Raw genomic sequence first — 72,089 nt, 5'->3', positions numbered from 1 at the left:
CTTAAAATAATCTTTAAATAATAATAATAAATAAATGATAAAAATCTCAAATATCTATTTATTCTTCTCACAAAAATTCCTTAAAAAAATTGGTCGTCAACTTGGGGACCCCTTAAATTCCATATATATTCCACATCCCCAACCGAATCTTTTCATGAATAATAATATTCGAAAAGCATCTGAGCATTGTATTGGTTGCCTACCCTATCCATGGCTTATTATTAGTTTTTCTTTAGGTTTGCATTGAGATAAATACTGAAATAGTTCCCAACAAAGCCAGCCAAAGATGCATACCCTCTCTGACCTTCATTTACCATATCTTATTATCATGACATATCGAGTAAAATTTATATATTGTTAAAAATATTTAATAATAAAAATAGAATTGAATTTTTATTCGTAAGTTCAGTTAAAAATATTTCCATTTTCTCTAACCAATATCATATTTTAACAAGTGAAAACAAACAATTGACTGAGTTAATTGTTGAAATACCATGTATATATTATAAGGAACATTTAAATTTTTTTTTCTATCTCTAACGGTTTACAAAATGGGTCCTACGGACTACGGGCTAATTCCTACGGAATACGAACCTAATTTGACTACGGACCCAAGACTCAATTGACCTATGTTCAGCTTGATATCTCTTTTCGTTTTTGAGTAATCGTGATGACAGACGACAGACGATAGACAGACAGACAACCGGAAATAGACTAATTAGGTGATTTTATGAGCACCTATACCTATATTTCTAAGCGTTACAAACTTGAGACTAAACTTAATATACCTTGGTATATTGCATATACATGGTATAAAAAGTACGCTTGATATTGAAAATTTAACTCGTGTAACATCGAGTAATTCTTGAAAACTATAACAATAAAAGTAAAACTTGTACACTTTATGAAATTCACCTTGTACACACAGTGTTAAGATATGATATTGGTTTGAGAGATAAGTGTAATCCCAAACCATGAATATCCAATGTTCTGTATAGTATATACAATATACACATACAAATATTGTATTTATATGTATAGGGATATGTAGGATAGGCAGTTGTAATAGTCGATGAATCGTATAACGTAGACGTAGAATGTTGCTCTCGTTATGAAAACGAATAGGCGTTATATGATGTCTCCAACCAATCAACACCGTATCAACAGTCACTTGACTGTTTGATAGAAAAACATTACACATACATAGATACATACATACACGCATACAAATATAGACATGATATTGTAAATAATATTATCACAGCATTTGAAATAAGTACATTAAGATATCCATGTTTATATTATTTAATCAAGAATTCGGATATTTGGTAATCTCTAGCATAATAATATGTGTACGTCTGTTTTTTACGCCTACACAAATACGTCTATAAAAATTTTCTCAAAATAATGAAAAAAATATTTTATCCGGTCAAATTAAATATGAGTGAAGGTACAAAAATTCGCACCCGGCTGATATTTACTAGGATTGTTCAAAACACCATCATAAATGAAATCTAAAAATGTGTAACCGCTCCGAGAGGTGGAATACTATTTACGCGAGGTCAAAGGTAAAAAAAACGGGTTTTTCGTGATTTTCAGCAAAATGATAAGTTTTCCCGCAGATTTACAATCCATAACCGTTTGAGACTAATTGTATTTTTATCAATTTTGTACATAGAAGCAGTAACCAGTATTTTCATGAACATATTCCAATTTTTTAGACCATAAATGTTATGCTTCTGTATAAGTGAGTTGTTCTTATATTAACGAGGTTAAATATTCACCAGCCTTTCGACTTTCACACCCACTTAAAATTTATTTCCATGACATTAATAACTTAAGATGGTCTTCGGCTTCTTAAGATCATAGGCACCAGTTACCTCGTAGACTAATTCTGACGATATTCGTGTTCAGCGATCCAAAAAACCCCCGAGTAACAAGTTTGGAATCATTTCCATCACTATTAACCGAATTGTGAATTTAGTATATTTACAGACAATTTAAAATGTAAATACAAAATGAATATTTTTTATGCAAATGGCATATTTTTAATTTCTTATTATAAATTATATAATTAAGGTCACAAACTTCCTGACGTCCTAGCGAATCAAATGCAGAAAATCGCCTTCAAATTCGACTTACTGTTCAAGTTTTCCAAACTTTGCGAACGACTGTTTTTAGTGTTTCGTTTCCGCCATTACTATCATACTTTGCATATGTTAGTAAGAAAAATTTACATTTTGAGATATATTTAATCATCTGAACGCTTATAGAATCATTGCATGTTGGGGAGTGAAAATGAACTTTCCTGATACTAATTACACGAGTGGAATATCAATCAAGTATGTGGGATTTTAATTTTTTCAATGATTAGCATCAGCAGCATTTTTGGGTTTATTTCTTTCTCCTGAACATAGTTGTGTGCATGAAATATCGTTTATTTTGTAGCGGGAAAAAAGTGGTTATATTGATTTTGTCAAGTGTGATTAGGAATTTTTTTGCGCTCCCACCATATTTATTAAACTGTACAGGGGATCGGAATAAATTTCGTTTATCACTTCAGATGAAGAATTCTCACTGAAGAACGTTTAAATTTCCTAACTAAACAAAGAAAAGGATACGTGGGTATCGCCATATAGATTACTTAGAAAACTTTGTTTTGGTAAAAGGAGATGGGCAAAACTTTGAAAGCTTATAAATTCTTCGTTTTTAAATCAATTTTAATATCACTTTCAAATTTTGTCATGGTATCAAGGCTATTTTTGCATTTTTATGGACGATATTTCCAATTTGGCATCAGGATTATCCTCTATTGTATAAACTTTTCAAAAATTGAATATTAAATTTTCGAAATCACATTTTTTAGCTTAATTTTTGCAACAAAATTGCAATATACAAAATCTGAAATTAGTTTGACTTATAAATAAATAGTGGAGATTAAAGTCATTGATAGCTTTATGTACATACATTAAATATATACCAACTACACAATTTGAATACCTATCAAAAACATATATATCTGTTTTATTATTGCTATTATATTATTTGTTTCCTTTGGGTTAAAAATATCACCAGAGAATGTACAACATTATCATACACCACCACATCATATCACTGTTATTTAGAAATGTGAATTATTAACTCTATCATCATGATAATTATAAACATTGACAGTAATTATATACCAAGAGCGTATCGCTTTTATTTTGTAGTTTGAGGAGAAAAAAATTAGTCACAATTGGCTAAATATTGACTAGTATGCCTTTCAGTTCCGAATTTAGATGAGGCCCGCTGGAGCATGGCCCTAGGATCCCCATCAAGTGAAGGACCCCATCAATTCGGATAAAATAGAAAAATTATTGGTATGTTTTTTAATTGATCCCAAATTCGATAGAAACTAAGAACGGTTTTCTAGTGTAATTGTTAGCAAAGGTTAGTCTAGAGCGGATGATATACAACAGTCACCGAAAGACATATTTCAAACAAAATCTTTCCTTTCTGTCATTGACAAACTGATTTAATCGTTGAATAACGAATTTCAGCGTACGAAGTCGTTGAAGAACGATTCGGTTTTTTGGCTGAGATGACTACACAGAAACCTTCCCAGTAACTGAAAGCCAAAAATCTTTTACATCATTACCCTGATGATTTAAACTTGAATTTAGCTAATGAATAATTAATAGTCCAACGTTCTACGACTAACGCCTTAGACCGCTCGGCCATTTCGGCTCCCAAAACTAAAGATTATAAAGAACAGATTTTGAACGTCGATGACTCAAGAATGCTTGTCGAATATCATACTTCTCAATTTTGAAAGCAACATTCTCCGACAAAACTTTTGCTATTGAGAAATCTCGCAAAGTTTTTATTTTGTTAGAATTTATAAACGATTGTCAATGTGCAAATATAAAACAATAATAAACTTTTTCAAATGCTGTATGTAATATGATTTAACTTGAGAATAGTTCACTTTTTACGAAAAAATTTATGCCTCCTCCATATTTTGGCCCCAGGGCCTCCGAATTCTAAATACAACCCTGATACATTCACTATTCGAGTGACAGGCTAATAATACTTAAAATTTTCTATAAAAAAATGTCTGCCATTTAGTTCTTGTAACAAATGATTATTGACTAGTTTTGAGCAAAATTAAGCTCGGCCGTGCAAATTTTTCAAGACCAATAGGGAGAGAATTACAGGAAGAGGATTTTAGAGCTAATTTCTTTTAGAGATAATTTAATCTAATTTTAAAATTTTCGATTTTAATATAAATGAGTGACATTTTAAAAACATATAGATTTTATGAAATTATTATCAAGGGCAAACATTTCATATAATATGAATAAATGTGAACATATCTTTTTGATAAATGTTTTCTATTTGTGGTTTCTTTATAAAACCATTCGGAAATGAAATGTATAATATTAATAAATCTTATACAAATTAATCTTGTAAAAAAACGCTATTCGTGACTATACAAGAGTTTAGTATTCTTACTACAAACGATATTCATACCATTTCACTGAATACGAACTAAATTTTGGTTATCATAAGAAATTAGTAAAAAAATAATCTTGATTTTCAAAGGATGTCTCAAAATTAACGCAAGAAGATATTTTGATAGAAACACAAGTTCTTATTTAGATTTTTAACTTAAATATTTACTTTTTTTAAAAACTATTCTGTATGGCTATGCATTGAATAGTAAGTAAATCGAGTAAAATTCATTACATTGGGTAAACCTGCAAGGCTTTGGTGGCACATACGAACTTTTTTGCCCAAATTTCTCCTGATAATTTTGCATTAATTCAGCTGAATATCGTTGATGCTGCTCTCAATTTTCTATTTCAAGGCGAGTAATCACAGACTTGTGGACAAAAACCCTATATTCCAAAAAATTTAACAGAGAATAACGGCGGTATAGTCTCTTCGAATTTTTTTTTTCTTATTTATCTTTTCACATTTTAATATGGTAAACTACTATTCTGAACATACTTCACATAAAATTTGCAAGCTACAGCCGCAAAAGCTTGTTGTAAGTATTACTTGTGGACAAAAACCCCATATTCCAAAAAATTTAACAGAGAATAACGGCGTTATAGTGTCTTCGAATTTTTTTTTTCTTATTTATCTTTTCACATTTTAATATGGTAAACTACTATTCTGAACATACTTCACATAAAATTTGCAAGCTACAGCCACAAAAGCTTGTTGTAAGTATTGCTCAACAGTTATAATAAATTGTTCTTATCGCGAAAATCCCCAATCCTACCACCTAGAACGAAGGAAAAACCAAAAACGACTATGTAATAGATCTAAAAGATTTTAATTGTAGAAATATTAGTAATGAAATGGATTAAATAAGAAACCGATATGACTGGCCTAAAAATAACATTTAATTAGGGATCAAAAAATTGTGAGATTGCAGGGAACTGACATATTTCTATAAAGACGATGTATATATGTGTCCCATATAATGTCAGCATTAGGTGTATACAAAGGGTATATTTGTTCGCTTTTTTCGAAAACAAACCCTTAAATTTTCAGAAATTTAAGGTGATTAAGACTATTTATAGTTAGTTGATTTCAATAGTTTATATATTTTCTTTCAAACAATAATAATAATAAACAACTTTGTCAAGTTGAGACTTGAATTTTGATAAAGAAATTCGTTTTACCACATTTTAACAACATTCCGAATGTTTAATAAGATATTGCCGGAAATAACATTATGTATTATTTTTCTTATTTTGAAATTATGATACAGACAATCTTTAATTTCTTATCAATATAACTTGTTTATTCACGTATTTTTGACTCAAAAGTAACTGTAAATATGATAATTTATAGTTTTATTGTTATTTTATAAAAATGTTATCTCTTTTATTTTTATAACTAGATTTTTCACCAAAAATCGTTCGATATATATTATTTTAAATCTCACCAGTCCCCGAAAATCCATATCAAAATATTTTAAAGATATCCAAACATTCTCTTTAACTTTATATCCATGTCTTATTTTCAGTTACAAACCTAGAATAGGTTTTCGACAAAATGTTGAAAAAATTCCTAGGTCACCGTGCTTTTTATTATTATTTTATCGTTCGAAGTTGGCTGCAAAAAATGATGAATCACATAGGTGATCCTTTGCAATTGGATATTTCTATATCAAAAAATCTAGAGAGTGTGATAAAAAACTATGTAAAATATATAGACATTCTTGTAGTTTATAATAATACCATAAAAATATAAGTTGCCAAAGATATAAAAACAAAATTTTAATCGATGGTCCATCATTTGATGGGCAGAGACGACTCTAGTAAGAGTATTGATGATTGAAGAGCGATATCTATATTATCAAATTTATAAACATCACTTGCACACAATATATTATCTTAATATATATATTTCTTGTGTGCGTGTGTATGTGACTGAACTCCTCCTAGACGGCTGGACCGATTTCGATGAAATTTTTTGTGTGAGTTCAAGGGGATTGGAGAATGGTTTAGATTTACCATTCGGTCCACTACAACTGTTTTTAAAAGTTCCACACCAAAAAAGTTAGATCTCATTAAATGGTGGGAGCGCATATAAATCATATCACATTATATTACAACTTACTATGTGTACTATGTATTTTTTATTGTCAATAGGCATTTATTAGAGCCATATGCGAGCGCAGCGAGCTCCACTGCCGAAGGCCAGGCCAAAGGTCGAAGCTCAGGCCGGTCCAATAAATGGGAGTTAAATTGGGGTTTAGCGGGATGAGTGTAGCAGACAGGCTAAACGTAGTATAGGTATTAATGAATTGTAGTTACGTTTCCACAGGACAACGTCTGTTGGGTCCGCTAGTATATATTATAGTTGCGTGGTATTGTAAATCCAAAAATAACTCATTACTTGACTACAAAGCATGTATTTGGTTTGTAGTCAAGTATGTACCGTGTAATATACCAAAACTTTTTTACAATACTGTAGGCTTACAATCACCTTAAAGCTAAGCGCTTTCAAACAAAATTTAATACAGAAAATTTTCTCTAAATGATAAAGTGGACCTAACAAACAGGGGGTGCTAAGCATTATTACTAATATTCATATTCAATGTAAGTAATAATTTTTCACCCTTATTTATTTCAAATAAAAATTTAAGTATCTATTTATTAAAAGTAGTATAAGTTTTTAAAAACACAAAATCAATGTATCATGTGATTTTTGTGGTTCACAAACATAGTATAACAAAAGAAGTGTATATGTTATTATATATAGTCTGTAACGAATTATATATTATATCATTGAGTGAATATATAATATAGTATATTATACACATGTACTGTAAAAAGAGCAAGTGAATAAGCACCATCTATAATAATAGTTAGTTGTAACGACTCATTGCCACACTTAACGATTCACGCGTGCCTTTTAATAGCCATTTCACATTCATTTGTTAAATATTAAAAGTAACGATCGTTATGTTATATACAGTATGTATAACGTTTACAATCTATACTCAGGGTGTTATTTGTGAAAATTATAGGTATTGAGAAAATCATGTAATTTTATTTCCACGATTTTCCGCTTTAATCGATAGCCAATTTTTTATTAACTTTCCTGTATAGGAAGTTAATGTTGATGGGTTCGATTTTCGAAATCAAAATATTCAACATATCTTTACGTTTCGTACGTACGTTCATGGTCATTTTTTTCGTCATCGATAACGCACGAACAAAAAATGACATCGACCTCGCACCTTAATGGAGACTCGTTTTTTGCAAAAAAATGCTTGGTGATGTTTCATTCACAGTATTATTCACCACAATACCTAAGAAAATAGCCTAAGTTAATCTATGAATTGCTGCGGCCTCAATTGAATTGAATTCCTACAAAAAAATACTGGATAATCCTGATGTCGAATTTGAAAGTAAAATTAAAATTGATCTCACGTATGACGACAATAGTGGTTATCGTCCTCTTTGTTTAATTAGGAATTTTAAACGTTCATATCTTGCATAATAGCAAAGATATTTAAAAATCAACTTCATTTTTCTACACTACAGTAAGAATTCTTCACCTGCAGAATGAAGTGATAAAAAAATTTAGTCCGGGGATCGGACTTATTTGTGGGAATCATCTTGAATCCATGTATTATGAAAAAATATTAAACTATCGCTGGCGTTTATAGTACCATTTAGGTTGCAAATTTACTTTATCAAAATTTAACACTGGCGCGAATCTCCATTATTCGCCATTTTACCTTTTTATGACTCGTTTTTGTGTCTCGTCAACTGATGTGTTAATTTTCTTTTTGAATTGTTCAGCCTCATATTATTCATGATGTGATTAGAGAGTGGAAATTATAAGACAGCTAGAAATGTTGTTAAAAATGCTTTGACGCCTTTTTGAGATATAGTCACCTTTGTTTGTGAAGGAAAAATTCAGTGTAATCACCTACCTTGTTGTAATAATTCGGCATAAAAAACCACTGAAATACCAATTCATGCAAATTTTCACTCTAAACATTGGTTTTACGTCTTATTTTGCTCCCACATTTGACTGGTAAATATTTTAAATATGCAATGTATATATAAAATAACAACATTGAAATAATACTTGAAAATGTGTTTTTCTCTAGAATGTTTTATGTTGTTGAATGCACTTATATACGCACTTGAATCAAGTAAGTGTTTATAAAAGCACTTGTGTTCTTTCGATAACATCATACATAACATATACGAGTAACGTGTGATGGGAACTAGAACTGTGACACGTGCCACCCTCTTATAATATATTATTAAGTCTGTAATGTTGAATATACCGTATAGTATATAGTACTGTATTTGATTCGAGTAGACTTAAAATTATGACTACATTTTATTATACATGTACATGAATTCACTACCACATTAAATTATTGTTTTCATTCCCTCTTCTAATCTTCATTATGTAATTATCATTTATATTATTTGATCATAAACTTGTAGTGATCTAATGTGTGGTTGCACCGATTCAAATTAGTTTAATTTCATTCAAACCTAAATATATTTTTTAAGCTTTAGAAATTTAAATAATTAAGTTTCAAAAATAAACCTTAAGTAAAATATTTAAATTTGTTGCAAGCACCCCAACTTTTACAATTTCAAAAGACCTATATCGTTCAAGCTGACAAAAATTGAAATCTATCCGAATTGCTACGAGGTATATGTTGCGCAATTTCAGTTTTCGTCGATAGGAAAAGGCATGCCTTGCAGCAGACCGCGCTTACGCGAGAATGATGTTTCTAAACTTAAAATTGACCGAAACGTTGCGACCCGAAGTGAAGAAACTAAAGTGGAGCTCTGTCTTTACGCCAACCGAATTCTACATTAAAATCGTAAAGCGCGATGTAAAGCTGCTTTTGTGGTATATTATTTGAACCCAATAAAGAGACGAGTAGATTAATCAGTGACTGAAGGGCTACATAAAACAAATGGTAAAGGTGGGAAAGTTTTAAGAAATGTTTAGGAAATTATAAGTTTATAAAAAATTATTATAAAAAATCGCTCAACGCGGCTGACGAATTTTACACCTAAAAAATTGCAGTGCAATCTGGTATGAATATTTTAGTTTATAAGTGCATACCTAACTTTGTATTTAAAGTATCCATCTATATAAACTCTTAATGTTAAAAATTAAAAGTGAACAATTTTTAAATAAAACTAAACATTGTATTGGTTTTGTGAAATGGAAATAAACTCATTTTAATAGTCCTTAAATGTAATATTATTAACTAGAGAACTTTCTAGTAGGAAGTTATTGGATGAAAATCGAAATTAAAATAAAACTTTTTTAAATTTAAACAGTTCATGTATTCATGGATTTATAAGTTTACATGTCTGTCATAAATGGTTATCGGAAATAAATTGCACCACAACATCTATCAATTTGAAATTTTAATAGAGGGCGTGAAGTGAATTAGAACTTTATCCCATTTGTGTTTCCGCTTTTCGGTGCGGATTTGTGTTTAGGTGTTGATCCGGTCTCTAAAGATCATATCCACTATAACTTTTTTAGTAATTAAGAAAAAGTTGTATAATTGCACTGTTGTTGGGTTATGTATAGAATCATAAATCAATGACTTTTAAAAGGGTGAAATACCGATTAATAAATGTTTTTAAAATGTCGCATTCATGGAAATTGTTTCAATTAAAATTCATTCTCGCCAGGTTTTTAATTTATATAAAAAATTTCAATCAATAATTAAGATATTTCAATTTCGAAAATTGGATTTTTTTAAATTTCTATACTGTACAGATCCATTCGGATAATACCCACTTTCATAAACTGTAAAAAGTTGTTAGTTTCATTTCTTTAAATATTTTGATACAGCACACCACAAATAAGATAAGTAGTTTGAAGTAGAAAAGTGAAGTTTGAAGTAGTTTCTATGGAAAAAAAAGCTAATAAAAAAATTTAAATGCATTTTCTCAAAACTTTTAAAACTGGAACGACGATTTCTGCATAGTCTACGCGACCGAGCATTAAAACCGAAAAGTTTTTATTAATTATATTGAAAACTAGGCAATAAACTCTTAAAAGAAAACATCTCCTTTTTGGAAATTATCATAAAATGGCTAATAATAATAGAAATTAACTTTTTAAAATTTCTTCGTCTTGTTTTGAGTCACACGGATCGAATTACGTTAGAATTTTTTTTGAAGTGAAACTTTTTTTGACACGTTGAGCACTTTTTGGGTGAAAAACATACTCCTGTTTACATACCACATTGAAAACAAAGGTTCTCGTCCTTAGCACACTTAGTTCTTAGTCTGAGCACACTTAGTTCTAGGATGGGTGACCGCTTAAAAGCACAATTATTAAAAGTATAATTAATTAAAAAATTAAAATAAAAGAAACACAGTTATTTCAAAGTTTTAAATTTCCATTCCGCCGACAGTCTACATGACTGGTTACAATTTTTTACAGTATTCCAGCCCCCAATTTTTTGGATGCTCTCTCACACGGTCTAAATGAATCAAGTGTCCCATAAAAATCCCAAAAGGTTCATATTAATACAAGAATTAGTTTTTTTTAATATTTAAAAATTGTTTCTTTTCGCAAATCTAAATGAGAAAGTCCCCTTAATTATACAGGTAATTTCATAGTTAGGAGTAGTTTAATAAGCATTAATGTCTCCATTTCTACAGGAGATACTCAGTATCATCCTTGATATAATTTATGGATATATCACAATCAAATTATAACTGTAGCATACCTACTGAAAAAATCATAAAGTTTTTTAAAATCAAACAGTACTTCTACATTCGCTGTGAAATCATCTCAGTGTTCCTACAATTTGTCGTATTATAAATGTTTAATGTCAATCGGACGGTACGTTGAACGATAAAAGCAGTTGATAAAAACAGAAAATGACATTATCGTTCATTCATCTATGTCTGTGTTGAAATATACGGGAAATATTATACAAGTACACAGCGTTTCAAAAAAAATCAGTAGATATAACCTAAAACCAAGCTTTAACAAATCGTGGGTAGGATCTGGTGCGACCCTTGAGGTCCACATGAATAAATCCCTGCATAATAAATCGTAATAAAAAGAAAATAAATAAAAATTCGAAGGACTGGAAACGACTCGACCGAATGTTATGAAATTCTTTTCGGTGCGTATTGCCGTTAATACGCTTCCATCAACACCTCAACAAGTTAACAAACAAAATTTAGTAAATAAACATTAAAAACATAATAATAAATAAAATAAGTGTGTTATTTTTACATATTTTACGTGTGTTATTTTTTATAGTAACTTTTTAAGTACTTTTTAATGCGTTAAATTCTAGGACACCTGAAATATGGTGAAATAAGTTTATGTGGAAAATAAGAATACCTTTAATTGCAAGTTTTAAAGGATTATTTAAGTTTAATCTCACTCGATTTTGTATTTATGACATAGAAACCAGAAAGGTTTGGGCGAAGAGGAAAACTCATTTCCTGTGCTTGTGACTTTAAATTCTAAAAATCAAACTTTCAGTATGCGCTTTTAATTTACAAATAAAAAATTCAATTTCACCATGCTTGTTTATTGTCGGAGTTATAATTGGAGGTTTTTTAAAAGAAAAGATAGAAAAGATCCATGGTTTTTGCCACACGTCACCTGCATCAAAATTTATGAATCTCTTCTCAAGTCAGTGTTCATGGTTCAGTCTGTTTAAAATAATATCTTTGTTTGTCTTATAATTGAATTGTTAGAACTTTGGCCTATATTCTAAATCCGACCAGATATTTTTGTTTCCGATTACCCGCATAGAAAAATTACTTTTATTTTTTTACTATCATAATTGATCTATCTTTCTGAATTTTCTGTGGAGCCCTACTTTGTTTTATTTATCATTTTCAATTCAATACAAAACCACTATACTTTAAACTTTTTTACAGTAGTGTGAATGTTACATGTTCCATGTTACATGGTATAAGGGTTTGTGTAGATATTGTATTTAATACTACATAGAACATTATAAAAGTGATGCTTCATTGGGTGCGTCGCGATACTAATGCAGAATAAATTGGCGTCCATCACATTTTGTCATGACGAATCAACATCATTTTCTCTATTCTATCTGACGAACCCTCTTCTCTCTCACTTTTATCTGTTGTGCTTATATTTTTATCATTATATCATTTATTTTGTTAGAAGTATAGATTTACTATCTACTAATCGACTAATGTCGGGCAAATATTTTTCAATTTTAGTTTAATTTGTTTATGGTGTTTCCAAAGACGAAAATGTTACCAAAAACTGAAATTTTGCTTGTCAATAAATGAGTGTTTAAAACGCCTTCTGTATAAATTTTAAGTCGATTCTCTGTACGGTCTACGATAAATTAAATATTAAAAACAGCCCTTTTTACATGGTTTTATTCGAAGAAATCATAATAAATGTTGGTTTTTTGGTCAGTGCCTAAGTGCTTTTAAAAATGTTTTATCATTTACATAAAAAACTTTTATCAATATTCCTCAATTTTTAATCTTTAAAATCATACACTGGTAAAAACACTGATTTTGATAGTTAATTTTTCCTAAACCGTTCAGTGAATCGATATGAATTTTTCACAAAAGACGATAAAAATATGATTAATAGATAAATAAAATTTCAAATTTTTTGGATCATTGTAATTTTTTTGGTATCGAAATACCTTAAGTATAGGTGTTCATCACTATTTTTACATAGAATATCTTGCAAGCTAAGTGCTTCCGATCTTTGTAGCCAGTAAATTTTTATTCCTCTCTATGGTTTGATCGAAAGCCATTTACCATAAAGAATTTTCGACGCAATTTAGGTAAAAATAAATTTTTAATGACAAATGATTTTTCTATTTACCATAATAGACTAAAAATTAAACATCAAGTTTAACATTTAGACAGTAAATGAAGTAAAAATTTAAGCAAAACTAAAAACTCACAGACTTCAAACAAAGAAAATTATAATGATGGAACCCTAATACACAAAAAAAGAACTAAAATAAAATAACCAGTAAAATAAATCTAATTTGAGAGCATTACAACTAAAAGTAACCATTTATGGTGTATTTTGAAATAAACAGTTCTGTATAGATGTACATCAATGGGAATATCCAGGCTATTTTACTTATAAATAATAAATAAAAGCATTTTACAAAGAAACATTATCATTAGTAATGTTATTTTCCTAGATATAACTGTACTTACAGATATCTCCGATTCATTTTCATGTAACATATTGCTATATATAAAGTTAACTTGAAACAGTTTTTAATAGTAGGAGAAGTTGTAGTACCTAAAATCAAAATTTACATTTATGACTTTTTTAACACAATGGACATCGGCTCAGTTTATAGTTTTGTTAGTCGTCAACACAATTCATTATTTTTTTAAATTTTAATATTAAACAGCTGTCGACAAAAAACGTGTGAAGCATGGTGCAACTGTGTTAACCATGGTACAACATCATAATGTATTATGGTCCACATCCTAATTTACATAGAATGGCTCCCACCGATTGTACCTGAAGGAGGTACATGTTTCGCTGAGACGTCTTTTTCGTTGGAACCTATAAAACCCATATATCTATTATCATGTGTAAATTGTTAGATTCAGGATATAATGTTGAAATATCAACATAGATTTGCGCATGTTACCTACTCAAAATTTAACTTTATTTTAGATTTAAAACTGGAATATGGTATACTAAATTATCTCGCCAATAGGTTGTAAATGGACAATTTTATTTTTAGTTTATTTAAAAAATTAACCAAATTGACAACCAGTCGGCAGCTAACTTCATTCTGATAAAATGCTCTAATTTCAATACAAATGCTGCCCAGTAAATATTAATATCAGCCGAGAAATTACAAATGATTATTTGTAGGCACTTTTCATTCTAGTTACTACATCTTACCCTATATATAAATACATTCTTATATATTTACTAGATGAGTAAAGATATAGTAGCTTTTAGTAATTTTTAAAAATGAATCGATTATTTTCCGATTTTTTAGTGATCTACAATAGGATCCATGTTTTTATGAATAATTAGCTTACAGCAATTTCATTTATCTAAGAACATGCATTCGATTTGAACCAAATTTATTAAGTTTACGTTTGAGATATAATTCATTTATACTACAAATTTTCCTTTATTAATTACGAACATACTATAACAACTTTGTCTATATCGATATAAGACTTTGTTAATGAACTTTGTGCTTGAAGCATTTTACTAGACGTTTTCCAATAAAACATTCAACTAATTTTATTTTCAATTATATTTTCATATCAGATGGAGATAAATTTGATAAAACGAGTTTATTGCGTTTTTAGTTCTTAAATTGCTAATTAGTATGATGATTTATCGTCGTACTGAAGTCACAAATAATTAATGTACAAATGTGGCAATTTTTATAGATTTTCCAACACAAGCGTATCAATAGACACAAAAACGCAGGTATAATGAAGGAAAGCAAGAATATTGAAGAGGCAATAATTGACTACCTGTTATAACTATAGAAATTTTAATATTTTAAACAAATGAGCAGGCATTAGTCTGTATAAACTACATTTTAAACAAATTCCTTATTTAAACATTTTGTTTATCGCAAATATCTCCAAAAAAGTGTAATAAATAGTACTTTTTCTGATTGATTTGACTTAATATTCTAATGCGGGTTAAACTTATTTGATTGTCTCACTCTGTATAAAAAAATATATTTATTATACAGCCACTAAAGTTTCATTTGAAATCAGTTGTGATCAATTCTACAGAGCTTTTAGCTCCCACTAACTTCTTTAATTTCTTCTTTATTTGTTACGTAGGTATGTTGTACATTCATGTATAAAAATGTATTTATTTTTTGATCGGTATATATTTTCCTCTATTCCCTCTAAACTACTTATCAAAATTTGATAAATGAGGTATCATTGGAACCATCTTGATCGCCCCCCGGTGGTTAAAGGGTATTTGACGTCACATTATATTGAATATGGCGCCCTCCAGAGTACATAATTGCGTGTTTAATATCAAATGAAAAGGCTTAGTTAGCACATATCAAAAATATACATATTGTTATGCTTAATTGCGAAATTTTCTCCTCAAAATAATTTAAATAAACTATAGTTAACTAAAATCCCGAAGATTACAAAATCATGCTCTAAAAGTATGAAACCAGAAATATTATCATCGGAAATTGTTATTAGATATAAATAAAATCGTCATTACAGGCGGGGAACTTTATTTTATTTAACGGCTAATATAAATAAAGTCTAATATCGAAGCTGATGTATGACAATCTTGATAATACATTCTCGCAAATAAGTTTCAGAAAATCGACCTAAGTTTCGAAACAAATTTTCCGCAAATGCATACCATTCTTTCCTACCAAGTCTTTTCTACCTCATCTACTTAAACCTTTCCTGCTTTAGGAAAAGCTTCATTTTTATCAACTGTTTTCTTTTTAGTAATATTATTAAAAAATCAGTAATTGAATTAGTGTATTAAGGCGTAAAACCTGCCTGCTTTAACTGTGAGACTGTAGATTTGAATCCTGAGCCAAGTATCAATTTTTGTTTGTAAAAGTTTTCTGCAGTTTCCCTTCAAACAAACTCTAAACAAATAGCTGCAAAAAGTTCGATCAACCCCCGGAAAGAATTACAATCCTGGCGGGCGAGCTGATTATACACCGATGTGGAGGTAAGCCTCTATTATTATCCCCATGATACAAAAAGTACCTCTGAAAGTGATACGTCCCATCCGCGTTTTTCAACATTATCAAAAAATTTATTTTTACATGAGAATGTACACGAAAACCAATAAGAAACAAACATATCTACACAATGTAAATACACAAACAAAAAAAGATAAAATATATTACTTCGTTCTAAATAAAATAAGGATAAGAGTGCATTTATTCAAAATATGATAAAGAAAATAAAGGAATATTTTATAGATGAAATACAAACAGGAAATCTAATCAATTGGGAAAACCGTTACGATTTACATTTACGGTACAAGTAATAGTTCACTGCACAAACATTTGTATAAAATGATGGACTGAATATCCATAGTAATATTAGAGAGCCGTTTTTTTTTCAATATGTAATCAATTTATGAAATATGTTAGTTTTTACTTTAAAATATTCAATAATCAAATATCTGACGTTCTCTAGAACCATCTTGAATAAATATATTTAATTCATATCCTTCAGGTATAAGCTGGTTTTCCAATACCTCTTACGGTATAGGTATTATTTTGAAATTTTATTTTCAAATATTTTGTTGTAAAGAAAATAATGAGAAGCGGAATTCGGGTTTTCAATAAAATATTTCAAGTATTTTAATATTAGAGATTCATTAAAATTATTGTTGAAGTTGGGTTTTTTGGGCTTTCGTTAAATTGGGCTTAAATTATTAAGAATATTTTGATGAATTAAATGTCATTTGTGTCATCTAAATAGTGTATGTATCTTCTAAGCAATGATTTTTTAAATCTCCAGTTTATCATACCGAAATTAAGGTATGATAAATATGTATCGAAAATCGTATCTTCTACTTCTCGTCGAATTAACAGAATTTATCAATGAAATTGGAAACCTTGAGCTTAAATTACTAGTGGCTTATTAAATAAAGTATGTTCTTAGTACATACTGATTTAAAAAAATACAAATTCTTCAAATTAATCAGTCAAAGCATTCTTTATGAGAAAATTTCAATTATATAGTTATTCATGCTAGGGGAAACTTATTAGGGGATAATCTTGATGTCGAATTGAATGTAAAACAAGACTTGAAACCACGACAAAATTTGAAAGTGAAATTAAAATTGATTAAAAAACGAAGAAGCTATAAGCAATCAAAGATTGCATTCAAATGTTGTCCTTTCTCCTTTTAGCAAAACAAAGTTCTATATGTAATCTCTATGGCGATAGCAACGTATGTCGTCACTAGTGGGTATCTTCCTCTTTGTTTAATTAGGAATTTTAAACGTTCATATCTTGCAAACTATTAAAGATTTTTAAAAACCAACTTCACTTTTCTATTCATCTGAAGTGATAAAAAAAATTAGTATTAGCCAACATTATTGACTTTCGGTTTCTTCGTAACATTGGACAGAAGATACTTCTTTCGAAATTTTTTTTGAAAAGTGAAAATTTTCAGTAAAAAGTTGGGTAACGTGAACCCTAAATTATACGAAAAAAAATTGCTTTTTTCACAGGCCTTCGAAAAAATTTTTCTAACAAAGTTTATTTGACAGTGAATTAGAATCTGCTACAATAAATAGGTTTCCCTATAAAGAAAAAACAAAATTGACCATTGTTTGACACGGAAGACGCAGCCTGTAAACTAAACTTTTTTTCTTCCCCCTAACGAGACTCTGATTTTACCGCTTTTTGTTATTCTTTTCCATTTTCGAACAAATTATCTGAAAATTTTTCAAAAATCATTCTGTACATGATATAATTTTTGTGATAATACAGAATTCTTTTATCTGCAAGAAATAAGTTTTATAAGAAACATCTTGTATGTTTTTGGTTACAATACAGATTTTTTATTAAAATGTTTTTGCCTGTCTAGCACATTCATCGTTTTCTCTACAAACGATATAAAAGATATAATATTTTTCTTAACTTTCAGGAAATAAAATTTCTTAAAAGTTTTTGTTAGAAAGAAACCATATCTTTTTATGCAAACAAATCTCTTATAGAACGATTTGACAGTTTCAAGTTGTGTTGTAGCATATAATTTACATATTTATTTTGTCAAACCATTTATATTCACTCATTTTTATTAATTTTGTTGTTATTGTACATGGAAATTTATTTATGACTGGAATTTATGTTTCTATGAACCCAAATCTATTATTCATCTCTAGATTTAAGCATTATTCTAAGTAACACAGTCATGAAAGCTGGAAAATCTTTACTACAAGAGTCAATATAAGGTAATAATTACATTGGTTCTTTAAGACGCTTAGACCACCCATACATCCCTCCCAAAAATTCAAAACTGTTCGTTGAATGTAAAACGTAATATGCAAAATTTTAAGTATCATATTAAATTCTACGAAGTATAGAAAATCCAAATATCGGCCTTTCAAATCCAAATATTGTTTAATGTGAAAATAACTCGGTGGCTCTGAAATGGCTTATTAAAACTCCCGCTCATAGTTCGTAAGGGACATATTTTAATTAAAAATATTGTTGTAAAATAAATAGAAATTTTCATGGGAAACATTTTTTTCGAAAAACGAAAAGTTTGATTAAAACTATTTTTCCCTTTGTAAAAGACTTTGGCAGCCAGAATCGAATATTTGATACAGAGCTTCATTCTATACAATAGAACTTAGCCTGAGTACAAGGTAGGCAGAGCCAACCAATCCGGGCTGTCGGAGTAAACATTAGTTTTTTGAGATAATTAAAATATTTTCATAACAAAAATTCTGGCTGGCTGAGTGGCTGACAAATTTTTTTGGTTTGATTTGATTTGATTTGTAAGTATGCGTTTAATGTTAATACATAGTTAATAGTTCAAAAAACGAAACCATATCTAAAAATTTTTTTCATCGTTAAATAGCCAATGTTGTGATCTAGTCAACCAATAGGTGCTACAGCCTGAGGTGGGCTATAGCGCGTATTCCCATATCCAGTGACTCACATCACCTTCAGATCGTTGATAACTTGGTCCAACCATCTAAGTCGAGGCCTTCATCTTCTTCGTGTGGCGTACACTTCTTCGTGTGGCAAAACTTTACAATATCTTCTCCCTTCACCATATATTCTTCTTATGATTTTTCGTTCAAATTCCAATGTTGTGATCAGTCTTTAAAAGCAAATAAATCTTTTGGTGTTGTAGCGACGATTGTTTTAGTATATTTAATGAAAAGAAATTGCTTCAGATTATTTTTGTCGTTTATTCGAGTTTGATTTGATGCTTTATTAAGTTTAAATGCTCGTTCGACAGAGCTGATTGCCTATGCATATTACCAACTCTTCTGCATACTATTTCATCTCCTCTTGCTAACTTGATGCTTTATTATTACATGCCTTATATTACTGCAATAATTTCGCAGTGCATGTGCATTGCAATTCAAAGTAAATTCTGTAGTTGCATTCTAATAAATATATTATTGTAAAAATATGACAAAATGTGAATATTTATGGGATTTCAAATTGAAATTTTTACTTACCACTAGCATTATTTAGCGAACGTATATATTCACTTACAATTACAATTACGATATATGTATTATACTAAAACCATCATCTCTTTTGTATACTTTTACATCAGTATGCCACTTATACCACATTAAGAACATTAAAAGATGCGCATATACTGAGATCCGGTTCCGGTATATATTATTTATATGCCATACATTCATTTAATATATCTCTAGACATAGATATGTAGTATAGAGTACATACTCTTATATGATAGTGTAGCATAATATAGCATATCCATATATTATATCTATGATAAACGATTTTATTCTTTCATTTTTCCTTCTTTTGTTTGCACCATGTATACGACATATGTACCATTAAGGCAGGAAAAATATCTCCAATATCAAAAAACATTCATATACATATATATTGTCAGTAAATCAACAACATGTCGAAATTGGTTCATAATAATTCGTATTGTATTATCTTAATATTAAGGTAGTACGAGCACCAAGGCCAGTTTAGACTTGTGGTTGGAATTATTTGTACCTTATTTTCAACTTTGGTGAAGAATTTTATTTTTAACTGTATGAAAGTAGACGAAAAATGAGAAATAAATTTTCGATATCTGCTTTGATTTTCGAAATATCGAAAGATAAATAACTAAACAAAATTTTTAATTTTCGATATTTTGAAAATTACTTCAGATATCGAAAAATTTTATTATGACTTTTCGCTTATATTGTCAAGTTATAACATAATTCAAAATTGAAAAAAATAAATTTTTTTATTTGTGTTTCCACTACCGTGCATAGGTACACCTTTAATTAATCGGGCACAACGGATTTTTTTGTTTTCAGTAATTTATTAAGGTTTTAACCTTAAATTTAAATAGTTTTTTATTTTTATTTCCGCCGACTAGTTTTGGAGAAATCTGTGGAAAACAAATCACCATCCACCGTTTTCCCATAAGACCAATGTTAACGTGCCTTCTTTTGAAGTCATTTATTTATTTATTTAAATAATCGGGCCTACCCTCCCCTCTAAAATTTTCAGAATTGATTTAGACTTAGTCCAACTTCATATAAAAAAATTAAGTCTTTTATTTAGAATTGCCCTGGCGCTAGTACATCGTTAATAGTAAATAAGTCTCTCAAAACTTACAATTTTTATCATATTATGATAAATTATGAGTTTGTATTGACATAATAAAATTACAAAAATGAATACAGTTTAATAAATATTGATTGACGATTTTGGTAGGTTGATTATAGTGGCTGAGGATTGGACACCGCTTAAATATAATGATTCAGGTCATAACGTCCATTGTGTTAGTTCTTTTTCATTGATTATCCCAGTTCTGTTTTATTTTCAAAAGCTAACTAAAGTTTCTGTGGTAGTGGCAGAAATCGAGCCCACAACCAATTGGGGTACCATATACGGAAGTTGGACCGCTATAAACGACTGAGTATCCTGGACTAGGTGAAGAAAACTAAAATAATTAATTGATATAAAATAATTCGACATATCTGTAGATTTAACCATAGGCAAGGTTTAACATTTGATTTAGTAGCATGCACCCAGATTTCCTATTAAAAATAATTCGACTTGAATCGTTCACAAAGTTTCCTTTACTCTAAAATTAGATCGTAACAGGACTAATTATATCGTAACAAAATTTTACTTGTTAAATATTATTTACCTATGAAATATTAAATTTTAGTTATAGAGCCGATGTTTAGCCAATAAATAAGTTAGGGCACTAACTCTGATGTCATTCACACAATTATTGTTTAAAGTTGTCTACACCACACAGATTATTTACAAATATGACACTTCGATTAATTTTTTTTATATGAGTAGCACTATTTAACCTGTTTAGAGTTTAATAAACGAAAAACTATGTTTAATAGTTTGACCCGCCGTGAAATATATGCAAATTTAAATCAATTTTTTTTCAGTGTAATTTCCAGATCGTTGGTATAAATGGTGATCTGATTTGAGAATTAAAAAAAAAATCATTTAAGTCATAATTTTCTGATTGTGAATCAAAATAATTGGAGTAGTCCAGATTTTTAGTTGTAATGATTATCAACAATTTATGTGAGTTGCGTGAAACTCAGATTTCTAATCCATTTTTCAAGTTTAATTTGTGTCTATTAAAACAACAAATATGTTTATAAATGCAGTAAATAAATGGTGGAGGCGAAGTTAAATCATGTAGTATATCTGTTTTTACTTATCATTACGCATTGATTTGCGCTCCCACCATATGGACGGACAAGCATGCTGCAGCTGTAATGAAATATGCTTGCTAAAATTAACAAAGAGTGGAGAAGTAAATTTTAGGAATTTGGTTGATAACATGCCTTAAATTAAGATCAAAATTGAAAACTTAATTGGTACCCTAGATATACACATATTACATTTTGTTATAATAATATATAATATTTAAACACATATATTTTTGTTAAAATATAATATTTTACATGCTGTGAATAGGTATCACTGCAGCAACAACGCGCTTATTTTAAAATTATTTTTGTGTTTTTAGTATTTTTCAAACCAAGAGCACAGCAGCAACAGCAACAGCAAAAGAAGAATGTAAAATGATGTAAAAATTATTATTTATGATCGGATGTTTCTGTATTATTAAATAATTGTTACAAATATATACAAAAATATTATAATTAAATAACACAATTTTAATAAAATTAATAATATTTACATTGTGTTTCCTTTTGTTTTTCAACATAAATTTCATTAATTTTTTGTTTGTTTTGGTTTTCCTTGCGGTATTTGAATACTTAAAATCTCATTTAGAAATGTTTAAATATACATTTTGTGTGTGGTTGTAATTTAAAACTATATAAATTTAAAAGATTTTACGAACAATGAAAAAATATAATCTGAATTTTATGAAGACCAAAAATTTTAAAGATGATGCGAAAATTATATATAAATATTCTTGTTTATAAAGAAATTCATCATCTAGGAAATGTGTCATCCATAAATTACGCAGAATTTTGTCGGAGCAATGTTAGCTAGAGAAAAAAGGAATTTTATGGAACTAATTTCACTGTATGTAATGTTCAGAGTTGTGTAAGGAATAGGGAATATTTTGTTTCCGTAACTTTATTTGCTGGACATTTGAACTAAGTCATTATTTTGGTAATAAATATCTTTTTAATTACTTAAAATTAATTAATAAAACTAGAAATTCAGTGGCTTGTCAGACTTGTTGACATACTGTATGATAATTACTTATATTTTGTATAGTATTACCATGTATATATACTATAATTACTGCATACGTGGGTATTACACCTGTAGCAAACAGTACATTTAACTGTCCCCAAATGACAGCTCACATATTAATACGTCATCAACAGAGAGCACCAAAAGGACTGCTTTTAAACATCTCAAAATTATTCTCTATTTTAAATATTTTTTTACACTTAATTACAGCATTTTAAAATAGTCTTTTTTTTACCATGTTATAACGGTGTAAACAATGAATTAAAAATGTAAAAAAAAACATGAATATTCCCTATTGCTGTCGAAAGATTTTAATTCAAAATACATTGTTCATTACATTGTTGGTATTAGTTACAAATTCGATAATGATTTACATTTTTAACTTACTCAAAAAGTTAATTCAAAATTTCGAGAGCGCAAACAAATGAATGGCTCATATTATTATATAAAATAGAAGTTGCTACATTGCATAATGTAATTGGGTTGCCATCATATACAGAAGATTGCAAATGTAGAGCACAACAAAAATGTTACAGCACAAATTCTAAACAAAACGGCACCTTCGAATTTCATTCAATTTAAAAAATAGGCAATAATCAAAATAAAATAAATTTAAAAATATTTACAATAATATTCTCAATATTTGAAGACTCTCGCATAATTTAAAATTTTAATAGGGATTTATTTTTCGGTTTATGAATGTATCAATTACTTACACTTTCTTTCGAATATCTCTACAGAAAGCAATTAAAAGGTGTTTGTTGCTTCTAGTTAAATTACTACTTCCTGGAACGATACTGTGAGCTGTTTTAATAAAGCTCAATGATTTGAGTGCTTCATTTATAATATTCAAGATAGGTAAAATTTTTAGTCTATTCTACAATATGTCTTGAGGTGGGAACTTATTTTGGTGGGATTATTTTTATTTGCTGAAAATATGATTTTGTGTTTGAATTATTGAGAATCCAAAAGAGTGTTGTGGCAGGTAAAAGTTTTGTAAGATGTTAGGGTTGCCTCTTCGGACCGGACTGGGTACCACCTCCTGTATTTCATGACATATTTGTATCATGACTGTTTCTATAAATTAGTATTAAACATTTTTTGATTAATAAAATACCGTTTTTATTCACAATATTATTATAACGGGTGATATTTTGTTATGTCCCTCAATTTAGTTTGCACCGGGGCCATTCAGCTCTACTTTCGGCCTTAGACTCTTGACTTCTTAGAACCGTTGAATCTTTAGCAATTCATAGGCCGTCCACTTTCATACTTTCAAACCTCTCAATTTTTTTGCATAAGGATACTAATTTGTATTTTACAAGTGAATACAGATTTGGAGCAAAAAGTTATTGTTACGCTATTGCAGCTAGATGACAAAATGACCATCAAGATTAATATACCTACCCAAGTATTACACATACATGTCTAATTATATTAAGGTATACGAGCGCCAAGGCAAGACTAGTGGTTGAAATATTGTGTATCTTATTTTCAACTTTGATAATGAATTTTTTAACTACATGAATGTAGCCGAAAAGTAAGAATACAATTTTTCGATATATGCCTTGGTTTTCGATATATCGACAGCTAATTAACTAAACCAAATTTTCAATTTTCGATATTTTGAAAATTATCCTGATATTGAAATATTGTATTCTTACTTTCCATCTTATTTGGTCTCATTTTAAATCTATGAAAACATATCATTGATTGATTAAGACTTAGTGCAACTACATATAAAAAAAAAACGAGCCTTTTATCCAACATTGCCCTGGCACTCTTACATCCTTAATTCCCACTCTTTATAACGAACACTCAACGTGTAGGTACATAACGTCAACTGTATTAAAGAGAATTGTCATTGTATTTAACATTTATCGTAAATATATATTTTATACACTGTCAACTGTAATGTGTTGTTATTTGTGTTGAGTTGGGCCACCGCCTTTAGTTCATAATAATAATAATCATAATAAAGTCAACTCGGGAATGAGTTGTACCCCCCACCAACATACACCACCAGGATAGATTAAACCACAAGGACTAATAGCATAACTATACAATTATTACCATTATCATCAACACCCAGTTTTTCTATTCATTCTACATCGTCGCCTGTCAGACCGGAAACAATACATATACGCATTCATCTTCCGCAACAACTAACTAACAACATACATATATACAACCATCAAAAAGTCTTTTTCTTTTATATTATTTTATATAATATTCTTATCCTCTCTTTTACTGTTTTTATTTGTTAATGTTTGGTTTTACAGAGAATACGAACGGCATGAGTGTATTAGCAGCAACAATAACAACAACAACAACAAGGCAACGGCATAGTCTAAGAATACATGGTCAATTCCAGCACCATAAAAACAACAGTAATGTATTTTAAGAGTTAATTTTGAATTTGTTGTTCAATTAGAGCCAGATTAGATAGCTTGAATGTGACAAATACATATAGTGAGGAGAAATTTTAAGAAGCCATGGCCTAAATATTGAAATGCTCGCTGCGTAATCTCGCCTAAATAAGAAATATTGTCTTCACGAGCGAACATCTTATGCGGCTTTAAATCCAATTAAAAGGTTACGATTCATTACTGGTAAGAGATAGAAGAACACTTCTAGCTAGAAAGTTTTTACACCATGTATATATGCAATCTATCAAGGCATACTAAGTTTAGTCCCAAATTTTTAAGGCTTAAAAATATTGTAGCTTCGAACAAAATTATGTTATAGATGTTCATAAAATCATCTAATTAGTCCAATTTCGGTTGTCCGTCTGCCCGTCTGTGGCCATGGTAACTCAAAAACGTAAAGATATATCAAAAATATGTCTAAATAAAAAGTGAGGTCGAGTTCAAAAATGAGCAACATAGGTCATGTGGGTCTTGGCTCTATAAATAACATCAATTTCTAGTCAACATTTAGTATTGTATTGTATCAAGTATACATTTATTGTATATATACATGTTTTTGTTTATAGCATATAATAAGTTCACTGAGGAAGTGATAAGAAAGTTACTTTTATTACTTTGTGTGTAAGATTGGCTATTTTTCTTTACCAACATGACGTAAAAAAACAAACGATTGCCAAATCAACACTGACTATACATGGTATTTCTATAATTAACTCAGTCCATTGCTTTTTTTTCACTTGTTCATTATTATAAAGGTTACATCTTTTGTTTGAATCACTTTTTAGAAAACAGCAATGCTTTGGCAGAAATTGAATATTAATTTTTACCAAAATAGTATAATTTATGTATTTGTTTTTTGTTTTTTTTATGAGAATATAGGATCCACGAATCATGAAAACTCAAAAATTTCTTCAAGCTTTCTTTCGACAATAATATGAATTTCTAAATATTGAATTGGTTTCTTTGTATACCATCAATACCTCTGATTTAGAGAAAACGTCTTGTGGAGATTTTTAAAGGAGGTAAACGTTTAGGAAGACAAGTTCTGTGGTCTAAATTACTGTAACTTTTTGACTAAATAATAAACATTGATTTTATTATAAAATTTATTCTGGCATGTATTGGCTAAAGCCTACATCATTTTGAAGATATTTTGTGAATCTGACATTAGATCCTCTACTAATAGGACAAGAGCAAGAGAAATAAATGTATGTATATGAAACAAGTGAGTAACACACATTACACTTTCAATTGTTCTATTAGTTGTGTTACTAACCGAATGAAATGAAATAATTCGAGCACACAATTTTACAAATTTATAGGATGATTCAAATATCACAACCAATTTTCGAAGGTAAAATCTAAAATAGGAAAAGATTTCTGCACCGACTAAACATAAAAATAATAAATTGAGAGATAGAACTTCAAGTTGTTAAATGTGGGCTAATTTTCGAGAAATTCTATCGCAGTTACCCCACGACAAAGGATGCACTGTGCTTTCAGACTAAGAGATATAAAGAAGAAATACGAAACTTCAGGCTGAGCTTGTCTCTCTAAACACGAAATAGTGAAAAGTATAGGAAATCAATATTTTGTAGTGACTATTCACTATTTGCTGGTGAAACGTACTATTTCAAAATAGTGATATTTTACTATTTCAAAATTAAGAGAGTTGGTGGATAGCAAAGTTATTTGAGGGTAAAATTATATAAGTGTATTGCTTAAAAAGCAATTCCAGTTAAACGAAAAATCAAGGAAAACTAGAGAGAATTTGAAATGATTGTAGTTCAATTCGAAACTTGTGGACGAAGATTGGTAGCACTAATAGTATATTATTTCATCGATACTAATTGAATAGCAGGAAAATCCTAATCTCCATAGCCCCAAGAATAATTACAAGGAATACAAATTTGGGGACCACATCTGATATGGAAAGCGAATCGATAAACCACCTTTTGTTAATACTTACTCTGCAGAAAATCACGCTCCGAAATTTAAGGATATTATTTTCCTAAAATTAGTAAAGAAAATGGATATTGAAGAAATAATAAAACAATTCTTAAAATCCGAGTGAGAGGCAGGTCTGCTGATCGAATCAGTCATCCCTCACATAATATACTCTAACCGGCATAAACAAAATATAAGTTCAGTTCTTGCACCTTTTCATATTTTGCCAAGCTAAAGTTACTCGTTTCTCATGATACACCCTATATTATATTTAAGTTTATTTATTTGTATGAAAATGTATGTATGTTAGTACCAACTTAATGTGTTATGTATAGCTGTAGCTATATGCCATATTACACACAATATAATGCCATTATCAACAATAATATAAATAAATACAACAAAGTAAGTGCTTTTACAGCTCTTACAGTTAGCTCAATTTCTTCTCGTCTTTTTATACTATTTTCTTCTTTTCTTCTACATTCACTCTTTATTTTATTGAATAACTTTTATTCGATATACTATTACATCATCATTGTATACGAATGTATATAGATATTACATAAAAGTATTATTTTAATACCTCACTAGTATGTACATTTACTAAAGGATGCGTATAGATCAAACCGTAACGATTAGAAAATAAGAACATAGAAAACAAATTTTTATAGATGGTTTACTATCTACGTTCTTATAGAACATAGCTTAGAACACTGTTCATTAAATTACCTTTCAAACAAAACAAAAAAAATTAAACATCTTTTTTTAAGTTCGGGAGTTAAAAAGAAATAGGGTTCTTCCAAAAAACAAAAAAACTACAGCTAAATGAATGACTTCCAATTGGTCAACTAACATGGATTTTCCCGTGCATCTCTCGGACCAATACATGCATATTCATATAGTTTACAAGTGAAATTTGCTAATTTAAAAAATCCTCTAAAATTAAATTTTAAAATTTAAAATTTTTTACTACGAAACCCTCAACTTGCACTTGAAACATATTTTAGAACATAAATTTTGAAGATTTTTTTTTGAGTACAGTACTCTAAACTTGCACTTGAAACATAGCTTAGAGCTCTCTCCGTTAAATTACCTTTCAAACGGAACGAAAAAAATTAAAATTGTTTCATCTGTTTAGGCGCTACGATGCCACAGACAGACAGACACACGCATATAGCGATCAAACTTAATATTACAACCCTTTTTTTAGTTCGGTGGTTAAAAATACGGTAAGATGTTCTACCTTGAGTCAAATGTACCTTGAATAATTCTGTTTCTTGGCAAGTATTAAAAATAATAATTTAAAAATTTGAAAAATTATGGTGTATTCTGAGCACTTTAAAGAATTTATTATCGTTTAATTTTATAAAACTTCCTCGAAGTTTCGTCTTCATTGTAAACTAAAAAAAATGTTAAAATTTTTTGGCTTCGTGGAACCTTTCATATATATATATATATATATATAACGTCAAGAACTTTTTTGACATGTTCTTGTTGTCAATTGTGAACAATTATCTAACAAATTTCCAACGATAATAAATTCTTTAAAGTGTTTGGACTTCACCATATTTTTTTCAAATATTTAAATTAAGACTTAATACCTCAAAAAAATTATTTAGTGTGAGACACTCTTTTTTGTCAATATTACAACAATATAAAAATGACACAAAAAGACCTTTTTTCAGCTTTAAATTAAAATTATAAATAATGGAGATAGACTTTCGGGAGTGAGAGTTTTTAATTGAAAATTTTCTCCTCTTTAAGAATTTTTTTTATTTTTGAAATATGAATATTTTAGGAAGTATTGAAGAAAAACTAAATACCTTTTTTTTCATCGTTAATTGTTTCTAACTTTTGCAATTTTTTATGTGCCCAAAAACGCTTCTGGCACATTTTTTTAGACATCATTCTGAATCCAACGAGACATCACACGTATTTTTACGACCAGTATTTCTATATTTCACAAATTTGAGCTTGTTGACTCGACTAGAATATTAAAAATAGTACATAATAATATGTACTATGGTACTGAACCTACTGTGAACAAGTTGAATTGGCAGTTTTTTTTTCAAATATTGCTCATGTAAACAAGATACAATCAAAAAATGAAAAATATCTACATGTAATTGAAAACCTCCATTTTTGAAGTCAGTTAAAAATCATTAAATTCACAATGAAAAATGTACGCGCTTGAAATTTGATCCATAATGTAAAAAAATATTTTATACAGAGTGCTTCAACTACTACTCTTACAATTCTTAAACTCCTATCCCATCAATAAGAAACAATGGATATTATTCCCAAAATGAGCGTAAAGTATTTTTATCAATTTATTTTTTTTTACTTATTATCAAAGAACTTGAGGTATTGGAACTTGATTTTTGGTCCAATTTTAGTTTTTGTATGGAATGATATAATCTATTTTTATTCGACTATTATGTTCGTTTATGCCTAAAACACTTGAAGGATATTTGTTGTCTCCATCGATTATTTTATCTTCGACTCGAATATCAAAATTCTCTATTCGTTAAATATTAGATTGTTTAAGTATGGAGAGTCAAAGGTAACATTTAGGCAATAATATAAGTTTGTGGGGAAACCATCGAAAAATACTCAAGTTTCATACCTTTATTTTTATTAAAGCCAACAATTTTAGTACACTCAATTATGTGGTATCTGCTACAGATAAAAAGAACGCGAACGTTGAATTAACGAAGCTAAAATAATAGTGATGAAACACTCATTGGCTTAAAAAAAGTTAATGTGATGCAAACCAAGTTTCTCTCCCTATTTTTTTTAAATTGGTCCTTCAAAAAGCATACCAAACTTCATGATCCCTTTACTTTTCAAGCAAATATTACGCTAGATATAAGCTACTTAAATGCGCGTTTTACTGTCTGTATTGAAAATTGTCTTCTGGTTGTGTACACTTGATCTACATCTCAAGGATAGAAATCACAGTTTAAATAAGTTAAAACGAAAATCTTATTCTCAAAAGGAAATGTGCACCTTTATATTCAGTGCAGGCAATATTTTGATATTTTAATCACTTCTGGTGAATTTTGAAAAATGTGAAGAAAAGTGAAATTCGTTTTTGAAAATTTTTAAGAATATCCTAAATATATTCTAATGTATAAAAATCGTAATTAGACAAAGAGGTAGTTATAATAAAAATGACATCACTTCTAAATATGAATCACCATTGATATCTCGTAAAACTCCGTTTCGCAAGAAAATTCTTTTAAAGTTTATAACTTCTTCGATTTTAATTTAATTTGTAAGTTTTGTTATGGCAAATTCAGTATCAGTCATCCACTCAATTATGACACTATAACTTCGAATCATTGCAACTCCCCATTCAGTGAACTCCTGACACACGCAGTATACATTTAATGGGGATGATAGATTCTATGATGGGTTTGTTAGTTGAAGAAACATTAGTAGTATTGGTGTGTATACATACATATATACGTCTATATGTGTATGTCTCTATATAATATTATAGGTTACATATTATGATGATATGGAAGCAATGAAACCAAATTCCCAATGTCGTTTGTTATTCAATTCATTGATATTCATGGGTTGGGAATTCTCATATATAAAATAAAACCAGTATATTAACACTTCACTAGTAATAGTCAAACAGTCTGAACAAAACTCACTATGCATTTATAGGGTGTTACGAAAATATGTGCAAATTATACAATGAAAAACTTGATGTAAATAACGCCTTTTTTTAAATCAAGCTTTTATTCAACACAATCAATGAACTAGAGAAAGCAAAGGAGCTTAAATAAACTGAAATTTAGAAATAAATATTCTACTCCGTTCAAATATTTGCAAACTTTGAAATTTTAATACCTGGTGTCCAAGGTTTTCATTTATACGACTCTAATTTTTTTGAAACTAATCAATTTCTCAGCGCTTCCACTTTCTATACATTATTTACGAAATATCATATCAATGGTTTATGAAGTCTTCACTTGAACCTTCTCCTCTTCTTGAACAATGCCATAATTTTGATAATTTGATTCATTTATTAATAAATTTGTCCAAATATTGATTGAAATCATTACATCATTGAAATGATTTGATGTTTTTTGGTATAATAATAGTAATCAGCTACCTCAAAAGCCCAAAATGAAGGATATTTTAAAAAGGTATTTAGTTTTATAACTATTTAAGACAAACATGTTAGTGCGACCCTTATCGCCCATATATTCCTTTTCCCCGATTATGAATATAACTTTCGATAACTCCCTTAAAAACTTCTATATTAATTATTGTATTTCGACATAGATGTGTAGCTTAGAGGTTTACCCATTCTATGCAAAAAACGCTAAGATCAATTTTCCGGCACTTGAGGGAAAAATTTTTATTAATATTCATAAAATAAATGATCGTACCTTAATATTTCTATAAATCGTAATATAAGCGAATTTTCTCAGATATTGAAGAAAAAAAACACATTTTTCTTAAAATCGAATATTGCATTATTTAATTTTCAGTAGTTTTTATTTCAAAAACTAAGCGCCTGAATAAAGATCACAAGAGTATTTTTTTGCTTAAAACTTTAATTTTGAAATATTCAAAATTTTGTATTTTGCGCACCTTCCCACCCCTTGTTTATCTTTCAAATACCAAAACCCTACTTGATACGAAATTTTATTCAAATCAGACTTAAATTGGGACCGCTAGAGAGTTTACAGACACATAAAAACTAAATTTTTTCGAAATTCCATCATCAGTACAAAAGCAATAGCTCCATTTCCTTCGGATATTCGCCAAAATGTCCTCGAACACACACATATAAATTAAATACGTACACACAGATATTAATCTGAAAGTGATGTTAAATACATTTTGATCAAATCAATCCAAATTTTAATTTGGATTATCGAACTGATTACAAGAACTTGCCTATATTTTTATAATTTTTCACTTTCTAACTTTTTTCAACTTTTTTTGCATGCGATATAATTATTACAAACAAAGCGGCATATTTTTCTCTTCGAGTAACTTTGTCTTGGTTTTCTGTAGTTGTTTGGTGTCTTTTTTCACAGTTTATTTTCTTAAGTATCATAAAACATAAAACATAAAAGTTTAAAGAAATGTAGTTAAACTTTGTGTCGATTAAATAAGGATTCAAAACTTTCCTCTCAAAAGTTCAGTGTCAGCTCAAATCTCTGAAATATTTACCTTTCTTACAGTAGCATTCTATATACAAATTTATAGGTTTATTTGAGTCTAGTGATGATTCGAATTCGTTCGTCTGATGATGATGGTGATGATCGTAATGCTTTCGAGCAAACAAAAATAAATTGACATAGATGACCACATATTATAATATTTTCTATATATTTCTATATAGCTTTTCTATATATGAAGTATATTCTGTTTTTGTATAACTAAATTACAATTTTTTTTCATACACAGATAAAAGCAACAAATTTGATTCTTTTTGAAATTATGTAAATTTATACTTATACTCAAAATTGTACCTAAATTTATTTATTTGTGTTGAATTTGAATTTGCATGTTGAATATATAGGATGTTTTAAACATAGACGATACCTTTCAAGCTAATTTTTTCCATTTTGATGAAATTAATTTGCTTAATAGCTTATAGTCAGGCTTAAAATATGGTATATATTTTACGTTACGATAAAAATGGTACGAGATAACACGATAAAAGATTTTCACATTTTCAAGTTATTATTATAATGTTCGAATCCTGAGGACGAAGTTCGTAAGCGATCTTATTGTTCAAATAAATTAGAAAGTTGATCCTCATACAAAAAACTAACAATTGTTTTTTAAACATTTTTTCGAAAAACTTTAGCTTTCGGAGGAACTGAGACTTAAAAATATGTCATCATTGCATTTAATCGATAGAAAATCGTTTATCGATTATTGTCGGCCAAAGTCATGAAAACAAGCGAATGTCCTCTATTGCTCTTGACAATTTTGGCTAAACTCTTTAGCGTGTTTCCACAGTAGGTAGCGTGTTTTCTTTCTACCAAATACAATAATGACATATTTTTAAGTTTTTTTTATGAGCATCAACTTTCAAAACTAAAGTGTTATTCGATCGCTTACCGTTGGGTATCTTAATTGGCTATTAAAGAAACCCGAAGAACTAGGTCTAATCTCATGTCAGAACATGATGATCCCTATCAAACTGTGTAACTTTTATACAAGCTATTTTTTGATTGGTTAGCTACAAAACGACATATTTAGGTGTATAGATTAAAATGGCCCACCCAGTATATGTTTATTAAGGTGCTGAATCAAGTAATAAGCTTTTATCACGTTAAATCAATTTAGAAAGCTTAAAATCGGATATTAATCGAAAAAACCCTTGCAATAGAAATGGATGATACTGGGGGTTATACCAATCACTGAATTGCCAATTTACCATTTTTTCTTTAAAACAAGTTTACCGTTTTTGCCTTTGAAACATTATTATCTGATTCTTCTTCTTGTTTTTCCTGCGAGCAAGTTTTCGCTTTTCATCGTCTGTTTCCCGCGGATTATCATAAACTAATTAAGAATAGATAAATCGTTGAAATATGATCAACTGACCATTTCCAAAACTGCAAGATTCTCTTTTGAGTCAGCATCCCCACTATTGGCCCTTTAAATTCCTATAATTTTCAATATTTCAAGAGTGTTTACCAAGAAAAGCTTACGTGATGGAAGTTTTGATGTTATGCAGTTTGAGTAGGTTAAAATCTATAAGAAACAGTTAAAAAATTCTGTGCAGTTTTTTCATTGTTATTTTAGCATATTTCTACATCACAATATTTGACGACTATTTATAAAAATTTGTTTTTTTTTTTTTGTTCCATTAAAAAAATTAAGTTGATTATTTAAAGCGGAAGTTTTTTTTATTAAAATTTATTATGTCCTAAAACGATAAGCATTATTATTATAGTAGCTAATACACAATAAAATAAATAAATAATAACAGATTATTTAAAAATATAAAAAAAATTTTGTGGTAGATTAAAATATTTTCAATTGATAATTGTAAATTAACTGTTGTCTATTTTGTGGTATTAAAAGCTATGTCATCTATCCGGTTTTAATTTTATTTCATTTTTAATTTAAGTTTATTTCCGTACCATACATAGATACAAATTTAAACCAAAAGTACATTCCATATAATACCTACTTGGTCTGTAGGTACTCTAATCGGTGGCTTCTATCCCCGGAAAGAGAAATAAAATGTTAAAAACCTTAAAAAACTTGGAGACACTGGCACAGAACTACATATTCGTTAAAGCGCTAGGTTGTCAATATGATTAAAGAATATGTTACATAATTAATTGTATTCGTTAAAAACTGATTTTACTTATTGATGCTATACTTTTTTGATGATTTCAAATAGCCGCTATAACCCAACCATCGAAATATGGCTTCATGAATGATGAATTCGAAAATGACTAGTCAACAAAAGTTAGTTCTGTTACAAATAAATTACAACAAGTTCTTTTAATCGTCCTGCGATAACGCCCAAACAACCAGCTCAGTAACCATCATTCAACTAATCACTTTTCAACAATCGGTTAATTCGGCCAATTGAGGATCTCTACAAATTTTTTATATTTCATCCAGTCTAAACTATGGGTAGGTAAATAGTAATAGTACAAAATTTATTTTCGCTAAAATATTCTAAATTTCTCTTTTGTTGGAAATATTTCTTCAAAAACGGAAGAAATTTCGACATTGGATTGGAAAACGTATATTTCTGTTTAAATCTCAACACTGTTTTTCAAGATTTCATATCCTCTATTTTAATTAAAAAATTTGTTGGTTTTCTTTTATCGGCAAATCTTTGCTTTTCAAATTTAGCAATTGGATTAAAAAAGAACCAACATCAATAGGACATGGGAAAAATTTAAGCTTTTAATTTTTCTAGGGGATTAAAGGCAAAATTGTTCTTTTAGAGTTTAGAGTCGCAAGTGGTCCACGGGCAGCTGTTTGCCGATCGCAGTCTTAAGCTATAACATAAATAATAATACGCACGAATAGGAGGTTTTAAATCCAACTTTAAGATGATCCATTTTATTTGAGTAACAAAATTTCAAACTGACTCTTATAAGAGATATTATATTTAAACTTTCAACGGGGTTCAGCTAGTTGAATGAATTTATTCCATGATAAATATTTTTGTAGATAATTATTATTTTAGTTATGTTGATATGGTTTAAATATAATTATTGATAAAGTTTATATTTTGTCAAAAAGGTGGTTGATCAAAATTTATCAAATTTTAATCAATTTGCTTAATCATTTTGAAACATATATTAATAATTTTTTTTTTAATTAGTTAAATGTCTTCCGGTTTTAAGGCGGAACTTCCAGAACTTTGCAAGGTCCGAATTATCAATACAGAACTTCGAAAGTATAATCAATCCAAATCAGATTGAAAAAAAGTCGTAATGGTCCTATTTATCCCATAATTTGCTTCTTTTCGAAGTCAAAATTTTTCATTTATAGATATACGATGTTAAACATTATTATTGTACAAAGCACAAAAATAAAACTATAAGTTAGTTAAAATAAAACTAACTTATACCTACGAATTTGAACAACTAATAAATAATTATAAAAATACTTCTTCCGTCTTCAAAATACTATTGGCTTACTATTAGTATTATTTCAAACATGAATCGTAAAACCCATGAAGTCGCCAGTGGTGGACAGAACTTTAATTAAACTGTGAATATAAATAGAAACTTATAAAACGGCAAAAATTCGATTTAAATCTGGACAAAACTATAAATATTCTTGGTGCTGATGTAAATAAATTTCTATATCCCAATATCTGGGCAATATTAAAAAATGACGAAAATTATCTTAAAGATGTAAAATTTCCTGAAACTATCGTATTACTTTAAAAAAATTACGAAATTGTTAGCTATATAATTTCGTGCTGAATAAGCACATACCTTTTTAATACATGTTAATGCAGAGTTCCACTTTAGCAGAGGCAAACTTCATTTTTTTTCTTTTTAGTCTCGCTTTTCTCGCATCAATTTGCCCACTTTTTCTTATTTTTGGTCCTCGTAAATCTACCTGGCGCATCGTATGTAAGCTCTTTGATTTTTGGTGGAGGTCCATTTTGGTTTAGGACCCCAAGTGGGCCCTTAGGTTGCCTTAATGGTAATGATGCACGGTAAAAAGCTTGCCTTTTGGTATATATATTTTTTTCAAGCGCACATTTTACCCCATGCATGCTTTACATTAGCATTATATAGAGCGGTAAAAATACTAGAATACAGATGGCTAAAAGAAGAAACGATTTTCTCCATCGTTAAAACTCGAGATAATGTTTTAACGCTGCTTATAAACATTTTAAAGAAACTTGATAAAAACTATGCCAACAATTATTCTTAACACGTAACATCAAAAATAATAATTTATTTTACGAATTTATGTGATAACAATGGCATAAAAAACCAATAAAAAAAATGTTAAAAAGAAAAGCATTCGGATATATTTATTATTATATTTTTATATGGTGACAAATATAAACAGTTAAACAATAATTTTAGCAAATTCCCCTAAGAATTTGACGAGCAGAGCTGTGAGTTACTGAACCGGAAGTGTTAACACTCGATTATTAGCTGTAGATTAGCCCCTACCGACTATAACGTATATAAAATCAACCCCAATGTTATTATTGCGATAATAATAATAATTCATTAGGTATGTTTTATCTTTTACATTTTTATTAGTACAGTGTAGTGCTTTTGCGTATAGGACTTATCTCAAAATGTTGTACATTTCCAGTGATTAATTCAAAATTAAAGGTTAAGAAAGTCAGCAAACATTTCCTTTTTTATTGAATGTAGTACACTAATTGAAGTCATTAAGGATGTATAAGCACGGTAGTGTGGACACAAATTTAAAAAATATATTTTTTCAATTTTGATGATAAATTATGTTACAACTTGACGATACAAGACGAAAAGTAAAATTGTTCGATATCTGGCGTAATTTTCAAAATATCGAAAATGAAAAATTTTGTTCAATTTTTCAGCTTTCGATATTTCGAAAACCAAGACAAATAAGATAAAAATAATTTCAACCCGAAATCTACCCTGCTCTTATACATCCCTTATTTGGATGAAGACACTTGGTTTTTTTGCTGTTCTATACCGTTGCTTATATATTTACTTTCTATAAAAAAGTTTTTTTTTTAATTTGCTTTCATTTATTCCAAGTGAAAATTATCAAAAACGTTTTTTGAGATTCCTACATAAGAGCTAATGTTTTTTAAATCGATTTTCAATGACTTTTTTCTTAAAAATTTGCACGGATACCTATGCTGAAATTTTAACCACATATTCTTTGAGTAAAAGTCTGCCAATAAAAATTTGGAGCCTTAAATCAAACATTGTTGTCATGTTCATACATCCTTAATATGTACATATATTTTAAAAAAGGCAAATTTTACTTCCTTTGATTTCATTTTTTGCTTTTCCTTTCATGTTACATTCGTCTTATTTCTTTCTGCTTTCTTAATACCTTCTTTTTACATTGCTTTTGCATATACTTTTAATTTCCTTTTTTTTTGTATTTATTTTAGGTGATTGGATTTTACTTTCTCTTACTTGTTTTACTTTCCCTTTTGCCTTTCTCCTTATTGTTTCTCTTTGTTTGCCTCTTGCTTTTCCTATGCTTTGTTTTAATAACTGTTCTTCCTTCAGATTTTCCGTTGGCTTTTTACATTTCCGTTTGTTTTTTCTATTTATTTCTAAACTTGTGTCTATTTTTTGTTTGTCTTTTGTTTTCTATTTACTTACTTATTCTCTCCCTGTACTTTCCTTTATGCTTTAACTTTACTTATATTTTGCATTCTTTTGCTTTCCTTTGCTATACTTTTCTGTTTTTTAATCGCTTATCTCGATATAATAATGAAACTGAAAATTCTAAAAATTCCGCAACTTTCTCTTCACGAGTAAAAGAATTACTTAGATTATAGACATCGGTTTTTGAATGATATAATCTTTAATTATACCTATACATTTGGAATGTATGTATTAAATAAAACGTACCTAATCAATATAAGTATATAAACTGGTGTTTGTATTAGAATATGAATATCGTAGACATAATATTGGGGTGGAATGAATTTGTTAAATATTCATTATCTGTATAAAGAAATCAAATACTCTTTTTTTGAATATAGTAATATTAGTGTCTATTAAATATCATTTTGAATTCACTTGTTTTATTATAAAGCTACTGAAACTATAGTCCATCATTGGCTACGATTAATACATAAAGAAACGGCTTAGTTGGGCGACGGCGATCTCGCATCTGATCAGAGGTGGTTAACTCGGAGATGATGGTGACCAAAAGGAGGAAAAAGTTTCAATACCTTAAACTTACTTGACAGACCTAATGCCAATATATTCTGTGGTCCCACGGTATCCAATTTTATACTTTAGGTTGAGAAAACCTTCATAAGTCATAAAATTTCTCATTTTCTTAGAAAATCAAGTCTTTACTTCAACCCTTTTATTACTTGCAATCGTTATTCATTTATCGATTTGTTAACCTTTTCTATACAAATTTTTATATATCCTAGTAAACGTCATAGAAGAAAATTTACATGTTTTAAACAATATTGAGTTTAAAATTCATTCATTTGCAGAAAAAAGATTCAAGGTATAAAGAAACTGTATCAATTTTCCCTTAAAGAGGTAAAGTGGTGGATATTTGATATTATCGGATATCTTGTTAAAAATTCGAATTAAAGAATTGGGCGGCCCTTTTAACCATCATTTACACAACTATAAGGGAATATTCATGTATTTTTTTATATTTTTAATTCATTGTTTACAAAAATACTGTAATTAAGTGTAAAAAATATTTAAAATTGAGCGTCATCAAACTCTCTGTTGATGACGTATTAATTTGTGACCTGTCAGTTGGTGCCAGTTCAACGTACTCTTTACTTCTGGTGTAATAACCACGTATGTAGTAATTATAGTATATATCCAAAGTAATACAAAATATAAGTAATTAATACCATACAGTATGTCAACAAGTCTGACAAGAGACACACTATGACGTCACGTCCGTTTTAAAATTTGAATTTCTCTCACTGAATTTGTACTTTTATTTATTAATTTTAAGTAATTAAAAAGATATTAATTACTAAATTAATGGTTTAGTTATAATGTTCAGCCAATAAAGTTACGGAAAAAAAACATTTTATTTTTGAAAGTGTTACAAGTTAGAGGCAAGTCCCAATACACAAAAACACAACTTGTAAATTAAATATATGTATATTGGCATTATTATATTCTGTTCATAAATATTTTTATCATAGACATAGATAAAAATCATTTGATTAAACATTTATTTTGTTATAATACATTTAATATCAAATAGCCGCCTGTTATCAAAAATTTCCAAACCAATTTTGATTAATCCCACATCAGTGTTGATTAATCTGCTTACGATATATTTTAACAAAATATTAAGTAGCTATACGTATATTGTAATTGTAAATGTATATTTAATTTCTATCTAACGGGGATGAATTGTCAATAAAAAATAATAGCTGGAGAAAAAAATATGATTAGATATATAATTTTTATTTATAACAAAATATAGGAAAAAAGTAGTTTAATCAGCTATTTATTTTCAGTCATAATCATGTTTGATTGCTTGGAGGCCAATCAAATACAATATTCATAATTCCTTCTTAGAGAACTACACACCGAGCCATCATAGGGAACTTTAAACAATTGTAACAAATTCCTGATAAATTTAATTACCAAATTAAAAACAGATACCTTTCAATCAATGTCCAAACGTTTTGGTAAGAAAATAAACATAAAAAACATCTGGGTGTGATTGCCTCTTTGTCTGTGATAGTTTTTACACGTGCTCACGAAATATGAAAGGAATTAGTCATTGAATACTTATATTTTTTAAATGTGTGCTGGCATAGGAAGGCGAGCCATCAAAGGTTCAAGTACCATTAATCAATTAACAGACTTTTTCATCGATACGTATCATAATTAAAATGAGATGATCATTTCCGCGATATGTGATACAGTCATATGTTGAATACATAGTATGTTGAATGCTTCTGAATATGTACTGTGAATTAAGATCGGGCCAGAACTATTCGCTTTAGTAAGGATTACATTATATTTTACAAATATTTTTATAGAAACAAAAATTGGCAAGTTTTTTACCCTCCATCCTGTGTTTTCACATATAAAATTAATGAAGATGATGATAATAATTTATTATTTCGTATTATTTATAGTATATATAAATACAATACCTAGTAGGTATCTACCTACCTACCTACCTACCTACCTAACACAATAAAATAAAATAAAGTACAATATAATAAATATAAATACATAATATAATATATAAAAGATTTAATACACATTATATATAAAGTCAACCAACCAAACGCAACAATATAACATATAACTTAAATAACTTAAATAAAATAAATGAATCTATTTTCAAAAGCACTAAAAAGGTTTTTCCGTGTAAAAGCTTACTGGAAGAATTATACAATTTACAAGGCGGTGTGCGTATGGGAAAAAAGCTTACTACTGCTTGTCTATATTAGACAGAGTGTCAAAAAACTGTGAACTGTCTAAAATGGCCGGATCTGTTAATAGGAAATATCGATGATATTTTTTGCTTTAATGAATGCTCGTTCTTGTAACAAACAGCAGAATGAAATTATTTTTCGAATAACAATTTTAAAAAAATCAAAGCATTAGCATGGAGTTCTTATGGCAAACATAGTAAATGATGTCAAATACTATGTTCGATCTCTCTGTCTAATTAGTGGTTTGAAATTCATATATAAATCATTCGTTTTTTTTACCGATTTTAATTTCAACTTCACTTTTTGCCATCTCTATAACGGAATTTTTATATTTTCTTAAGAAAAGCGAAAAAAAAATCATCGATATTTCTTTTGGCATATCCAGGCGTCACTGTAATACCCAGGTTTGACAAGGTTTTAACTTGTTTTAAATTTGGTTTTGCATCTGAGACGCAGTATATGAAAATGACACTCTGGAAAATTTTATTAACTTTGTAGAGCTGTAGAAATACTTACATTCTTAAAAACTCCACAAAAAAATATATTTCGACATAAAATAGGGATGTCAGAAAGTTGATACCCCCAAAAAATAAATTTTCATGTCATACAAAATAAATTTTCCACAGTCTAGATAAACTGATGAGGCTGTGGGGGTGCGCAAAGCCTAAAACGTCACGACAATTCATGATATTTCAATATAAAAAGGTTTAAAGAGAACTGCGAAATTCATACCTCCAAAAGGCATTCTCTTGATACTAATTGAAGCTCTATACCTATTTTGAACCCTGTATTTCAATTTGAAGGAGCTGTCCAGGTGTTTAAATACTCTAGGACAAAATGGATTTATAACAAGCAACTTCACGGAAAATTATTGAGACGACGTTCCGTTACTTGCGTGACACCCGATATAAATATGTGAATAGTGTAGATATAAGCTTTATATACTTTGTTGTTGCTGTTGTATTGTGCTTTTATTCTCTCATACATAAGGACAATAGAAATAAAATTAAGCTTTTATTATGTGTGCTGAAATCTAAACCACAAAGTTTATAAGTGACTCTTGTTTTTTCTCCCTTTTCTTTTATCTATGTGTAAATTTTATACAGAATGATTTCAATTAGTTCATGATTTGTGAATTATTATAACAGTGGGCGACTTGAAGGAGCACAAAGTTGAGCGAAAAACGTGCGGAGATAATACTTGTGGTTTAAAAGTTGTTATGCAAGAATAAGAAAGAACAAAATATTTTATTGCTTGTATCTTTTATGTTTATCAGTCGATTTTAATTTTGATTTTAGATCTTGATCTTTTAGTACAACATTCCTAGCTGTAAGTGTAAGGCTAGAATACATTTTCTGGAATTATTTGCAACAAATTAAATGTGTGTAAACGTAGTCCTTACCAAACAGTCTAAGATAGAGGAAAAATCTCCCATTACTGGCAATATTAAAAAAAAGTATACGAGTTTCAACGCCTCTAGTGATATTGGGTCCTATCACAAGCGATCTTCACCTCCATAATTTTGTTTAAAAAAAATTATGTTAGCAGAGCATAGTTTCGATCTACGGACCTCTGATTTGTGAGCCCAACACCCTTTCACTGCAGCACTCTGCTCTGTATAATAATATCGTAATAACATGTACTGATTCTGTTGTAAATACGGTATTATTTATAGGACACAAATACCAAGAAGGTATTCGTGCCTGTATACGCGAAATTCTTTTCTATTTTATCTTAATTGGTCCTTAGGTAGTAATGCTAGGCAAGGGTATTCCTGAGAAAGCCACTCTGATATTATGTTTTGAAACCGCTAATTTTTAAATCCCTCGGCTGCTTAAAATTGATGCTGCATTTCTTCTTATTCTTATTAGGGAGACTGATATTATTAGATCAGCTTATACTTTTAATATTCTCTTTTTATTTTACCCTTATAAATTATACAAATACAAAGTGTAACCACCAAAACTCACGAGAAAAAAGCTCAACACTAACTTATATAACTACAAAGCAACTGAACTTTTCAATGTCTCAAGTTCTCAGAAACCTAGACATACAAAAAACTTTTTCATAAAAAACCACTATTTTCTGTAGAATTAATACTAAAAGGTAATCATTTCAAAATTATTGAAAAAAAATTAGCAAGCTTGACGCGGTATATTCTTTCCGTAGGAAAAAATGACACATATTTGATACCTATACGTCTAAACGCTTTCTTGAATTTTTATCTACTATACATATAGCAAAACGATCATTTCAGGCTCAATTTCGACACGTTTACTTAACTCTTGATGTTCTTATAACAAATGGTTGAGTCAACGAACTTAATAATAAGGCCAAGAAAATCAGTATTTGACTGCTTAAGAATTTTGTTAATGCCAAGGAAATATTTACTGGCTACAGTAAATTTATTACTTGCTTTAACAGCATATGTTCTAGTAATTCAGACTTTTTTTCAATGCAAGTACCGAAAACTTTACATGTACCTCCATAAATCTACTTTCTTGCATACTTGGCGCACCGTATATGGTTTACTTGTTGCAATTTAATAACTTTCGTCAAATCGACGTGTGTCTCATTGTGATAATGTTGTTATGATTTATTAAATCGTAAAAATGTAGAAAACCTAGAGAGAAAAAATCGTGAAAAATATATAATTTTTCTAAAATAAAAGTATACTAACGCAAAAAGATTCATTGTTTTACGATTTCATATTTATTAATTTCATTAAGGTATCAATTCATAGCATAAACAATCGCTTCCACCTTTCTATCTCTAATCCCTAAGTATGCTTAAATCTTTAAAACTACGCAACGGATTTTGAAGGGATTTTTTTTAAATAGATAGAGTGATTCAAGGGTAAGGTTTTTATGTATAATACATTCATAATATGCTATGGCAAGGAATTGAAATAGGGGTTGAAAGGAATGTGCTTCGAAAACTTAAAAAGTTGTACATCGATTAAACTCAAATATTAACAAGATATACACAACCAGCTTCAAAGATTGTTTTTATATATTTTTAACTTTCGCGGAGTGGAAAGATGGAGCGAGAAAGTAGGGATAAATAAACGAATATTTTCCAATATACCCAAATTTGGTATCAAATAAAAGAGCATGACGTAAACATTACAAAACCGTAACTCCTACGCAAGGGGATATGGGAGAGGGATGAAAGTGGGGATGTTGCCCAGCAAAACAGGTAGTTCACACAAAATATGTTTGGCAGGTGCCATCCTGTAGTATGTACAGTATGTATTGATAAAAAATATATACATATAACACTTTATATAGAGAACACATACATGAGTATGATAAGCTGTTGTAAGAAATCAATTATGCGAATACATTGTATTTATTACATTGTTGTGCTATAATATAATACTTACACTTTGTTTATTATTTAATACATAATAATATAATAATATGAATGAGAAAATGTTATTTAGTTAGCTGAAAAAATCTGAATTGAGCCCTGCATCACTTCCTTGTGCGCTTTATCTCATTCGGAATGGATAAATGAAGTTCAAAAAGTCCCACAGAAAGTCGCAAATCCTTATAAACAAATTAGTTAAATTATTTAAACAATTGTTCGAAAGTACGTGAGGTATAATAACAAAAAAAAACGATTATTCTATGAACAAAACACAACATTTCGACCAAAATAAAATATCCATACGACCTTTTGTTAAGCAGAACGTAAACCAGAAAGAAATTGTTAATTTTTTACCCTTAATTTGTTTATGATAATTGAACGTCGCAACTAATTTTAAACGACGTATTTTGTTAAAATTTTAATTTTTGGTCCGGTGAACCGTTTTTCTTACAAAGTCGAAAAACGTCAAAACAACGAAAATTGCCAGTTTATACATATAAAGAACTCCAGGAATCTACTAGCCTGTAAGTCCCTGTGCCCTTATTATTGTCATATGTCATAATCATATGATGCATAGAGACTTTGTGTCTGCTATTATTATATTATTATAATGTTTTGTACAAAGAGGTTATATACAATTTTGTATTATTTTTTCTAAAAAATGAAAAAGTGTTTAGTATGCAGATTTGCATATTCTCCAATATGTGGCTGCAGTTTATACTAAGAACTCGAAATATACTAAGTACACAGTTTGTTTTTTCAGTAATATTGTAATTGAAATGAGAGTATATTTATTGCAAAACACTTTAAAATGTAAATATGTTATTATAGGAATCATTTACAATCGATTCGACGTCTTTTTGTACATCGAAAAATTACTGAAAGTGTCTATTGTTTATCAATTGATTGTCATTAAAGAATAACGACTTATTCAACCAATCAGCGAGCTCTTTGAATGTGCTAAATTACGATTTGATTAGTAAACATTGTTAGTTTATAAACTAACAAAAATAAAAGCGTAATATTGTAAATCTTATTGTTTGTTCACAATTTATCTTCACAATAATCCGTTGACATAAAACATCGAATTTTTTTTTGCGATTACAATACTTCCTCACTATACAAGGAAGTAAAAATGTGTGTATTTACTTTTAATTGAATTTATACGTTCTTAATAATGATTCGAAATAATGTAGATTTTATTGTGTGTACATAATCTATTACGATTTTATATGTATGTACAATCATCTCTCATTGCTTTGTGGCTTTGTTCATGGTATCATTTGGAAAAATAATAGAAAGTTAAGAAGACATAGTTTATTTTCATCAAATGTCTATACTGACAGGATATAAAGAATATACAAAAAAGGACCACTCAAATTTATTTTTAACACAGCCAGTTGAATAATTTTTGTTAACTTATGCCACACACAGATTACATTATACTGTTATAGTATACAGTTTGTTCCCAGCGTCCTGGAAATCCTAAAAACATGTAAATGTCAGGGAAATTAATTTTTTTTTATTTATTATTATATATATTAATTATAGTGAATTTGTAGGATAATGATTCTCCTATGATTTAATCTATAATAGACTTCCGATTGTTATAGCTTTGACTTGTTCGGATCCAGTCGTCAAAAGTTTTAGGAATATTTGTTGAACATCAGTTATTAGTAGGAAGTGAAGCTGATAAAGTTGAAGCAGAATTGGTACTCTAGTAGCATAAACTTGGAGAAAAGCATAACGTACAAAATTTATTCATTTCAATACACAATTAGATTAATTTTAAAAGATGACTATGTAAATATTGTGGAAAAATTTTGTTTTTCACGTTTTCCGTTTTTCTGTACAGATGTTACCAATGTAATTAAATTTCTTATGTTAAATCCTGCCAGTATACGAATTTTCATCAAAATCGTTATAGCCGATCCCGATGTATATAACCAACCACAGCCTAAATACTTGCCACCGGCGCTCATGTTACGGCCCTAGAGCAAAATTAATTTTGGTGAATTCTGATGACGTCATAAAGTTTAAAAATTCGATTTTTTGATAACACAGGCAAATTTTACCCGATCTTATTGGAATTTTTTTGTAACCCTATAATTTTGGGTCATTCTTTTCTTCTGTGACGTCAGTTTTTGCTAGCTATCACTTATGTGCATAATTCTGAGACCAGGACTCCACATTCTTGAAACCTATTAAACCTATTAAGTTAATTTGGATCACAAATTTGAAAAGTATGAACCAAATTTAGTAGTTTTACTTACTTGGTTTATCAAAATTTCATAAAATTTGGATGTGATAGAGCAAAATTTAATTTTTTGGATTTTGATGAAGTCATAAAGTTAAATTATTCGATTTGTTTGATAACACAGGCTAATTTTATCCGATCTTATTGGAATTTTTTTTGAAACTCACTAATTTTGGGTCATTCTTTTGAGCTGTGATCTCAGTTTTTCGCTAGCTATCACTTTTATGCTTAATTAAGGGAGCAGGGCTCCACATTTTTGAAACCACATTTTAATAACAAATTTTAAAAGTAAGTATGACCCAAATTTAGTAGAATTATACATACTTAGTTTATAAAAATTCCCTAAATGGTACCTTTTGAAGTTAATGAACAGCAAATATATTAATAATGACTACAATTTTAATCCAATTTATTTTTGTATTCGTCTTTTTTTTTGTGTTATTTACTTTATTTCATCAGTTCCAAAAAAAAGCAATTAAAAAAGTTCATTAATAAAATGTACTGACTTTTTAAGGTAAAATGACATCATTATGACTACTCTCCCTAATTTTGCCTTTACTATTATTATAAACACTATCAGTATACGAATTTTCATCAAAATGTATATAATAAATACTTGCCACCCTCGTTACGGCCCTGCTTTTAGATAGCATTGGGTATCAAAGATCTCTAGCACTACTAACGATATAAATATTATTAATAATTAATGAAACCACTAACGATAATCAGGTTTTGTACACAAAAAAAAAGTATTAAAAGCGGCAGGTTATTATGGTTTTAGGAATTACGCATTTTAACAGCTAGTGTAACAAAATTTCCATTTACCACTTTAAATTTAAATATCATTATAAACCAAAACCTTTGAAAAATAATATCTGCAGTGATTATAGTTATTATTAATTAAAAAGGAAATTTAAAATACGGAAATCTTGATATTATATTTTCAAATTGCTGTGTTAACTGCTATTTGAATGTTTTTATAATACATTTCGTTTAATAACAATGTCATGCTACTAATACATTTCTACAAATATAGGCTGTTTTTAAATAACTGGTTATAATTCAAGGAGATCGGTAGGTTTTGATGAGCTGAATATTTTGGTATAGGTCAGAATTTATTCAGTCCAGAATAGTTTCTGAACTAGTGGTGCTTAAAAAAGCATACCGTTTCGGATTTGTGCTCAATTCGAAAACTTTCGAAAAAAAGGTTCGTTGCATTTTAAATTTTTGCTCTAACCAAAGGCGAAATTTTTACAATTTCAAAGTTTTCGAGCTCATTGTTTTATCCCCTACTAACAAAAAGAAGTCGTACTTTTGATCAATATTTACATTTGTGCATGTTTATAAAGCCAGTTTTTAAATTATTACAATGTAAATAGTCTTTCTTTATTGATAATTGGGAGTTGCAACCCGCCAACTAGCGATAATAATTCGTACTAATTAAGACAGGAGGTGGACCCGTTTTCAGTAGTTCTAATTTAGACTACCAGATGACAATAATTGTGCTTACCATTTTTGAAGATCAATCAAAATATTCAAATTCAAATCAGATAAATCCCGCCAACTAGTGAATATAATTCGTACTAATTAAAACAAGAAGTGGGTCCGTTTTCAATAGTTCCAATTTAGACTACCAGGTTACTTACCATTTATCAATAGCACCATCATTCCTACGTTCCTCTATTTTTCGAGAATTTTAATAGTAACAGCTATCTTTAAAAATTAAAGATATATTTTAAAAATATGTGATTGAAACATTGGCAAGTCCTGCAAATTTCTCGTCTAGGCATTCTTGTTTCTGAGCGGTGAGCGTTCAGTAACAGTTTCAACTGTTTTTTTATTGCCTCGGGATGAATAAGACTTTTTTTCCACTTCTACTACGCTAGCCGATACATGTTGATCTTAAACTTATGACAAAGAACAAAATTATTGCAAAATTGAATACATAGGTACCTATAATTGCCGCATTGAAATTATAAAAAATTAATTAATTTGATAAGGATATTAATCCATAAATGTATTGATATCGTTTGTTAATCATTAGGACGTTAGTGGAAGTAATCAGCGTGAACCTCATGCTCAGAACAACATCGCAGAAAAGCACGAAAATTATTATTGATCCCAATCTATATACCGTAGATAAATTTGTTTCTGACACATTTAAAGGATCGATTTTTGAATCATTGCCATATTTTATCAACTTTTGCTTAGTCTCTTCTCAACAAAATGAAAAATTTGGATCAAGATTCTTGCGCTCAACTTTTTGAACCATACTCTTCAATTTTGCACGAAGATATCCGTATCATCTGGATCGACGAATTTAAACTTTATGCAAAACGCATTGCCGGACAGAACGTCAAAATATCATTCGAAGCACTCGATATTTGTCAACCAAATATTTCGTGTTCTGGACGTTTTACCTGTGGAAACAGCGACGAATAAATTATCCTTTTCAACTTTGTGTCATTTCAAAACATACTTTAGATAGACAATATCTGAACATAGTCTAAATGGTTTAGCCTTTGTAAGTTTTTTTCTGTACCTTGCAGAATTAACCTATTGAAAAATAGTGACTGAGTCTCACATTTTGACATAATAAGATGTTATCTTACTCGAAAAAAGAGTTTCTCGTTTTTATTGACTTTATGATCGAACATGATGAACAAAAATTAGAACCCCCCTCATGATTCCTGCGCACGGTCCTGAGCTGTAATAAACTTCTTTGTTTTGATCTAATTAAAATTTTATTTTATTTAAAACTGAATATGGCACACAAAATATCCCCAATGAGCAATACTTTATTGTAAGTGATTTAATACACAAAACTCAACTTGTAAATAATCAGTAAGAGGGAAATTGTTTACTCTTTTCACTAAAAAATGTTGCTTTTACTGATTATTTAAGTTGAATTTAGTGTTTTGTACCTAAATCTTTGTTTATTGAAGATATTTTGTCTTCCACATTTCAATTTTCTAAGAAGTAATAAACATTGTCTTCATATATTTGCTACCTACCTCATAAGTAATATAATTCATGAAACTCAAGATGAGCCAAGGTTATATTGTCCCCCAAATACGATACTTTAACCCATTTTTACATGGATATTAATAACAGGCTTGCGTTTGTTTTTAAAGTCTCACAAACTAAGGTTAGGTTAGGTTAGGGTATATTGGCTGCCCACGAAGGACACTCTTAGGCTATAGAGCCCATTGTGATACCATATACGTGTTTTACCACCTTTTCCGCTGATAATTTCATTTATCAGCTCCTCAATTATTTTCATAGCTACCCTAGGCACACCGCGGACGGAATTGGTTACCACTTAACTAACTGAGCTATTAGGGTTGACCTCACAAGCTAAACAACTGGTTTAAAATTTTTTTAAATTTCAATTCTGTTGTACACCTTAATTTTTATTCGGCAATATAATACATAATAAAAGTAACAAATTAAAAATAACATGCAAACATTTTGATTCATATAATTTATTAATATATGTATTCTTAGTTTATTAGTTTAGTTACTCCTTACTCCTTATTGTTATTCGAATATAAACAAAATAAATAATATTATTACTCATATATTACCTATACTTGTTTATGTTACCGCGAATGTAATAAAATGATTAAAACGTTTAGACAATTCCATCACACTATTTCTAGGTATTCTGCACAATTCCAAGCGTCAAGCGTGAATTCAGAAGGACTTATTAAGCTAATTGAACCCCTCCAAAAAAAGGAACCTTATTAAATAACTACAAAATAAGTTGCAATCCCCAGTCACTCTACACATAGCTGGAGCTAGAAAGGAATATCTCGAGCTAGATTGGAATACATTTTTTTTTTTAATTTGGAATTTTCTCAAAAAATTAATAATATCAATTTTTTTTTTATGTCAAAAATCGTTTCCTCTGACGATTAGACTAATAGTTTGTGGATTCGCTCCAAAATAAAAGCTTTTCGTACAGGATTTAAGACTCCTTACTCAAATTAACACGAATTTTGTATTTTTGGGTAAAAATTACCCAATAGATGAAGTTTCATCAAATTCCGAAACTAAATTTGATGAAATTTTGAGTGATTTTCTCGATTTTTTAAAGTACTATCTTAAAAAATAGAAATTTTGGTCCAAATAATAAAAAATTTGGGTCCAAAATTATACGCGTAGGTTTAGAGATGTCGCTTAAAATTGTACGATATTTCGAAATAATTTCTGACGATATCTTAGAAACTTGCCGTTCAATCACAAAAAAAAACCAGTATTTCGCGTTTTTGTATTCAAGTCAGTAAAACAAACTGCAAAGTAAGAACATAAAAAGTATAAAATTATTAACTACTTTAAAAATGGTTATGAAAAGTTCATATTACCCCCCTCCAAAAATTATTCAAATCCGCAAACCTGCAGGTGTGGAATGTATTATGTTCTTTACCGGTAACGTATACATATTATACCTATAATAGTATAATGTATATTCTAAGAATTGATTTTTGACCAGTATGTTATAGGTAAGTAACTTATAATTAATAAATATGGAAAGGAAATTGTTCAAATATACATAATATATACCTAATATATACAGGACGAATTATATTTTATATTAGAGAAAAATAAAAACATGCATTTATTATCATAATTTTCATTCATAAAGTAATATGAATAATTTAGGGGATGTTGGATATTCAGTCTTTTAAGATGCCCAATTCAACAATTTCATCAATTTCCAAGAAAAGGTATTTTATGCTCACACTACATTTTCAAGTAAAACAGATAATTTTCTTTCAAAATAATAAATTGGGGTATGCACAGGGCAGTAAACCAATTTTAATAAAATTGTTTTTACAATTTATGTCCAATTTTTTGTTATTGGTATACAATTTTGTTTTTAATAAATTTTCTACAAAGGAGGTTATTTTGTTTATTCACAAATAACATTACCGGATACTATTGATTTGATTATATGCCATTATAGCGAAGATTTTGTTTTCCAACTCTAGAGTAGTGACACAATAGATCCTTTGCCTCTTCCCCCCCCCCTCCATCTCTCTTCTCATCAGCAACCGAACTCAGTTTTCACATTTTTTAAACAAAAGTACCTTTATCCATCGAATCTTTCCTTGAAAAAGGTCGATAAAATATCCTAACCAAATTTTAGCAAAAATTGAAAAATAACATCCTAACAAAATTGTTGAAAGCCTGTTTTTATAGTCAAATTACATTGTACTTTGTAAATCATTCGAAAAAATGGCATTTACTTGATACAAAGTACAATCTAATTTGACTATAACAACAGGCCTTCAACAATTTTTGTTTATATAATGTCTTGTGTCACTGTGACGCTAAGATCTTTATTTTAAAGTACAATATTTTTCGGCGTACAAAAAATTAATTCAACTGTAGGTTACAATGTTTTAATTGTACAATGTTCAATGTATATAATTTATAAAATAAATATTCATATATTCTGTTACTGCTGATATCAAATCACTTTCTTTTTAAAATCTTATACTAATTATACTAACGACTTTATAAATTCTAAACCAATATAATAAAATATTATAAATTAACAATAAAAACAACAAGAATCTTATTGTAACATCATAATAATAATTATAATAGTTACAAAAAAAATAAATAAATGTTCTACAACATTTTCAAATACACAAGTACAGAATGTCTTTATAGGAAAACTATTACATCATGCTCTTATTACAGATGGAACGAGATTCTAATAATTACATGCCAACTTCCAAAACTACGCGAATATTAAAAAAGAGATCACAGAATTATTTTCAATATCATCAATATTGAAGTTTCAAAACAAAATAATTTTCACGTAAAAAAAATATTAAATATATGCGTCGGGCAAAGTCTCGATTACTTAAACATAAATCTAACTGCTTCAAAGATCAAAGACTTGCATTGAATCTCTTCGGAGTTTGACGAAATTACTTAGCTTGTGTTGGTAAAGAATTTCTTTAAATATTGAGTAATATCTCTGGCAAGGTCAATTTCATAAAGGGAAATCATAAATCTTTTTAAGAGGCTCAACTATATCCATGAGGATAAAGCACTTATTTGAATTCTTATTTCTGTTCTTTTTTTTTAATAGACTTCAAGCCGACAAAATTGTATAAAATTATTCGTCAAATACTAGTAATACGATTTTTTTTTCCTTTTTATTTTTTTAATGACACTGTTAAAATTTATCCAAAGCATTTCGAATATTGATATAAAGAATAAAACTAACTCCAAAGCTTGGTTACTTTGTTATTTTAGAGTGCCAAGTAAAAAAACGATAGAATTCAGCTCAAATTATTTATTCCATACTTGTTTAACTACGAAAGCAACAGCATTGGATTCTATTCGTTTCCTTGTACTTTTTAACGTCTTTTTGATAACGAGAAAATTAATCATTTGATATTAAACATGATACTAAAAGTCTCTCTGTATCCAAATACAAGCTATCTAATTATAATTATGTACTACTCTAGCGTGGAATTGCTAATGACTGATTAACAGAATTATATATTCTAAAATGTAGTAAAAGGAAGGAGGTTATTATATAATACTTTAAACTATCGTGTATCATAAACTAAAACTCAACTATGTAACTAAATTACAGACCATTATGCAGAATAGTAACTAATATCCATAATATAAATGGTTATAGTTAGTAATAAAGATGGAAAATGAAATTCAATTTTCTTTGAATAAATTATTTGAAATCAGTTATTTAGTCAAGATACAAATCATCTTTAAATAGCTTTAGTATAAACATTTAATAATAGATGGCCTGATAGGTACCACATGTGAATAGGAAATATTCATGAAATTTAAATTTGGTTCAAATATTTTTCTTTCGTAACTTTAATGACTGGATATTTCAATTAAACCATTATTTTAGTAATTAATATCTTTTTAATTACTTAAAATTAATTAATAAAAGTACAAATTCAGTGAGGGCATTTAAAAATTTCTAAAACGGAAATTCAAATTTTTTTACGGACATGATATCATAGTACGGGCTTGTCAAATTTGTTGACATACTGTATGATATTAATTACTTACATTTTATATGGTATTTCATTAAATTATACTATTCTACGGCTTTTTATTTAAAAACTTAATAATAACGAGTGTAAATTCTGTGTTGTAAATTCATTTTTTTCAAGTGTAAATTATACATTGAACTTTCAAAAATTGACAGATCACGTACTTATACGTTATCAACAGAGAGCGCAAAAAAACTGCGTTTAAATATCTCAAAATTATAATGTATTTTAAATATTTTTTTACACTTAAATACAGCATTTTTAAGCAGTATTTATATTTTTTACTTTGTTATAACGGTGTAAACAATGAATTAAAAATATTTAAAAAAAAACATGAATATTCCCTATTGTAATGTTTTGGAAGCTTTAGTTAACAATTTAATTGAAAACAATTTTTTAATCGAAATTTTACAGTGTATACTGGATTAGTCTTATACTGTATATTTGCCACAGTCATATCTGTTCCTAAGTTTCTAATTAGATTAATTTTATAATGAATTGGTATTTCTTGTTTTCGTTTATACTTCTGATTTGATTTGAAACTTGTAGAACGTGTGTACGCTAATACAACACTATAATCTTTGATTTGATCTATAAGATACTTCAAATAATCATATTTAAATTGATCTTTCGCCAGTTTTTTATTATTAAAATCTCTTTCGCACCAGTAAAATGACTGAATACTATCAAAACACACTAACGCTATATTTGAGTTATCATGTATGATTGATCCCACTTTAATAAATGTACATTTAAGTTCAAATAAATTAAAAACATTACAAATGATAAGTCTTTTTAACGATTCACTAATAATAGACTTAATTTCATCTGGCTTGATATTGTTAATTAACTTTAATTTGATCTGCATTGACTTAACTAGACGATGTAAATCGAAATGATGTTCCGAATCAATTAAAATAGCACTTGCGTTTTTCCCATTAATCGAAATATTTTGAAACGTCGAAGGTAAAATTGTGTAAGCAATCATTTCCATAATAAATGATGTTTTTCCAGCTGATGAATCACCATACACTTCAATAATTTCATTTGGAAATGGTCCTCCATCCTTGAATATTCTTGAATGTAAATTTTTTAAATTTGCTCTAGCGGTCAAACGTGCAAAGAATTGTACACCCGATTCAATTTGACATGTTGCCATTTGGTTAGGTTATATTTACATATCTAAACTTTTAATATATTTTATAGTTTCTAGTAAATATATTAATTAATATTAAATTATACATACATAATGTTTATGACCCTTTATATGATTAATTTTAATTAATTTATAGAAAACTAAACGGAAATCCTTTTATGAATGAAAATTAAAAATGGCGTCAGTACAACTACCCAGCTGTATAATGGGGGCGTATTGGAAATATTATTTTACAACTTACAAGAATTTAATAGCAATTAAATAGAATTCACACAGCAATTAGTACTACAAAAATATTTGATAAGTGCTACTACTATAAAGTTGAGAATTTCAAGTGAATTTTTAATTATTTTCGAAGAATCGAATATATAAACAATTTGATGTCATATGTCATAATAACAGTAATTAATTTTGATTATTAGTCATATTCATGTAAACTTATTTTTTATTGTTATGTGAAATATTGTTTAGTGATTAATACCTATCTAGTTTTAATTATTCAAAGAATATTAGTCTATTATATTAGTGTAATATGGATCAGCACGAGCCCTTGGCATCGCCAAGGAGTTACCTTCATTGGGATATCAATAATTTAGTTCGAGAATTACGTCAAGAACGATTATTTGTATCGTCCGAGCAAAATGAATTACAAAAACTTAACGAACGTGTAAGTTTCGTATGAATTTTTCTTATTATTGTTTATTTTATAAAATGTCCTTGACTGTTTTTATTGTTTATCTGTGAGTGATTTCTTAATAATTTTCTTTGTATATAATAATTACCATACATTTATTATTTAGAAACAAATGTTTTAATAATTTTGAAATTTAATTGAAAGTTGAAAGCGTCAATTTTAATCCCCAACTTAGACGAACCTAACAAAACACTTCGGTTTTTATAAAACAAAATTTCTTTATTAGATGGCTCGATTTTGTTTCAAGTTTAGGATCCTAAGTTTGTCTATGGTGAAAGAGTCTTGTTTTAGTAATGATCATGAAAGTACTCTTATGGATCGTGAAAGTACGTTCGTGACAATCTTGTCAAGAAAGTGTAACATTTTCATTAATTATTATTGTGACTGTAGTCATGTCTATTTTAAACGACTATACTGAGCCAATTGCAAACGTAACGGCTCTTGTTGGTGAAATTATGAAAAATAGACTAAAGTAATTAAAGGCACTAGGTTTCAAAACTTGAAATCATTTAACAGTGTTCAAAAAACAAAAGCTATAGGTACAGAGTGTTCCAAAAACAATAGTAACAATCACTACTTAAGCAAATATTGGATACCAATTATTTATATTGGCTGGAATTTTGAAAGCAACGTCAAATAGTTGGTATATTCTATTACTCCAATTTTTATTCCCTAAAACCTTCAGGTTTTTCCCAGGTCTAACTCGTTTCAAGTCTATTTCAATGAGATAAAGAACCAAAACATAAATATCCAGTTCAAAGAGTAGTTCTCAAGATACTGTCAAAAATATCGAGCTTCATGTAGAATATTGGTAGTTAGCCGATTAATTATCGAGATTGGTTTCAAGCAGTTTCTTAGAATTTCGAATTTCTTAGACAGCATGATAGGATTATACTTGAACAGAGGGAATCATCAGAGAATTTTGATTCTTGCGGCCACCATGAATGTTTTGATTAAGTATTTTTTTAAATAAGTTTTATCGAATCGAATTAGAGAAAATGAAATAGCAGTCGCAACAGATATATCGTGAAAATATGCCTTGAAATAATTTTTATTTTTATGGACCATATATATAATCCAATTTTGATGTGACCTTTTCCTAATTTGTAAAAGTTTAAATAATTATCTTGTTTTTAGGTGGTTAATGAATCCATTAAATTGGCCCAATCTGCTTGGGTTACATCTCAACAAAGATTAAATTTGAATAGGCTGATATTATCACGACCTGATTCATCTCCCGCAATATGCTGTCAAAAGGCAAATTTATTAGAATCTACTCGGTTTATTGATGCATTTAAAGTGCTTCCGTATCAGGTAAAAATATTTGATCAAGCATTTTTTTTTCCAGAAAATTCATTTTATAAATTTATTTTAGGATTGTATATTGTATGGAGAATTTCTACAAAATTTACGTGCATCACCAGAATTGTTAGCACAATGTTTTGCATTAGGGGAACAAATATGTTCGCAACAAGCCCTTCAAGTTGTTCCAAGTCTGATATCTGGTCTGTATGGAAGTTTAGTGTTACCACATGATACCGTACTGGTGTTACGTTTGTTACGGCAACTTACAAAGTTGAAATTAATTAGTAGTGATAATCCTAGACGGTAATATAATTATTTGTCAAGAAAATTACAAAGCAAAATGATTAAATAACATTCAAATTATTTAAATTACATTTATGTATTCTAAGATGCTAGGTAGCTTATTTTAAACAATCCACCTGAAAATTTCTTCAACGGAGAGTTTTTTCGAAAATAGTCCAAATAAAAGATTTTCTACTACAGAGGCTTTAAATTAATCTTAACTTGCAAAGTCGCTTAAAAATCAGCTCATGTTCATAACTAATAAATATAGAGAATAATTTGAATCAATTAGAAAGTTATTCTTTGTAAAATAACAAACACCTCTTTTTGGTAACGTTTTTTTCATAAACCTTATAATTTCGGTGGAAAACAAATATAAAAATATAATTTTTGTAAAAATACCAATTTTCTTTTTAAATTTTGTCAGGCTCTGTTTGAATTATTACATCATTATGCTTTGTATTTATTTCACATTTCAATTTAGTATTTTATTTTTATAAGTTTTTATCTTCTTGTAGAATGCTTCGAAATAGTTCCTGTACTTTCTTTAGATTATATTCCGAATTCCATGAAGGTTTATTTACTTCAAAATTATTTTTAACTGCTGCACTTCAGTCACCAATATTACAACTTCTCAAAGATATAGAATATTTCTTGGATATAGATCCAGATAAAGCTGTAGAAAGATTTCCTGTAGAAGACAGAATAAAAAAATTTGGCAAAGAAGGAACTCAAGAATATAATGCACGAATTTCAAAATACCGTAAATGGACAATCAATTCATTAGAGGCAATAACAACAAAGTTTATAAACAGTATAAAAGAAAATTTATATTGTTTTCCAGCACCATTGTCTTGGTTAATTAAACAAATTGTTAATTTTCTCACAAAGTCTGGAAATTTTAACGCACAAGAGGTTTGTGAAATTTGTATGCTGTATATTTAAACGTAAAAATTAGAAACTGATGCCTAATTTTAAAAAATTGCGATTGTAAAACTTTCATAGTTTTGTGTGAAATCCATAAGAAAATTCTGTCAACTAAAAAAAACTAGTTAAACGGTATTTGTCGCACTTTCAGCGATAGTATTTTTTATTGTACAAATGATTGCGGAAAAAGTATAATCTATGTAATTCTTCCACAATAAATTTGAGATAGACAAGAGCACCGAAAATCAAATAGAAAAAAGAGTAAGATTTTCCGGAACGAGTATTGTCTTCGGTTTTTTGGACTTTCTTGCTTTATATTAAGAACAAATCGGTGTTTTGATAAAATTAATTCACCTTTTAAATAAAAATATGGCCAAAATTTGAGCAAATAATTTCTTTTCAAAAAGATTTAAAATTTTTTACTTTATTTTCAGATAAACGCAATGATTACAGACTTAGTATTTACTCACTTCATATGTTCAGCAATGGTTAATCCAGAACCGTATGGAATTATAGACACACCAATTTCATACATTTCTAGATTTAATTTGATCCAAGTCGCTCGTATCATTCAAATGTTGGCACTAATGAAATATCAGGATGTTGACACCAAAGTAAATGACTTATATAGTCTTTTTGATAAGGAATGTGTTTCTAATTTATTGGATACTATTCTTCAAGATGCATCTGAATCTTTGGAAGAAGTTCCATTGGCTATTGATAGTGTAGAACTCCAAGGAATGGTTCGGTCATCGGCTTTATTTACAGAAGCTGAAATTTATAACTTGGTAAGTATTTTAATTTTTTTTAAATCGATTAATTAATTATTTATTATTTGATAAATTTATAGATTGGATTTTTGCAAATGATATCGCAAGCGTTAGAACAAACTAGTGATGAAGCATCTGCCATTCCTGTAACGTCACCCGCAACAAACGTTGGTTTGGAAATGTTTAGCGTACATGATCGAGAAAAGTTAACAGTATTATTAAGTGGAATACCCACTAGACCAATAAATGGTGTTACCCAAACATTATCAAGCGATAGTTTATCTAAGTTAAAGAGAGAAAGTGATGAGGTGTCTTCAGATGGTAGTTCTAAGAAATCAAGTATCTTAGGAAAAGGTAATAAAATGCATAAAGGTAAATAAAAGATTTGATTAATTGTTAACTTCAGCTTCGCCTTCCACTTAAATATTTTTACTATCGGATCAAATAGTTACTAATCCACGGAGAACTAAATCTTCTTTGTCACTGTCCAGATCTTGCCATGAGAAAATGGACTCATTTGAGCCAGACTTTATTTGACGTCCTCTCCGACCTTATGTCCGTTTACGTCGAAACACTCCTGCTGTTGTTCCTAAAAAGTTCCAAATGGTTCATGGAGAGGCAGGGAATGGGTCAACTCTTTTTCGGAATAACAACGGGCCCTTTGATCAAAGTGTGTCTCACCTATGGAAGGTAGAAATAAGGAGAATCATCTCTGTGCGCTGCTGTAGCAAAAGTGTAAATTTTAAAAGCAAGTAATAAGAATAAGATAAAGATCTAAACACGTTGTTAGAGAAGGATAGAGAAGTTCACATCAAACACCTTTTACTACACCATCGTCATTCTGGTCAATTTTAGAACTGTTATTTTCTGTTTTCGGTTGATCACTTTTTTTTACCCTTATTTAAGATTGCCCTCCTTACCTCTACCTTCCATAGTCCCACCCCAGGACATGCTACTCCAATCTTACCTAACCTAACTTATAAACAAAATACATTATCTATTATAAAATGGATGATACAGTGGAAATTTCGGAGGATTTTTGTTTTATTTTTTGTTTTTTTCTTTTTTGTTACATTTCTCTATATACTAAGTTTATCAATAAATGATTTTTCCGATTGTATTCTAAGCGGCGTCTCTTAGAAAATTTCAAGAAATCGATACAAAATTATCTTCAAGTTCAATGGCTCTCGGTTTATAAAGCAATTTTTATCAACAACAAAAAAAAATTGGGTGTATTTGATGATTGTTCCATAGTTTCTGAAATATCGCCTAAAATCAAACACAGAGAGTAATTTATCAAATCGAAATTATACTGGAAAATCGGATATTAATAGAGAGTTAGAAGTCGATTTTTGTGATACTGAATAATAATCTAGGAAAATAAACAAATTATAATTATGAATAATCGAGTTATATTTTTATAATTTTAATATCATGTGTAAAATTACTGTTCAAATATTAATAATAATTAATTTTTTCATTACAGTTCCCAAACCACGTTTGAATAAATTATCTTTATTAAATGTGGAAAGCCATCAAAATATAAATGGAATAATCGAAGACCAAAGCTCAGCATTACAATCAAGTTCGCGACCCAGCTCAAGTGGAAGTGATGATTGCCATTTGAATCATGACGTATTGATTATTCCATTGAATGTTCCACAAGGAGAACTTGTTGGGTTACTTCCAGAACATAAAGTATTAAGCATGGAACTGAGTAACGGATTTAGCTCAAGCACAAATTTAGATAGTGTTACCCTAACAAACAATGTAGACGACTTTGTTTCTGAACAAGATTCAGAAGAACGTGACCAAATTGTTACTGAAACTGCTGGAATGGTTTTAGCAAGTGGTCAAGAGAAACGTACACGTTTTTCACATTCACACGATGAAGGTTCAATTGGTAACATATCAGACAATCTCGAGGCAATTAGTGAAGCTGCAAGTAACCATAGTGTAGCAAGTAGCTTAGAATTAGAAGAGAACGAAGATCAAAATGATAATGATAATTTATCGGATATGATTTCGGCAAATGTTTCTGGTCGCGGTACACCAAATATATCCGGCCGTGACACACCTAGTTCACAAGTCACAGAAGGTGAAAATGATGCACGTCAAATGGGAGTTGAAGCACGATTACAATTCGCCCCAACTGCTCAACCATTAATTAATAAACAAATTCGTTCGGAAATCGATGACAAATTTTGTAAATTTGAAATAAAGAAATTATTGGAAGGTGATGAAACTGTATCGATAATTTCGGACACTTGGTCAACTGATGTTTTAGCATCCGATAGTGAAACAATTGAAGCAAGTGAAAGAGATCGCCCATCATTTATGCCACCCGTTGTTGAACGTTTAGAACGTGCGAATGTTGTTGAAGGATTAGATCGTCTTGATACAGTTAGTGAGAGTGCATGGTCAACAGATGTTTTAGCATCGGATTCTGAACGGATGACGGAAGTTGATACAGATGATACTGCTAGTGTAGCACCAAGTGATGATACTGCAAGTGTGGCACGATCAGATGATACTGCAAGATCAGAAATTGAGGATACACCACCAGTTCAAATACATCGTCCTATTCCAATATCTATTCCCACTACATCCAATATGAATGGATCTTTAATTAATTGTGGGGCATCTACGTCAAGTAATCATTTAAATAATGGTCCTGTAAGTGCATCGAGCTCCCAACCCGATTCACCATTAGATATTCCTCTGCCACATAATTATAACATCTATTTACAAAATTCACCTCACTATAATGGCGGTGGCTCAAATCCAAATTTTAGCCCAAGTAATGCATTTCGTCCAATACAAGAAGGTAGAGATTCGATTACTCCAAATTCACCTATGCGTACTAATGTCAATGGCACACCTGTAAGTTCAAATTTAACGGGCAAAGGCGGTCGGAAATCAGATTATCAACGACGTACAATGGAGTATGTCGATAATAATGCGAATAATATACATATGCGTACGACTATTGAACGGAATCAAATTATACGATCAACATCAGAGCAATCAACAATGACAACACGTGCGACTGAGACCATAGAGCATAGGTCCTCATCTAGTATTCTACGGAATTCGGGCAATTCCGAAAACTCATCACGGCGTGAGGCGATATTAATTGATTCCAATTCCATTTGTATGAATGGATTGGAATTGTTACTGGAGGAAAAAGAACGCAAAGTGATTTCTAATAAAACTAATTCAACTCTGGTGCGACAAGTATCTACACCAAATGAATTTCCACAGATACCAAATCAAAAAAATCATAACAAGAAAATTGACGATATTTGTGACGGGGTTCGTTTAAGTAACATCAGTTTGAATTCAACTAGTTCCAGTTTAACATCCAGCAGTAGTAGTTCAGAAACAAATAAAAAGAACGCTAAAATGAATGGAAATCATTCTGATCAATGGAACCAAACATCGAATAATGCTAGTCAAACACAATGGTATCAGACTACAGACAGTATGGCTGTGTCAACTCCATCAAAATTACAAAATGATTTGATTGATTTATCAAGTGATTTACCATCATCGAGCTCTGGAATAGATAGTGTTTTAAGTGTTACCGTCCCAAAAGCTAATAGTTCTATACCAACAAGTGCAATCAAACCACAAATGACATCAACTGGAGCAATTCCCAAAAGTATTAGTTTTGATATGACTGCTGAGAAAGGTGATAAAGATATGATGGATGATGATCAAAAAAATAAACGTGGTTTCTTTGGAAAATTAAAAATGGGCTTTAAAAATCGTCGTGGTAAAACTGTTCGGGGAACGGATGATTTATCTGGTGGACGGTATGAAGGTGGGGATGGTGATCCCCCTAGATTTAAGCGGTACACGTCTCTAGATGATTCTAGCCCAAGTTTACGATCAGCAGTAGAAGGTACTTTTTATATGACATTATTTTTTAATTTCTAATAACAAAATAATACTTTTTTTAGAATCTTCTGAAGATATATTGGCGAAATATCGTAGAAAACCATCGAATAACAGTGATACAAACACGTCTGATTCACTTAGTATTAGTTCGAAATTGAAAAGTTCCACTGATAGTACGGCTGCGGGTAGTAGTGCTATATCAACAAGTGGAAATGATGAACGATGGCTGATTGATCATAACAATATTGAAAATTGTTTCGCATTTTCGGATGCTAAACGTAAATTACGTATTGTTTTGAGTACAGCTTCAGAACATTCTTCATCATGGGATATGAATGTAGGACAAAGACTGGTATTTATTGCCAAATTTTTTTATTTTGTGTAAAATATGTAGTAAACAAGACTTATTTGTGCTATTTAATCAAGAGACACACGTTTAATTCAACGGATGTTTTAATTGATGCATGTTCTTAGAAGTTTCATTAGTCAATGCAGTTTTATCTTTTTATTATTAATAACGGAGTACACAAGTACTTTGTTTTTCAAAGAACGTTGATATTGAATATTTAAAACTAATATCCGAATAAAATACACTGATAAACGTTTTCCACACGCTCAATGTTTATAGTTTAGTTTGATTATTTATATATTTGATATACATATTTATAGTTCATTTCATAAAAAGTTGAACATAAGTTTTAGCACTTGAATGCCAATAATAAAATAACGTTCTTCTTAGAGCTAACATGCTGTCTAATTTCAAAAATATATTTCTAAAACTAGGAAATTTCCTAGGATTCTAGGAAAAAATGGCAGTAAGTTGTTTAAGTGAATGACACTGCAAATTTTTAAAACGCACAATCAAATGCACTCAGAACGAATTTATTAAAGTCAACTGCCTAAAAGTTAACTAAACTATAGTATTTTATTTTAAATTAGTTTATATTTAATTTTTGGACTAAAATATAAAATTTTAAATTTTTAGCGGGCGCAAAATAATAATGGACCACCCGAAAACGAACTTGTATTATTTTTAAGACTGCAATTAGCGAAAGCACGAAACTTATGTGATTGGCCTCTTGTTACATTAATTAACGAAACATTACGATGTATTGCATTATTCGATTTGAATGAATGTCGAAAATTATTATTAGCATTACGACAGGAACATGTGAAACGAGGTGCATATATTCGATATTTAGTTCGATGTCGTCAAGAGTTATTAGCAACACTTGCACATATTGATAGGTAAACATAATAGACAGGTATCTGACAGGGAAAAAGATATATTTACCTCTCATGCGCTGTACATTTCAAATTATTGAGATGCTTTCAAACCACAGTATTAGTCTAGTTTCGTATTTTTTAAATCGAAAATTTTATTTGATAGAAATTTATATGAATGATAAAAAATAAAAAGATGATTTATAGCGAGTTTTTTAGTCTTGAAATCGTTTAACAGTTTGAAATTCTGATATACTTAAAACTTTGTTTAATAATTTTGTGTTAATTATTCCATATTTTGGAACTTAAATTCAATTAAAGCAAATGCCATTTGATTTTTGTATATTTTAAAGTGCAACAAAGTTTTTAGACAATTTTTTATAAGATTAGACATCGACTTAATTTCAGATTTGTATATTGGTGGAAATGTTGATCGATTCAGATCATACAAAGTAAACGTTAACTGTGATGTTATTTGGAGTACTCTCAGGAATTTGATATGTAATGACTCGTCAATCGTCTTTCTTCCCAGCTAGATATCAATCCTTAACTGAATTTTTCATTAATTAATATCAATTAAACCATTAATATCATAACTATTTATTCTAGTTTAAATACACAAATTATATCTGATAGAAAATTAACTACTAGTTATTTGGTAACAGTCTGTGTACGCATGTTTTTGGAACGACGTGAACCAGCTGTATTGTTGTTTTGCGAAGAATTTAAGAATCTCTCATTAGCTGATGAAAAAACTGATTTACTTTACTCGTTTATGGAGACATTGGCTACAGAAATGAATAAGGATAGTAATTGGAAAGGTATGTTTGAATTTTGCTGAAACTGATTGCCCCATTTTTACAGTTTTAAGGTCGAAAAGTATTAATCAAATTAATTTAGATTTTTTAATTAAGAAACCTTCCAACTTACCAGCTAGTCTCAGGATGGCAGATCTTCACAAAATAAAGCACTATAAATTTAAAATAATTCATTTACATTTACAGTATGAATGTTTTATAACAGTTTCTTTAATAATTAAATTTATTTATTCCTTTTAGATGCAAGCGAATCTCAATTAGAACTTGCACGAACAGCTATAGAAAGAACTTTAATCAGTAGAGTGTACATTAATGCATTATTTCCAAACGGTGATGGTGATATCTCTAGAGATCAGTAAGTACGGAATTATTTTCAAACTTTTCATTTGATTAATTTTTTTTCATGGATTTTAGGATGCTTTATGACCATATGAAGAAATTATCAAAAATTATATCACCAAATCATAAAGATCTACGAATACATAGTGTTTATCATTATGAATGTCCTTGGACTTCGGCACAGAATGCTATATCAGCAATAGCTGCCTACAAAACGGCAGCTGATAAAGTTCGATGTGTTATGCGATGTGCTACAGTTATCATGAATTTGTTATCATTAGCGTCAGAACGAGGAGTACCCACTGCTGATGATTTTACGCCAGTTTTAGTCTATGTATTAATTAAGGTACGTTGTTACACATAGAGTTCACTGAAAATTTCAACTGTGTAGATCTTATGCGCCTTTAAAAGGATCATATTGTTTGTTCGTAAATGACATCATTATTCTTATTTACCAAACTATGGATTTGATATGAATATTATGTTTATATTGTATTTTCCGTATTCTCCAATTATTTCTTCTAAGAATATTGAGTATCAACTCAATATTCAATTTTTATTTTTAATGAAATTACGCCCATATTAATGTTGTTTATTTAAATAAGAGTTAGGTATATTACGTATGTTTATTTCTAAGATATTGTAATAGTTCGAATAAAAACATCCTCACTTCGATTACTATATACAGTTTGGTCTAGATTAAGACCCCAAGATAACAAGACCTGATAGGCTGAAAATGGCGACTTTATATAATAGTCCACGGGACAGCAACCTTTTGTTAAATGATTAAACATGCTTGAAGCTTCGTGAGTGATTTCCTGTTGGCGAGCCTACCAATTCCCTTCAGTGTTTTTTAAGACAGTTTTCTCATTTTAAAACGCAGCACTTTCGTTCGAAAAAAATCGTAGAGAGGAAGTTTGGTAGATTTGCCAAAATGAAGCGTGTCATTGATTATTTAACAAAAAGGGTACTGCCCTGGGGACTATAAATCAGAAGTTTGAGTTTTCGTATTTATGAGAATCGTATTAAATTTCAAGTTTTTAATTATCTGATTATTCGTCAATTTTCAAACATATTAATCATTATATATAATTTTGAATGTTTTAGGCGAATCCACCGTCATTACTATCCACCATACAATACGTAAATAGTTTTTATGCTAATCGTCTACAAGGGGAAGAACAATATTGGTGGATACAATTTTGTTCTGTTGTTGAATTTATCAAAACCATGGATTATTCTGATTAAAAAAATATTTTTGAATATTGGAATAATTTCTTAAAATAAACGAAAGAATTTTTGAAGCAATAATTATAAAAGAAAATACTACCAACAATTTCTAGGTAAAAATTTTAATTTAAAAAAAAATCAACAACACCGTAGGTAGGTAATTTCGATTTATTTCTTTGGTTTTTAAATGGATTGTGGAGTATGTAGCTGTGATATATTATGTACGATAAATGTGTATAATATTTTTAGTATACGTGAAGATTGTGAAGCAGCTGCTATTATCATTTTCACTAAACAATGTCAAATCAATTTATTTATAGAGATTTATATATTATTAATTAATATTGTATCCAAAAACTATTCATTAATTTAAATAAGACATTTTTAGCATACAGTATTATTGTTTATTTTTATTTACAAAGGATCCCCCACTAATCTTATGGAAATTGCGATTATAATATGCTTATATTATATTATTTTGTAGATTTTGGTATCCAGTCAAAATTCTCAATGAGTATGATGATTCAATTGCAAACTATTTCGAGTTATGGGAATGTGTTTTTCGAAAATATTAAATGAATATTGTATGTACATGTGTCCACTTCCAACACAATAGAAAAAATTCACAAGGATTATTGATATTTCAACGTCTATGACCCAAATTGGTTTGTATTTGGATCAACCTACTCATTGAGAATTTTGGTCAGGATATCAAAATTTTGCAATTTGAACAAATTTAAACTAGATCCAATTCCCGTAAGATTAATGCGAGGTTATCAGTTATTTATGCAGAAAGTATTAATTTTACCAAACTAATTATAAATATATGCATTTAGAAATTTATTCAAAATAAACTCCGTTTGAGAGCTGAATATATCAGGTATCTTAACTTGCAACAACTTAAAACTAAAACTTAAGGGTGATTTTGATAGAATCAGTGTCAATGTGAGTCTACAAAATGATAAAATTGAAGATTCGCAGGATCTAAGAAGTATCAAAAAATCTTATTAACTATCCAAAAATAAACAGTTTTTTTTATTTTACTTACCTTAGAGCTTAGACAATGTTTTTTTTATCAAAATCAGCAACAAATGTTTTATCAATATCCTTAAAAAGATTCACTGCGGTGAAGTAGACCGTAGATCCAGTTAAATTGACGACTAGAGAAATAGTTCTTCGGATACATCCGAAAATCTCTCCAAAATATAGGACATCATATAACATATCGGCCGATGCTACAGACAATACTTTCAAATCCGATTTTTGTTGTCAAAATTATTCTGTTTATCGTGATTTATTAAATTATTTTTTGTTAGTTAAGAAAATTACCAAAAAAAAAATTCTGGAATCAATTTCGGTGTCAGTTGTCTAATTGTCGCATGAACCTAATTATGACTTTTAGATCCTCATGAAAATAAAAAAATCACGATAAAATTGGATTTTTTGCCATTTTTAAGTTTATTAACTAAATCTCCAAAACTCGGATGCAAGTAATATCGTAATAATTTTAAAAATTAAAAACTTGCATGATGGTTATTGCAGCAATTTTTTACATCTAGTTCATTTCCTTACGAGCAATAATATTTGTTGATAATCATGAACAAACATATATTTTTTAAAGTATTTAAAATGAGTTAATACTTTTAACAAAGATAATTTATCTATTTCATGGTACGCTGTGCTTTGTTATTATTTTTTTTTTTTGAGGGACTATCATATTGAAAACTAGTATTCCGTTTCTGCTTGATGATATTTAAAACAGCGTCGAGCGTCCCTTAATTCTTTCGAATATTAAATGTACCTAACTATAAAATATTATTATATACCACTTCATTGGTATGATGTCCATTAGAATTCGAGAGTTTTCACCACTGTCCCAATCAGAATCTTTTAGTAGCCAAATACATTATAATGAATAGACATAATCAAAGATCATAAATATTTCAGTTTAACTTAGTTATCTATAACTGTCCAAAAATGGTAATGAATATGGTTTTTTTTATACTAAGCAAGATATTTCTTTTGATTTTTCCTGAAAATTTAACTTTGTTTTGCAATTCATAAATAACATACTAATATCATAGAAATTAAAGGTGACAAGAACTGTCTTTTGGATTAATAACATTTCTTTTTTTTTCTAATTTTATGGAATATCCCTATTTTTAATATTAAGAAACTCGCTCATTTTGGGAACAACATATAACAACTATGCTTCCAATTTGTTTTTATTAGTAATTTGTGTGAAATATTTGTTTCTGTGAAAATGATTACAAGAAGTAAACTTTGTATTTTTAGGTCAACGGCAAATATTCTAATGTTTATTTTAAGTCGAAATAATTAAGTAAGTTTTGTTTTTAAGAATATATTATTTTCGTCAATGCTGACTTTTACAATCTAGTATACTTCAGGACGATAAAAAAGTTTTTAAGAACGTCTAGCCTCAATTTCTAAATACATTCCTATATTTATTTAAAATTTAAAATCATAATTTTACTATAAAATTTTTGGAAATTGAGTTTATAAAATATAGGCTGAATTTTTTTGTGTTAAAAATACAGTTCCCAAATAATTATGATATTCGAAAAATTCTGTTTCACAATCAAACTTATTGTTAGTTCCGTTTAAGAATGGTATGTGATACAAATGATAAAAAGTTTGGAATATCGGAGTATTACTCATTTTAAAAATACTCAATATATGAAAAGTCGTTAAACAGTCGAATTATTTACAGTTTTGTAAAATGCATTATAGTCAAATGGGAATTATTTGAAAATATTAGTATTTTTTACTTTAAACAAAATTATAAATACATGTTGAATACTGTACATAATATTTTTGTTATAAAGGATTTTAAATTATCCTGAAAATAAGTACTATTTGTTAAAACTTTAAAATTTTATTTGAAAAACGGGCAATAATTATTATTTTTTGTGTTTTTAAATACAGAATTTTATTTTATTTGCATAAATTTTTATTTAAATTATGAAAATTAATTTCATTTATATTCTATCTTTAATAACTGAAGTGTGTTCAAAAAAAAGAGAAAAACTAATGTTTATTAACTTGAAATTAGTCAACATATAAACGACAAGTTACAAAATGAATATTAAAATGGCATAATTAAAATATTCTGATAACGCCAGTGACAAAATGACCATTAGTTGCTTCAGATGGAGAAGTCTGGTGAATCTTAAGATCTCGTTTATTATTCGGAATAATTTACGCAGTTAAAATAAAATGAATTTGCCACATATTGTCTGTTATATAATCTAATTTATTTTAAGCATCCTATAAACTATTAAATCAAAGTGAACCCTCCTTTAACTTATATTAAAAGTCTTTACTACTATTATTCATTAAATTGTCGACTTAAAATGAACTATCTTGACATTATATAAGATGCGTTGAATGCATATAAAATCTGTAAATAATTCAAAATTACGAAATATATAAAAGTTCGTAAATTCAAATTAGATATGTAAAAGTAAAGAGAATGCATTTTATATAGAAAAAAAACTAATGATTGTATATAAAGAGAGAAATATTTTGAAAAATATTTATATATAATATACAACAAAAAATATATATTTTCATAGGATATAACTGAATATATTCATAAATCATAATACAAAAATATTTGATTTGTTATTTTTAAACTTATTGCAAGTGAAATCAGAGCTTATTTTAGGTAAATAATATTTTATTGTCACGATCATCATAATAATAGCTCGAATATTTGCAATAAGTAGTCTTAAATCGTAGTTTTAGCTGATGTATAGTGTCATTTTGATCCATTGTAGTAAATATATGCAGCTAGTTGTATAAAAATTGATTTTAATGAAAGTTTATTTCAAAGAACATTTCATGTTTAAATAAAAACCACTTGTATCAATCGAAACATTTTTAGTATTAAACCTTTTTTTTTAATTAAAGGATGTCAAAATTGAGTATATTAAACAAACAGTCGATAAACATGTTAGTATTTAGGCCCCTGTATGCTACTGACATTGTAATTCAGCGAGTTTCATATTAAGTTAAATCAATCTATTGAACTGACAGATTCTTTGGGAACACTAAAGTGTTAGAAGTGAAAAAAATTGATTCGTAAAACTGCCGTTTTGATATAAAAAATTTGATTTTTAAATTTTATTTTGAAGTATGTCTTACGAAATAAATATTTTAGCACGTTTACTTAAATGTAATATCTATTTCATAAACTAATTTAAAAATCCGGTTGGACATGTGTTTTACAGAGATAATGATATTAAAAATTCCGTAATATGTAATCGAAATTTGAAGTATGGTTTACGTTTCAGACGTCATTCTTTTTCATTTTTAAAATTTTGATGTTTTAACAGAAATCATTACGACAAGTTAAAAAGAATAGTTCAAGTATGTATGGATTTTGCAAAAATATCATTAGTCAAATAACGTTATAAGTTAGTTCAAATTATGCGTAACGAACGAAGTCATTAACTCTTTTAATAATCCTTTTAAATAAGTAACTAATTTTGCGAAGATCGAATATATCGAAAATAATTGGCTGACAAATGTCTTATTTTAATTATTCTGCAATTCAATCTTGCATTTGAATTATATAAATACTGCTTAACCTTGTGAATGTACGATTTATAAAAATGGGGTAATTAAGGGCAATAATAATAATTCATTAAAATCGATAAAAGAATTTATAGACAATTGTAAAACTAAAATAATATTTAGACATTAATGCTTGTATTATATAATTATATAACATATATAAAAAACTATATTTTTGAATAGTAAATATTTTTAAATTATTCATCTAAATGTGCGTTTTTATTTCTTTATTATTATTATATTAATATATACTTATTATATATTTAAATTATATATGTATTGTAAATTTTTGGTCTGTTATGATGGTGGCGATGGTGCTCTATTAACTCATTAATTGCCAAAAGTTAAACTTTTATCGTCTAAAATAAGAAACAAGTAATAAAATTAAAGACTTTAATTGCATAGTCATAAAAAATGGTAATTTAATCGATTTTTTTCATTTACTATAGAATTGTTATTAAAATACTTAAAATTAAAGAAACTAAAAAAATATTTCTAGGTTGATTAAAAGGCAGTTTAATTATATTAGGCACATCAATTATAATATTAGCCTGTTAGTTACACCAATTATAATAGACAATTCTTATAAATGTAATATTGTACAATTATGTATGAGTTGTTAGTAAATATGTGACCATCTGTCTTGAAACACTCTATATATTATGTTATCTGCGCTCACTTTTCCGTAGTTTCCAATCACCTCAAAATATATTTTGAAGAACGATATACAAATAAAAATTATTCAAATAGTTAACATAAGTAACAAAAACGAATCTCACGGGTGGATTGAATTCGAATACAAATTATGAAAAAATTTGAGGATAAAATAATTTTTTTTATATCACTCATTAAATTTGCATAAAAATTGGCCGTTAATGAGTTAACGTGTAAATATTTTGATAAGAAATAAATATAATGGTTGGTTAATTAACTATTGTTTTCTTTTGTGTTATAATGAGTAATTAGATATGAATATTTATAATGTTTATTGGATTCCAAAAATAATATGAACCCGTCCAGAATTTTTTTTTTTAAATTTCTTTTTTTCTTTTAAAGTAACAATATATAGAAATATTGTGATAAATGGATTAATTTTGAAAATAAATTCGAATAAAAATAAAATCATAATTACCGTTTTGATCCTGTATGTGTCTTGAGTTGTTTAGTATTAAATCCTTTGTAGAAAACCTTCGTATGAAAACTAGAAATAAATTATATATCACAATTTCTTTTTACA

At 28.7% G+C, this 72,089-nt stretch overlaps 2 protein-coding genes across 4 annotated transcripts; one reads left to right on the top strand and one right to left on the bottom strand.

The window, feature by feature from the left end:
- Positions 1 to 53,910: 53,910 nt before the first annotated feature.
- On the bottom strand, positions 53,911 to 54,870 carry LOC123293750 (DNA repair protein XRCC2-like). The gene is made up of 2 exons (XM_044874650.1): positions 54,852 to 54,870; positions 53,911 to 54,787 (listed from the first exon to the last, which is right to left on the bottom strand). Exon 2 carries the CDS (start codon positions 54,762 to 54,764, stop codon positions 53,976 to 53,978), a length of 789 nt encoding a protein of 262 aa, XP_044730585.1. The 5' UTR covers positions 54,765 to 54,787; positions 54,852 to 54,870; the 3' UTR covers positions 53,911 to 53,975.
- Positions 54,871 to 55,179: 309 nt separating this feature from the next.
- Positions 55,180 to 66,351, top strand: LOC123292056 (serine-rich adhesin for platelets). Of its 3 annotated transcripts, none has more exons than XM_044872567.1 (13): positions 55,180 to 55,428; positions 56,593 to 56,769; positions 56,831 to 57,063; positions 57,561 to 57,957; positions 58,404 to 58,757; positions 58,820 to 59,093; positions 60,226 to 62,646; positions 62,705 to 62,994; positions 63,628 to 63,890; positions 64,476 to 64,687; positions 64,925 to 65,039; positions 65,099 to 65,369; positions 66,131 to 66,351. In XM_044872567.1, exons 1-13 carry the CDS (start codon positions 55,294 to 55,296, stop codon positions 66,269 to 66,271), a joined length of 5,283 nt encoding a protein of 1,760 aa, XP_044728502.1. In that variant the 5' UTR covers positions 55,180 to 55,293; the 3' UTR covers positions 66,272 to 66,351. The 3 variants fall into 3 exon arrangements, with proteins under 3 accessions (XP_044728502.1, XP_044728501.1, XP_044728500.1); XM_044872566.1 differs by having other exon boundaries at positions 58,820 to 59,111; positions 62,705 to 62,979; XM_044872565.1 differs by having other exon boundaries at positions 58,820 to 59,111.
- Positions 66,352 to 72,089: the final 5,738 nt, after the last annotated feature.

The sequence above is a fragment of the Chrysoperla carnea genome, chromosome 2 (genome assembly GCF_905475395.1).
Source record: "Chrysoperla carnea chromosome 2, inChrCarn1.1, whole genome shotgun sequence".
NCBI classification, from domain to species: domain Eukaryota; kingdom Metazoa; phylum Arthropoda; class Insecta; order Neuroptera; family Chrysopidae; genus Chrysoperla; species Chrysoperla carnea.
The sequence above is the reverse complement of the archived record's forward strand: the minus strand, read 5'-3'. Positions and strand labels throughout refer to the sequence as shown.

Bases quoted from the DNA above. Each gene is read 5' to 3' on its own strand.
- LOC123293750 (XM_044874650.1), bottom strand. From the start codon at position 54,764: ATGGCAACATGTCAAATTGAATCGGGTGTACAATTCTTTGCACGTTTG.
- LOC123292056 (XM_044872565.1), top strand. From the start codon at position 55,294: ATGGATCAGCACGAGCCCTTGGCATCGCCAAGGAGTTACCTTCATTGG. The intron at 63,891-64,475 runs GTAAACATAATA...TATTTATTCTAG, and splicing joins ACACTTGCACATATTGATAG to TTTAAATACACAAATTATAT. The intron at 65,370-66,130 runs GTACGTTGTTAC...TGAATGTTTTAG, and splicing joins TAGTCTATGTATTAATTAAG to GCGAATCCACCGTCATTACT.